General features: G+C 38.3%; 1 protein-coding gene across 1 annotated transcript; it reads right to left on the bottom strand.

The window, feature by feature from the left end:
* Nucleotides 1-2,770: 2,770 nt before the first annotated feature.
* USP24 (ubiquitin specific peptidase 24) lies at nt 2,771-54,967 on the bottom strand (the record flags this gene model as incomplete). The annotated part of the gene is made up of 67 exons (XM_029085764.1): nt 2,771-3,622; nt 3,785-3,895; nt 4,236-4,322; nt 5,433-5,508; nt 6,102-6,180; nt 9,132-9,198; nt 9,473-9,538; nt 9,804-9,917; nt 10,430-10,551; nt 11,456-11,558; nt 11,785-11,877; nt 12,543-12,659; nt 14,126-14,222; nt 14,991-15,104; nt 15,528-15,631; nt 16,292-16,387; nt 16,949-17,099; nt 17,725-17,866; nt 18,419-18,543; nt 18,955-19,175; nt 19,575-19,694; nt 20,146-20,287; nt 20,518-20,600; nt 20,808-20,906; nt 21,122-21,247; nt 21,490-21,609; nt 22,063-22,207; nt 23,556-23,673; nt 23,970-24,161; nt 24,503-24,564; nt 25,467-25,627; nt 26,348-26,418; nt 26,993-27,148; nt 27,447-27,606; nt 28,545-28,773; nt 28,929-29,024; nt 29,800-29,897; nt 32,237-32,392; nt 32,646-32,739; nt 32,886-32,971; nt 33,608-33,778; nt 33,860-33,958; nt 34,358-34,468; nt 34,621-34,687; nt 35,262-35,377; nt 35,572-35,625; nt 35,780-35,920; nt 36,801-36,877; nt 37,114-37,225; nt 37,760-37,891; nt 38,665-38,814; nt 39,470-39,577; nt 40,173-40,217; nt 41,445-41,606; nt 41,716-41,811; nt 42,305-42,412; nt 43,587-43,690; nt 44,213-44,327; nt 45,674-45,832; nt 46,622-46,696; nt 47,645-47,710; nt 49,240-49,305; nt 49,889-49,924; nt 50,805-50,927; nt 52,121-52,264; nt 53,737-53,804; nt 54,802-54,967. Coding segments are annotated over 67 exons (7,533 nt in total), but the record flags the coding sequence as incomplete, so codon positions are not given.
* Nucleotides 54,968-63,028: the final 8,061 nt, after the last annotated feature.

Raw genomic sequence — 63,028 nt, 5'->3', positions numbered from 1 at the left:
GCATGAAAGGTTTAAACTACTTGTAACTTGTCACCTACAGATTTCAAAAGCCCAACCCTCATCTAAACATGTAATTAGATAACATGTGTATAATTACATCTCTTAGTTTTATCAGCTATAATCTGAATTTTGCATGAGGAGAGGAAAAAGAAAATAGGCTATTAGTCTGAGAGCTCCTGCACAGCTTTGACACAGCTGGTAATTTTTCAGCAAACTTACTAGGCTGTAACCTCTCAAAACGTGCATCAGGTATTTCACCTCTGCTGACTTCCCTGCGAGAGGGGAAGATCCTGCTGCTCACTCACCCGCCGGCTCCCAGCAGAAAGTGTGAGCACGTTCCACACACAAGAAGCCAGGTAACAGCTTACATAGCTTAGATCAAGCGTGCATAAGCCTGGTGGAAGGAAACAGTATTAAAAGATTAGCCCTTGCTTAGTACCTTGTATGTGGGCAGGCAGAAAAGCCTCTCTCACTCCGGAGAAAGCAGCGTTGATCCCAGGTAGGCTGCAGACAGCCCTGTCAGCACACTGCAATACCCAGGACTGGCGCTGCCCATGCAGAGCACAGGCTGGGTCGTGCTCAAAATGTGAGACTTTGTCCTTAGAACAGAGGACAAAGGCACCTGTCAGGAAGGCAGAGTTGGGACGCCAGCCCTGGCTGTAGCTCCTAGTTCTGCTTACGAAGGTGGCAGAGAGGCGAGCAGGGGAACACCAGCACTGTGCTTCCTGACCTTGCAGCAGCAGCAAAGGCAGCATTAATTCAAGCCCAGATCGTCTGCACATCTGGCTATCTGACACAAAAAAGCCAGTCTAATCCATGACTGCAAGCGTAGCCTGGGTTAATTGTTCTGCTAAGAGGGTCAGGAGAAGAAAATGCACAAGGATACAAACCTGCCAGTGCAGCAGAACATGCCATGGCATAAGGACATACAGCGATGCAGCTCCGAGGGCCAGTCAGCTGCTTCGATTTACTCTGGACAGGAGCCAAAGTGGCAACCGGGGCAACCTCTCAGAGCTTATCATCCGCAGGACTGGCCTGAGAAGTCTCAAGATAAGAGGATCAACAAGAAGAGCGTAGCAGTGTATGTGCAGTCTAAAGATTACACTAGTTTTCTGTGAAAGGAATAACTTTATTCCATTGACCAGGAATCCCAAGACTGTTCATCAAGACTGCCTATTTTTCCAGTGCCAAATGTCTACGTATTTATTAATCAGACAGTATCTCCCCAAATGCTCACAGGCAGGCTGTGGCTGCTCCTCACTGAACATTTTGTAAGCTGTATAAAAACATTTTCATCCAAAAAGATTGGCAGTAAAAATTACAACATAGAAATGCATCACAATTTACACAAAAACTAGTTTTGTTGAACTCTGTTTTCCAAAAAATAATCTTCAGCAGGTTCAAATGACAGCAGCTGGAAACAAAAATAATTGACCAAGTTTCATCTTATTGCAAATTATAACCATTGACTTTGTACAAGCGTGAGCAGAACCATGAAAAAGTTTGTATTGGTTTCAAGTATACAGTGGTGATGAGCCATCCTGATGCAATTCTCTTATCAACACTTCTCTGGGCCTGCAGTAATCGAGGACGTTGTTTCCATAGGAAATAACAGGAACCTGAAGTGACAAGTGGTGCCAACCCATAGGAACATAGATCACCAGCTTCTTCCATCACCATCACCGCTGTGTACTGGCTTCTTGTGATGATTTATGACCCATTAACAAAGTATTAGGGATGGGGGAAGGAAGAAGGGGTGTCCGTAAGAAATGATTTATTCAAAATTAATTTAAAACATCACATTTAAAATGTCCCAGCACATTATCAGAAACATTTATAAAATGCTAACTCTGCCATGTGTCTATGAAGACATTGTTTGGAAAAGAAAGAGTGAGAGATTCACTACGGTGTCGCCCTTACTTCTTTGCACGCGCAGTTTATGCCAACGGCTCTCTTAACCCGCAATAAGTTATAAAGCTGTACAGCTGAAATCAGATCGGATGTTTACTTCCAACAGTGAAATGACTGGTTAATCTCAATATTAGTGCACAACAATGTGAAAAGCTGTCTGCTGCTTCTTGTTTCAGCAACAGTATGTAAAAAGGAAAAAAAAAAGAAAAAAAAAAGGCACTTTTTGGCTGGTTGTGCCTTTAAACTTGGCAAATTTATCTATTCTCTGGAGGTACCCAGGCACTCCTTAAGATGTCCCCCATTTCTGTGCATGTTTGTTTATAGAATTTCTTTTTAAAGTAAGGCAGAATCCATAAATAAAGGCAAAAAGCAGTGCAGAAAATGTGACAAACGCAAAAATGTACAAAAGATGAAGTTAGTTGGCACAACAGAAGCTTGTAACCAGAGCTAGAAATCACTGAACTGCACTTGACATGGAAAACAAAACTGTGCTCAAATCATCCCAACTGGTTTCCAGTTGTTTATGAGCAAATCAAAAGAGCTGTGATATTTTAAACGTTGCCTAGTCAAGTGAAAATACAAAGTCAAATAATTCTTTCCCCGTGTTAAAATTGCTATAAAATCTGCACAACAGTGTCCTCAACTCACTCAAGGAATTATTCAACATATACAACCAATACCAACTTTCTCAGTAATTTCAAAGCATAAGCAAGTGATTGCAGATCACATGATTGAGACTACATTTTATTCAATATGTCTCCAAAGGTTAAAAATATTTAATGAGTAAAACTGCAACAGAATTCTGTCTTAAAGTGCTTTTTTTCTTTTAAGCTACTCATTAACTTCTTTTTTTTTTTTAAATTCACCAACGTCCTTTAATAATAAACACTTGCATGCCTAGAGAACAACAGCTTTTCTTTCATTGCCCTTCCCAACTGCCTGTGGTTTTCAGAAGGGTACCAGAAAAGACGACCCATTCCAGAGCTCCTTGACCAAACCATTCTGTAAGGGATCACTCTCCTTACAGAGCAATCTTGCTGATCCTTCTCCTAAAGAGCTTTACAAATTAGCAGGGAGACATATTAAATACAGAAGTCCTTATGTAAACCCATTCTTTAACTAATATTTTACAATGAAATGTAAGTCATCACACATCTTTACAGAAATTTGAATATTCCTATTCAATATTATCAGAAAGATTAAAAATTTGCCCTCCATACATAAGGGCAGTCTGGTTTTGTTTTTTTTTTTTTTTCCTCCTGTATAAAAACCAAAAGAATTTTTTTGCAGCATCACAGAAAAGCAACAGTTTTACATTCACTCATTTAATGTTCACATAAAAATTCAACCACTAGCGTTTGTGTATTTGATAAAATCTTCTTGACAAAGTGTTTTCGGTGTCTGGACTGTCATAAGCTACTGCAGGTGAAGATGCAGTTTTCTAGAGCATTTATTGATCTGAAGCCTTTGTGGCTAAAAAAATGCTTTTAGCTTTCAGGGAAACAACCTCCTCCGGCAACGGCTCCGATCCTATAAAGCCACTTCTCTTCCAGACTCTTCTAACAGTATAAGCAACGGGACTCCAGTTTCAGTAGGTACCAGGTATTAAATGTTTGAGTGGATCTGTTCTTGTGTTCATAGGTATCCTTTACGGGTCAACATCATCAAGGTCACTTTTAGGCTCACCAATCATCATAGGAGACTCTGAGCCCTTTCAATACACACAAGGGATGGGGAGAGAAAGACACGGCACGTTATTTTTGTAAGCGCACAATTATTGTGTCTACATTCAGTGACGGTTCTGACCTGAGCCACGGGAACAAGCTGCCTAACAGAGCAACACAACAGAAGAGAAACACATCCTTATTGTTACCTGCTGCAGATGTCTCTCTCCATTCTCGTTGGCTGGACTACTTTCTGACCCGTTACTGCTTCCTGACTGATCTTTCTCATTCAGCAAGGCTGTGGCATAGGCCAGTGTGTCCTGAATTGGAAACAGTCCAAGAGAGCATCAGGGGCCATGGTGAGACCTTAATTTAATAATATTTCCCCCTCCTTCCACCCTCCTTTTTTCCAAGTTGATTTTGAAACAATATAGCTGCTGTAATGAGATAGCTGAGTCACCACAGGTAATTGTGAGGCATTGACTAATATCATTCAAGGGTTAGTTTTTTCAGGAACAGCCACAAGGTCTGGGCTTCTAAAGGAAGAAGGGTCTTAAGTGCACTGGAATATGCTAATGTTCCCAAAACCCAAGGTGCTAACTGAAAAGTAAAAAAGGAAATAGAACAAGTTTAACATCGTCTCCCAAGACTGACACATACCTGTGCTGAAATAGTACGCTGGAAGGTTTTTGCAGTTGATGTTTCATTGGATACGTTACTCTGTGGAGCCCAATAATGTTCAGACATCTGCACAAAAAGCCAAGAAAGCCATAAAATTGCTGTAAAGAGTTTTACATGTGTGAAGGCTCATCCACTTGTGATGGCAGGTGAACTAACAGGTTTGGAAAAAGCTTCCTGAAGCCTTTGGCAATGAGCTGGAGATCTAGGGCATAGACAGGTGTGCATTTTTAATGCAGGCAGAACAGTTAGAGAGGCTATTGCCCCTCAACTGAAAACTAGCAACCAACTGTCTTTATTTGGTAACAGTACATGTGTGCATGTTACTGGGTGCCAGCTGAAGAGTCATGGATTCAGGGTTTACATGAGCCAGTACAAAAGTAAAAATGGGTGCAGCAGGATGGTCCAGACCTGTCAGTTCGCTGTGTTTCAAGAGAAGAGTGGCAACAAGTTGTGCCAGCTGCAGTGCAAGCATCTCACCAATTCTGATGCCAGGGTTCAGTACACTACTAGTTTATGTCTCCAACATCTGCCTGGCAGCAGCTGTCAGGACAGAAATTCAGCCTGCAGCTGGGATACTGTCGTGTTGTACATGTAGAGCTGGGAGACTGAGCATGGTCCTGCTTGACTGTAAGCAAACCTGGTCCGATTTTGCTGAGCTTTAGGTTTCCAAAGTGTCATGGAGTGTTTAAAGATACATTGGCCAACCTATGTTAAGTTTAGAAGGAAGAACAAAACTACACGTGGGAGGAAGAAGTTGTATCTGCCAACAGCTATGTTTTGTGCAAAACTGCAAAGATTCTTTAAGGAATCCACTCATTTAGGCATTCCCTTGCATCAACACACAGCCAAAGGAAAACTGCTTTTTTTAAAAACGTGAAATCTTCCAACACAAATACAAGGTCACTGAAAGCTTCCCACATAGCAAGGAATAATCACTACAACCATTCACACTTGGTTTTATTGACTGTACACACATCTATGCCTGAAACATGTGGGGGCCTACTGAAGTTCTTGCATGCATCAGATTTAGCTGCATCCAAACTGTCCTTGTAAAAAATGAAGTCACTCGTATTTTGTCTTTAGGGTCATGTCAGAGAGCCATATAGAGGATGGAGATTTTATAATTCTCATTGTCAACAAAGAGACAGTTTCTCTGTAAAGTTACAGCCAAATTACCTTTTTCTGTAGCCACTGCACAGCCCAACTCCAGTGGTGGGAATTCTCCTTGAAATAATCTTTTGCAGTAGGGCACCTTGGAAATTGAAATTATATTAATTAGTCACGAACAAAGCATTCTGGCAAACTTAAAAAAAAAAAAATCCAGACTTCTCTCTCTTTGTGCTGCTGCCCTCTGTGTGCACTGTTACCACTGCAACCTCTGACTTAAACTGTACAGCCCTGTTAGTAACTGAATTGGCAAGAACAATAAGGCCTTAGCAAAGTTTACACAAAGTAGTCTACTACAGAGATCAGAATTATGCTTTATTGGGACATATGCCAAGTTCTAGACAAAGAGAATTTAGGAATCATAATATTTCAAAGATCTGGGACAGTTTCCTTACATTCATCTTGGTCTTAATGCTAGGCTCCTGCTCTACAGAATGTAGCTGACCTTTGCCTTTATAAACAGCAATCATCGGTTGTTATATGAGAAATCCATCTCAGCTGCTAATCAGTAAAGATTTCACTTCATATTGACATAGGTACTACCGAGACCTTTGAGCACCACTTATATCACAGTAACAAAAGATAAAGCTGATCAAAAGTAGAAAGAGTAGCTGCCTAAATAGTCCCTGAGCGGCCTAAGGTAGGGATGAGTTAAACTCTGAAACCACTTTTACTCACTTCTGAGCCAAAGTAACAAGGAACTTGACACACTGGTAACAACGGCTGCTGTCCACGTGGTTGCTGTGGTGCATCAAGGCTGTGGAGAGAAACACAGGGATTAAAAAACACAATTCAGATTTCTGGGTACCAGCCAGACTGAAAACATAACAAAGATGAAGCTAAAATTCTAACTTAGGTGGTAGAAGTTACTTCTACAGATGCTAGCATGAGTATTCGTTGTTAAACACACTGCTGTACTACTGGCAGTTTTGAGTACTTCTACAACTCCATTGGATTCAAAATAGATCAAAGTGAAAATGCAGTAATTCTTTCAAATGTGGTACCTGAATTTTAAACAGTCCTCTTCTAGTGCAGTTATTTTTCCCCTATAATCCATTCTATATTAGATAATTGCTGTGAATCACAGAATCACAGAATATTAGGGATTGGAAGGGACCTCAAAAGATCAACTAGTCCAATCCCCCTGCTGGAGCAGGAACCTAAATGAGATCACACAGGAAGGCATCCAGGTGGGTTTTGAATGTCTCCAGAGAAGGAGACTCCACACCCTCCCTGGGCAGCCTGTCCCAGTGCTCTGTCTTCCTCACTGTAAAGAAGTTTCTTCTCAAGTTTAAGCGGAACCTCCTGTGTTCAAGCTCACACCCATTGCCCCTTGTCCTACCATTGGGCATCACTGAGAAGAGCCTGGCTCCATCCTCCTGACATTCTCCCTTTACGTATTTATAAACATTAATTAGGTCTCCCCTCAGTCTCCTCTTCTCCAAGCTAAAGAGACCCAGCTCCCTCAGCCCTTCCTCAGCAGGGAGATGCTCCACTCCCTTCATCATCTTGGTGGCTCTGTGCTGGACTCTCTCCAGCAGTTCCCTGTCCTTCCTGAACTGTGGGGCCCAGAACTGGACACAATATTCCAGATGTGGCCTCACCAGGGCAGAGTAGAGGGGGAGGAGAACCTCTCTTGACCTACTAACCACACCCCTTCTAATGCACCCCAGGATGCCATTGGCCTTCCTGGCCACAAGGGCACAGTGCTGGCTCATGGTCATCCTGCTGTCCACCAGGACTCCCAGATCCCTTTCCCCTGCACTGCTCTCTAACAGATCATTTCCCAACCTATACTGGAGCCTGGGGTTGTTATGGCTACACCTATCTGAAGGAAAAAAAAAAATGTTTGAAACCCCTATAAATGTACCAGATCACCAACTTCCACCTGGATCAAAATTTGTAAAGCTAGAAGAATGTTTAAAGCTTCTTCACACAAAAAAGCACGGCAGAATTCAACAGCCATGAAACTCTTCTATGGGAGACTTGGGCAAAACCCCAGGGCCAGGAAGTTTTCTATACTGTGAATTCCCACATCTTTTAACAAAATTCTCTGACTGAGAAGCACAAAGATTTCCACAGAGCTGCCACAATCAGATTTGCTACTCAGTTGCTCTGTCCATAGCAGTCAGGGAAGAACACTGTACTGACAGCTCTGAAGTTGGCAAATAATTGCAGGGGAACTGCAAATTGTCAGTTTTCCTACCGTTGAAGTACAGCAGATGACTGAAGTTACAGCACTGGTGTACTACAAATTACACATAAACACCCAACTGAGGGCCACAGAAAACTATTATTTGCTAATTTCCTTCTTGGAGTAAAACTTGCCAATGTGATGGATAGGTCACAGTCCACGTGCAGTGAGACTGGATGCTCTTCAGTGCTGTTGCAAGGAAACTCCAAGATAAAACTACAAGTGAATAATTGCACCTCTGTAGAGGAAAAAGACTCATGTATTGCTCAAGTTACAGAATAGAATTGGTTCAAGTGAGACCAATTTACCCAGAAATAAAATAACCACTTGGCTATTCTCTTACACTGCAGCATATCATCTTCTACCAGCCATACATGGAAACTACTAAACAGAAGAGCACTGAATTATAAGAGAGAAATAAAGAACAAAGCTAAATATTCCTTCTCACTGAAACAGAATCCAAAATAATTTAAGGTGAAAGCCACAATCTGAAGCAGCTCCTCTCATTAACAGCTATGAAAGAGATCACAGAATCACAGAATGTCAGGGATTGGAAGGGACCTCAAAAGATCAACTAGTCCAATCCCCCTGCCAGAGCAGGAACCTAAATGAGATCACACAGGAAGGCGTCCAGACGGGTCTTGAATGTCTCCAGAGAAGGAGACTCCACAACCTCCCTGGGCAGCCTGTTCCAGTGCTCTGTCACCCTCACCAATGCTCAAGCTCAAGATGCTCAAGCTGCACTAACTCATCAGAGGTGCTCTTTGAGCATTATGTGGCTATCCTCGCATTTCTTTCGCACACAAAGCCTCTTCTGATTCACATGGAGTAAGCTCTCATCACTTCTGGGACTTTTCTGTTGCTTTTGAATGCTTTCTGTATCAAATGGAGAGACAACACTTTGTAGGAGCAGCAACAAACGGGAGCCACCTGTCAGATTTCGAGGCTATCCTGCAGTTATTATTAGCATCCTTCCACGCTGAACCAGTTTCTTTTTATGGTAATTAGGACGCTGACAAAACAAAAACATTGGCAATTTCTTGAGATATGTAGGAAATAAAAATTAACTTTTAAGGTTACAGGATTCATAGAGCTATTCTGTTATGTCAATGCAAGGTAATTCCCCCTGCCCCACATTACACATACACCCTGATCTGCTTCTTTTTTAAAAGAAATTAGATCTCTTGCCAACCTCTTCATTAAGGTTCCTTAATGTCACTTTTTAAGTACGTAAGTACCACTCTTCACTGACTGCTGTTATTGGAGATAATTAACTTTTCCCAGTTAAATTCCCTTCCAGTTTGCTGTTACTATAATATTCTAATGCTTATTTTGGATTTTCTTAGAGCATTTTATGGAGGGCAGTGGGGTGGAGTGGTGGTTAAATCAAATGTGTTGAATCATATTCCCTGAGAAGGAAAATAGTTCAGAAGGATTAGAAACTAGATGATATGAACCATCACCAACATAAGGGTCAGTAGGAGACAGGAGTGTTCACCCACTGGCTTACTTGCCTATTAATCCATTTTCAGTTTCAAAGGCAAATTTGATGCGCTCTACTTGTAATGGGTCTTCAATAACCTGTTGGTAAAGAAAAAGATCAAGGTAAGTAAGTTGTGTGTGGTATCTGCATCTGTTCTATGGAATGGTTTTAACCACCTCAACGTGGAAAACAAACAAGACTTGTGAAGTGTCATATATCACCGGATTATCAAGACAGTAATTTAAAAAGTAACAAAAACTCCAAACTGAAGGATTAAAAGATGGATATTGATACTGGCAATTCAGTCCTGACTTTTTTCATTATGCATTGATACAGATATCTATCCTGTAAAAGTCTTCAGCCTTCACCTACCAGTATCTCATGAAGCAGCTGGAATATGTTTTTCAGTTCATGAGGTGGAGCAGTTTCCAGTTGAGTCTGCGTGTAAAAAGTATAGTTACTTAGATAGTAAAATATGTTGATGATGCAAAGAATTACAAGACAGCTTTATAGATTTTTGAAAATTTGTTTAAAACAGTAAAAGCCCCCCCAGAACCCCAAATCCACCAGCACCCCCCTTACATCCAACAAACTGTACTGATTGTTCTGCAGATCCCAGTGCCATTCTAACCCACAAGACACAGTATGACCCAAACCTAGAAGAAACACCTATGCAAAAAGCTTATCTTGATTATCTCCCTACCTTAATGAAGAGTAGCACAGTAAAGGAAAAGTGCTCATTACAAAAGCAGCAGTACACCACCATCTCAATGAGAACCGACAGAGATCCAGTCAGCTCTCGTAGCGCGTACATCACCTAAAGGAAAGTGCAAACAATTTCAGATGTAGCCATACAATTATTTTTAAGTAAGTTTGTAATAGAGTGTTAGACTTTTCCAGGAAGGATGCAGATTTTCTCCCAGCACCTGCATGGCCCAGTGAGCTGAGCCCCTGCCCTCACAGCACTCCATTCAGCTCCTGCTGCCCACCTCCAGGGGGCTGGTCAAGTATGATCCACTTAGTCAAAGCAGTTCAAGTTAGCACCTCCGGCTGACATGGTAACTGACTGCATGGGTGCTTGCAAGATGTGTTCAGCTGCCTTTGCTAACTTTGTAAACTCTCAAACCAGACCCCTAAGTTTAGGGATATCCTAGAATAAGAAGGGGTCAAGAAGAAACCAAAGGTGCCTTCTTGTGTAGGCTCAAAATAACAACATCCTCCTCAGCTGGAGGTTTTTTAATATTCAGTGTTTTTCATGTAAAGATACTTCAAAGAAATCACATCAGACCAGCTCTTTGGTTCAAGCAGGGCAGGATTTAGAACAGATACCTCCATTAAGTAGGGTTTTCCTTCAGACAGGAATAACAAGGCTTCTACTTCTTCATGGAGCGTCAAAAGTGGACCTGAAGTAGTGATGCTTAGAGGTGGACGCTGCTTAAAGAGACCAGGAGCTATAACAGCAAATACAAAAACAATCCACTAATAAATTTTTGTTTGTTCTACACACCTTGAAGGCACTGCTGTTCATTTGGCATTGTGTAATCTCTAATGACATTCATCTAATCACACTGAAATGTCATTTACTTTAGTGACAACGCAGGCAAACGAACTGCAAGAAGGTCAAAGCGGTAAATTCATATTTACTATCAGTACTTTGAACTTTAGTTTCACTCCCAATCACTGTGGCACACTCATCATATTCAGAAAACTTATCATCCTTCTTTTACTTTATGATTTTTGACTGCCACCAACTCCAGAAACTTTTAACCCTCGACAGAAATCAAATTATTCTTTTTAAAAGACAATTAATTCTTTTAAAAATAATAATTCTTTTTAAAAATTATTCTTTTAAAAAGACATTTCCTCCTTCAGGAAATGGAAGATCTCAACTTATGCCTTTATTATCTTTATTTGGATATTTCTGCCTCTTTTAAGAAATATCTAGGGGAGTATTTCATTGCTTGTTATTCAGCAGCTCAGTCTAAACACTCCCCTTCAGAGTAGCAAAAGGCATAACAAATCTAAGCAAAATACAGCCCGTTAGGCTGTCATTGTTGTTCAGCCAACAATGACACAGCTCGATTCACTTACACGAGGAAAGACCTTTTAGGGATATGGAGGAGGGGAGAAGGCACAATAATGTTAATATCAAAACTTCTCCCCTCTTGAGTTCCCATAATACTATCTGTTTGCCACAGTCTCTTGGGATATTTACAGCAAAATAAAAAGTAATTGAACATATGCTAATTATGGCCTTAAATTCAAAGTTATTGTACCTTCCTCACTGATATTAAGTTATTCCCATCAAAATAATTGAAATGCAAAGTCACCAAAAGGCAAAACCGCAATTCTTACCAACGTTTCTTTGCGAGGAGACGTCAGAGTGCAAAACAAGTAGTGCTACAGTATTGTGAAGATATCCAAACTCACGTGCTTGTGCTGAACTCCACCTGCGATTCTGCTTAAGCCAAATGAGATTTGTTGACAATATTATTACCAAAAACATGATGCTCACTTCCACCAAAACAACTATTTCCACACTAACAACACATAGGTAGACTAAGACTTGTATGAAATTTACAGAATAATCCAAGGATTAGGCTATCCTACCATGTGAAAAGTATTTATCCATAATTTAACCACAGACGGACAAACTACAGCACAACACGTTAGGTAAATTTTACCTGGTTACTCTGCCGGTTGGGACCAAGGAGAAAGTTGATCATGTGCCTCAAAGCAGAGTGTCTGAGAAGAAGACTGCTAGCCCTTATACCCTGCTGTTTAGACAACAATAAAAAGTTACACTCCTGTGCAGGTAAAGAATTAGTGCTCTACAGAACAAAAGTAAAATGCACAGGCTAAACATTGCATTTTCTACTAAAAAATAAAAATAAAAATCACACAGATCAGGAAGGTACACCTTTAAAAAGCTGTCTCATTATATAGAGCACATTATATAAACTGGAATAGAATCAGCATATGCAAAGTAAGTGTCATATAAAAAAAACCAACTACAACAACAACAAAAAACTTAGGAATAGAGAGAAACTATACTGGGGTGAACAGTACAGTCCAGCCAATTATTCTGCTTCCCATAGGACAAAAATCCTGAACACTGGATTTTTTATTTTTATTTTATTTTATTTTTTTTTTTTTTAAGAACAGCCAAGAACACTACCCCAAAACACAAACCCCAAAATTCAGACTCTGGAAATGACATCTTTAATTGCTATACTTTATGGATACATTTTTGTGTGATTTTATCCTAATCCAGTGTTGAAAGTAATTTACTTTTCAAAAAAAGAAAAAAAAAGAATACTCTAATAAAAGTTCTGGAGAAGTTCCACTCTGCTGCTTAAAACCTTCTATGAATATGGATGACTAGCTGCTTTACTGTTGTCCTTTGAAACTAAAGTAGCATGAAAAAGCAATGGCTTCTTACCTTCTGTACAAAGTTATTGAATAGCAAAAAGTACTGAGCACAGTTTTTACAGTTTTCAGGTACATCTTTATCCAGTAGAGCAAGTAGCACCTCCAATAATTGATGTAGACTTTTTAACTGTGAAAAAAATTATTAATTTGAATGTAAAGAGTCGTCTACTGATTAAAAAACAGTGTTTCACATATCAGAATTAAGGTATAGTTAACAAAATCATGTTTATGGTCAGACATGCTTGCTGTGATGAATAGTTATAGCTAACAGAGGATTGCAGCCTCCCCATTTTTAACTCTTCTGAATGAACTCTGCAGCATTAACTAGGACAGTCATGAAAGCATTGGCCTGGATGTAACTTGCTCAAAGAGGTGGAACTCAGCAGTTACATAAATTTGCAATATTTTTAAAGCAATTCAAATTACTCCTCAGAGTGAACTGATATTCAAATATTCCAGTCATTACAGCAATGCAGAACAAACCAGATTAGAAGTAAACTGTCACTTGAGGTCTCAAGTACTATCACACTCAACCATGCAAAAAGTGATGTTAGTGGTTAGTTTGCATCAAGGCAAACTACGTGTGGGAGATAATGTATTACAGCTCAGCTAACAAATAGCGACTAACAGCCAACAGGAAGTAAAAAAAATCATCAAACTACATTGTAAACATTCAATTCCCTACTACTGTATTCAGTTTGTAGGATCTCATAGCAATCCTTCCTCTAAATATGACAAACTTTATTAACAGAAGCCAATACAACAGTAGTGCCTGCCATCCATGACACGGGATGGAAAAGAATAGATAGATCCCAGAAACTGGATAGCAGAAACATTCCATCACATCAAATATTAAAATCTGTCATTTAAAAAAATTCTATCAGACTAAACAAGATATTTAAAAGTCCCCACTGACAGCCTACAAGAACAGGCCAGAACAAAGATAACACATCTGTCTGAGTTCTCTTAATACAAATGATTTGGTTCAGGTATTCCAAGGGAAATAGGTAAATCTCAAACATTCTACAAATGACTCCTTTTTCACAAATTTCCTGCTGGGTTTTCTTTAATATCAAGGTCAACAAAACGTAAGAAAGCTGGACTTCCCAAACTCACTTGCCAAGATTTTCTAATAGAAAATTAAACCTTTAACAATAACCATAATTATGGTCTCTGGAACAAGGTAACTCAGTTACTACTGCTATAGGCTTCTGACTGAGTGAGGAAGGAGAACCAGTTAAAATTAAGTTGATATCTGGAATCAGAAAAAGATAATAAATCTTAAGAAAACACTGTTTCCAAACTATTAAAAAAATATGTGGTACCAGTTTATAAGACAAGCTGAAATCAGGTAGAATTGTTTATAAGTAATACTTTGAACTTAAATTCTGAGAACTATAGCAGCAGGTTGTCATCTCCTAGGGTAGGGACAGACAAGCACTAACCTATTCATGAAATGAAGAGCTACAAGCACAATCAAGACAAGAGCTTTTCACCTTGTCACTTACAAATCACACAGCATTGTCTGCAAACACAGAAAGAGCCACTAGGTAGAGACAACCAACAGGATTATTGGTGAGAGGTGACACTAACCTTCTCCTGATAAAGCAAGGCACTGTCGAGGGTCTTTTCAAGAATGGTGGCTACAGCAACTCGCACCTCCCTCACACTGCATTCCAGGAGGAAAGTCCTGGAAGATAAAAGGTGAAGCTGCAAAGATAACTGGAATCAACATGTACACATGGTTACTATGATTAAATGTGTGGTGTTTATTATTTTAAAAAGGGTCACAGTCCAGATCTTTCTTGTACTGTACTTCTGTGAATAAGCTTTAACTCGCTTTCCTGCTATCCTGCTTGTCACTAGTAAGGCCTATAATATTACTTCATATTTATTCATTCAAGTAACAAAAAATCTAAAACTAAAAGCTATCATAGGATCCTCTCTGTCAATGCAACTTCAAAGAACAATTTTTATTTACATTGACATAGCTCTCCAGGTGTGTCAGTTCTCCAAGAATTTGTCGTAGGTGTTTTCAAAACAACTATTAGCTGATCTTGAGCTCAGCAAGAAAAATTCTTTCCAGTTTAACTGTGATCTTTGTCAGCTAAGTGTGTAACTTACACCTTACCCCAAACACTTTCACCATGTTCTCCTTTCCCACCACTTGAAGTGACCAGAGAAACTTAAACACATTCCAAGGCACTCCACTGAATTAAACATCTGTATCCTCCTCCATGTATGCTGCATTATTTTATTAGCTTTTCAGAATTACTCAGAAAGCTGCACAAAAAGAGGAAATACTAGAAATAAAAACCTAAGTGATTGTCTAGAGTGCCCATTTAAAGAATGTGCAGTCAGCTCTTTGGGAGTACATCAGTAAAGGCCAGATCATGTTATTAGGAAGCTTTATCCATATATGAGACACAAAACACCCAAGACAGTTACCAGTACTTACTTTACAAGCTCCCGGCCCTCTGGCCCAACGAAATATTCAACCAACCACTGACAAGCATCAATGCTTTTGGAGAGCAGTGCATCTATGGTGGCAATCCATTCTTCTGTATCAGCCCTTCAACAAAGTGGGGACAACTGTCAGTAATGGGAGAAAAAAACACCTCCAAAACCCAAGCTGTGTTTCTTGTTTGGCAAATAGAAATAATTTTTACTTTAATTGAACATACATTAGATGGTTTAAGACAAAAACACTTAGAGAAGTATTTTGGAACAACTTTAAATCCATTAAAGCATTTCCATAACAAATCCACTACTACCAAAACAGTGGAGAGCTGGGAGAGGCAGCAAACTGCTAGGTTATTCACAATCCTCCTTCCTCTCTCAGATTTATTTGCTATGGGATTCCAATGCAAAGCAGAAATGTATTGCTACTCCTGTGAGCATCTATACCACCTGCAGTATTTCAAGGTGCTGTAGGTATGACAAGCATGAAAACCTCAGAGTATGTTGTTATAGAGTACCCAGAACAATGCCTTACCTGAGTTTCTTCTTGGTTCGGAGATAGGTTTGGAAGAGGAATTGGACTGCCAGCTGTAAGCTCACCTTTGCCATGCAGGGATAATAAGGATGCTTTACTTTAGTCTGAAAGAAATGTCAAATTTACCTCTCATCAGAAGCATGCCTGCGGCACATATGCTGTCTCTTAAACATACCAACATGTTCTATTCAAGTGTTCAACCTACTTCCTTTGTAAAAAATAAAACAAAGCATTTTTTCTGTGCTAAAGCCAGTCTCCAGTAGTGACTATGCTAGTCAACAAACATGCTAAAACAAGAACAAACGTGCTGTAAGGCCCACTGGATCTGTGAATTTAATAAATGGTTTGCTTACTATTCCATTTAGAAAAACTTAATTAGTAAACTGTATTTCCAGTGAAAGTCTCTCAACTTTGTGGTGACTAACATCAACTTTTGGATCTTCCATACAGAGAGGAGTTTTTGTCCCTCTAGAGCTCAGTTTGCAGTATTAAAAAAAAAATCTGTGTGCTATTTCATAAATTTTACTATGGCACAGTGACATTTCTCCCACTACTAAAACAGGAGGCTGGAGTCTGCTTTGAGACAGATGTTATCAGCATGAAAAATTATTGGAGACAATTAATTGCTCAGCTGGAAAAGCAAAATCATGTCAACCCTTCTCTTCCAGTTTTCCTGGTTGTGATCCAAATAGCTTCCATGGCCCTTTCTACCCAACATAGAATATTTCTACCAAATACTTCAAGATTAAAATCTAGGTACTTACAGCATTCAGTGAAGCTAATGACAGAACAAAACTGAAGTAGTCACTACTGTATACATCCCTGTTCTTCATAAATTTCAAGTTTTCATCTCTCACCATCTGTAAAAGTAAAATAAGGCAAAAAACGATTAAAATGTTCTCAAAGTACATTTCTCTAACTAAAACTGCATCTTTTATGTAAATATGTGTGGTGTTTAAAAAACAATGTCAGACCTATTCTGTTCACGCTTGAATCCCACTTCAGTGGAGGGGAAAATACATATAGGAGACTCAGAAGATTTGTATACAACCAGTAATTTTCTACTTTAAATTTCTACAAAACACAATAGAACAGATGAGGAGAAAAGAAAGTTGCTGATAAGTTCTATTTTTTGCTTGCTTTTAATAAAAAAAGCCAAGAGAACATCCTTTTGCCTGCAGTTTCTTCAAAGCAAAGAATGACGGGTCAATTTTGTGAGAAGGGACAGCAAAACTTAAAATAATGTATCACTAAAGAGCTTATTAATAGCTTTATGTCAGAACCCAGAATTATTTTCTAGCTTTGTTTTCAAGACGGGAATCACTTCAAGGCCACCTTCAAAGTTACTGTGTTCCTCTCACTATGTCCTTAAATTTCACATGAGTAGGATTCAGTTGGCTCTTTCAGAGTGCTCTATCTACCTGATATATCCGCACAGGCATTTTCTCCACAAAAAGTCCCTTTTTTTCTCCTTTTCGAACCAGCTTAGTCAAAATGGAGAGGCGGTCACTGTTGGGCCTGTGGGGTCGAGGTGATGACTGGGGTGAAATTTCTGGTGAAGATGGAGCAGATCTGAAATATATAGAAGCTCAAGGTGAATAATGAAATCATAGAATCATAGAATGGTTAGGATTGGAAGGGACCTTAAAGATCATCCAGTTCCAACCCCCCTGCCAGCAGCAGGGACACCTTCCACTAGACCAGGTTGCTCAAAGCCTCATCCAGCCTGGCCTTAAACAATTCCAGGGAGGGGGCATCCACAACTTCCTTGGGCAACCTGGGCCAGTGTCTGACCACCCTCACAGTGAAGAACTTCTTCCTAATATCTAATCTAAACCTGCCCTCTTTCAGCTTAAACCCATTTCCCCTTGTTTTGTGATCCTATGACAAATCTACAGTTCAAGTTTAAAATATCATTAGAGCCAGTATAATCTTAGGGAAAATTTAGATGACAGTCTAAATACTTCTTGAGGCTGTCAGTCAGCTTGAGTTTCTTACTGCGATAGTGACAGCAGTATGGAAGAGGAAATTATAAAAGCAATAAAAGACTATTCATTAAGCAGCTTAAAAATCGAAACAACACAACAGAAGGGTCAGCATACTTGTTTTCAAACAGGAATTACTCAGCTCTTAGTTCCGGAGATAGGGACTAGATATCAACATAAGAGAAACCTTTACAGACACAATAGGAACTTACAATGAGAGGTCCTCAGCTTCTTGACGCACGACACTCACTCGACTTTTCTTTGGTAAGACTGGAGAGTTCTGATCAGACACTCTCTGGTAAAACAGCATGTAGGCATTCCAGTAGCGGCGACGCACATCAGGGTAAGGGTTAGCTGATGGGAGAAAAGGCATTCGATGAAGGCCTTTGAAGGCTTAGTACCTTTTTCATTCCTACAGGGAAGTGAAATTGGGTGTGCAAGTAGTATACACCGTGGCAGTATGAAGTTATTTGTCAGATCAAAACATCAGTCTCGGTTAGTGAATAAGGAAAATCTGAATTCTAAAATATTTTTGCAAAAAGAACATGTATTTAAAAAAAAAATAATTATCAGAATTATGAAAAAAGTTGAAACATGTCTGGAATTAATTCCTTAAAGCACTGAAAACTTTAACTATATGATGCCTCACCATGTTCTATGCACAGTCATTTTCACTAGGCTACTAAGTCTACAAAGTGCTGGATAACAGTGAATATGGTTCAATTAATACTAAGCTGTATGTAAGCTGTTATGTCCTTCAGTAAACACAAGCCCTCAGGAAAAAACTGCTTTTGAAGGATTATTAGACCAAGTCACTCAAAGTAGACATAATAGACTGAGCTCTACCTGTACTGAGACCACTATGAAATATAAAGCCACTGTAAATCAATCTGTACATCTGCTTACATTGATCATAGACTTTAGGTCTATATTCTCCACCAAAACATTCATATTCCAAGGTTTCATCAGTTAAATCAAATTCTTCGATGACGGTGTCATTAAATTTATACCACTTCCCTTTTCCACATCCTCTGTAACCAAAACAGAACAGAAACAAAGTTATTTGATTGTCTAGTAAAAAAAACAAACCACCCTGAATACCCCAGAAACGACAACCCTGAACTCACATTTGCTTTGACAGTAAATAGAAAGCTTAGTTCAATCAAAGTTACACTTAAAAAAAATAAGCTTGATTAAAAATACGAGAAGCACATCATCTGCAACTAAGTGTCATAGGAAGCCCTCAAGTTGCAATACAAGGCACGTAAGAATTGCTCAGACTTTTATGGTGTCTCATATTATTGTGTTATTAACACTCACAATGTTGGGTGTCCAGAAAGGGAATAGCACTTCCAATAGAGCTCTGAATGGTTCACCACATCTTCCCAAAAAAGTAGTTCTTAGACTGCTCTCAACCCCCCCAGGCAAATCTTGGCCATTACCTCCTGTCCTTTATAAAGGAGTAGTAGTGCCCTGCATGCGCCTGGCCACTGTGAACTATCACACCAACAAGCTCATAGTTTTCTGTAGGGGCAACTTTCTTCCTTGGGGAGCCTCCACCTCCTTGATCTGCATTTCTACCATTGTCCCCCACTTCCGAGGATGAGTCCTGGCGAGCCATCCCTGATACAGTGTAAGGTTCCATGTTCAGCATCCAGGGAAACTGTTTGAAGAGATATTTCAGATTAACTGAGCAATTATACTGTGTACATACTTAGTGTAATTTTATGAGAATTGTATTAATACTTCCCACACTGGGAACACCAAAGGAAAACATGGCACTTCAACTTTTTATCCTTATGATACAGAAGTTAAATAAAGTGTCTTTACAGAGGTTTGTCCTCTTGCTTTCTGAAAGGACCCCAAGAACGTTGCAGAAAGGAAAGCTCTAAGGAAAAATACTTATTTTCTGTAGCATGATCATGTTGTGAGTGTACCACATACTCAAAATCCCTGTATCAAAATGTGAGGGAAAGAAGGAAGAAGGAATAGGAAGAGTGAGAGTCCACTTCACGAAGGGGAGACGGGGAGGGGAGATGTGCCATACAGAAAAGTTTCTTACCCTTATTTGTTCATCATATTTAATAGAACGTCCGCTCTCCCAATCAAAGCCAAATCTCATCAGGTGAATTACCAACAGGCTAGGTAAGACCTTAATGCACGTGCGCTTCACTGTAGTTCTCTTAAAAAGAAAAAAGGATATCACCTCTATCTATATAGCTCCAGCATTCTGCAGTACTCCTCTAGAGATGCCCAATTCCAGCCATCTTGAACTGATGCACAACACAGCCACGGGAGACAGGATGGCCACGGGGTGACTTTAATACGTACAGATAAAGTACAGCTGCAGCTATTTGTGTTTGTGCAGAGTTGGGCTGGTAAGTTACAGAACCATTTTACCATCTTGCCACCCCTCCAAATGTTCAGTCTACAATATGAGTTACAAGGAATGAAGAATGCTATCTGCATGGATTTATGGATTTAACCTTTTGGTTATTCCAAATGACAAAAGTTCTTTGTCTTCAACATAGAAAGAGTAAGCAGTATCTAAGCGTGGCTTCTATGACCATGTAATGCTTAAGAAAATACTAAGCTACAACCAAATCTTTTTCATATACATTAAGAATCAATACCTTTTCTTTGCACTTTTCACAGTAGTATGCATTGCTTCCTTCCAGAACTTCTCCTCTAACAAACTGATCCAATGATATTTCCAGACTTTGACATGAAGTCACACCTAGGTTGAGAGCCATGAAGGCTTCCTCGCGCTCATACCTAAATTTAAGAAGAAAAATAGTCAAGGCATTGACAGAGTAGAACCTATCCAATCTGCATTAATGAGATATATGCTTAGGAAAGAATATTGCATTTGCCCCATAGCTATCAACAGCTGTGATGCTCACAGATGCATGTTTGTTCTACCTTCTTGTGCTATTTTGACTTACTTATTTTAACAGTTATGGGAGCACATAACTTGGTAACTAATGCACTAAATTTAACATTACCTGTGAGGACAGTCCTTGCAGATCTTCTGATCAGAGAAGATACCTTGAAAAGTATTCTTGAATATTTGGTCTCTTCCTATTTTCTGTTGGAGATGTAAAGTTAGACATCAGTTGGATATATTGCAGAGTGAACGATCAAGAAAGCAATATGAATTTTAACATTCTGAATACTACATAGTTTATAAAATAAGCTAAATGACTCTCTGCCTTCTTTCCTGAATAACAAAGGAGAAAGATAGAAATGGTACCAAGAAGATGCATGTAAACAAATAAATCCCTGAGGTTTTTACCTTGAGGTACTCATCCATTTGATCTATAAGACTGGTGAAGAACTCATAAGCATCCTGTTGCTCTCTAACATAAAGTTCCTTATTCCACATCTTGAAAATCTGTAAAAGTATAAATATATAAGAAAAGGTGGTTGTTCCATATACATATCACTAAAGAAAGTGATTTTTTAAAAGAAATATATTTTCTTCACATGTTTTGACTTTTTGAAGTAGAACTTACTTTATCTCTAGAAATTCTGCAATGAGAAAAGGCTGAATAAATGATTACTTGTTAAGTAGGAAAGCTATATATTCTAAACAAAAAGACATAATACCTTCCAAAAGTTCTCAGGTACATAATACTGTAGCTTGCTTTCCATCAAGTGACCAAAAAGAGATTGAACTTGATAGAACACATTGTCATCTGGATTGTCTGTATCATCATCAATGGAAAGCAAGGCCTGGAAGGAAATAAATAACACTATTAAATTGGTTCTTGGCAAAATTATTACTGTAAATTGTCACGACACACAGCACAAGTTCTAACATATATTTACTGTGTGTATATATTTATGCACATGCACGTACATACACAGTTTTATTTTTTTAAAACAATTCATTTACAAACGGTGCTAAGATGAACTTGTAGTTCGAGTGACAGTAATTACAAAAAGAGAACTTTACTGGACATTGAAATAATTACCTCTGGGAGACCAGGCTGCATATACAGCTGCTGGAAGACAGCATTCATGTAACAAGTAGCACCACCATTCTTCAGTCCCACAAATCCTGAAATGGAGCGACTATCCACTGGTGGAAGATACTAGAATGACAAACACATTTTTAGTCTCAGTAAGTTAAAAGAAGCATTAGACTCCAACAGCATATTGAAGCTTTTATAATCACCTTTACATGAGCTGTTACGAGAAATTTAATGGAAAACCAGGAATGTACATTCTGAAAGCGCGCAAAAGCGCTATATTTGGTCATTTACATATTTAACACTTTGCATAAAATGTTAAAAATAGCCTAGAATGTATCTAAATAAAATTGGTGATATTTAGGAAACACTTCTTTCTTATCCAGATAATAACTGACAAAGACTCACAGGAGTATTTGCTTCTGAGAAGGATTAAAAGGGTCTGCATTTACTCTTATCTGCTTTTTGTCATCTTAAATTGAAGACCATGGAAATTTCATGAACGGAGCAGTTAAGTAGATCATACACAGTACTCCAAACCACACTAATACAAATCAAAAAAGGCTTCTTGCTTACATCAAACTCCTTGGTAAGTGCAGGGTCACACTGGTGATGCATAGAAAGCAGCTCTTTTGTAATAAGCTGGAGATTGGAAGGTGAACTATCAGCCAGCATTACTAACACTTCATAAGCAGCTAATCGGCTATCTGCTGTACTGCACCTAAAAAGAAAACCACAGTTGAGATCTATTTTGTAGATGACTCAATTATTTCTAATTCCAGAAAGCCATATTACTCAGAACAAGTGACAATTAATGTTCAGAAGAAACATTTTAAACGATAAAACACTCCTGAGTGATTGCAGAGTGCTGTTTTTTCTTTCTTGGGGAAGGGCAACAGGGAAGAAAAGAATCAGAAGAGCAACACCAGAAACACTCCTTTAAATAAGCCTCCCTTACTGACACGGAGACAACTGCTGTTAACATTCAATAGCAAGGAAAAGTAGTTGCCCTAAAAACACAATACAGAATTGGTTGTATGTCTGAGGACAGACAAACAGATACTCTCTGTCACTGTAACACTGATGGAGATATAATGATTTATTTACAGGGAGACAAACTTTGACAGAGTTAGACCAGATAACTTGCTGCAAAAGGCGACCTTAGACCTAAGCTGTGCTAGACCAGTACAAAACACTTCTACTTAGCTCTTTTTAATGGATCATCCAACACACTAGCCCTTTCTTCTAAAGGCCAAAGAAAAGGCTTTATTTACTTTAAGCAAAAGAAAGAGCATGCTTGAGATGAACTCCAAGGGAGCAAAGCTGGAACAAAACTCTAAGGTGTAACAAGTCTCATTCAGTTCAGGGGCTGCTAAATGCTCCATTGGAACCTTTTTAGGGCTTGTGGAAAGACAGTGCAGATGTACCTGATTCAACTCTAACACCAACTAGTCAGTGTAATGTAAGCAATCCAGCTGCAGCAGCACAAAACTCCACATGAGCTAATTTACCCACCCCTTGAGATATTGTATGGCAATAACTGAAGGCAGGTGTGACTGGAAAGAGAAAGCTCTTTTTTTCCCCATTTGATATATTCTGGGCTATTATCAGCTATCTCAGGTGCAAGGGGACCTGCTCAGCATTAGCTTTTTACAAGAGGCAGTTCTTTTGAATGGAAAAAGAAAACAGTGGAGCCTTTGAGCTTCTCATTTACAAAGGACTCGGAAAATTAATTTCCTGCTCATGCTCCAACTTCCCAAGCAATGATGAGCTAAAGGAGTACTCTTTGGACTCATGAAATCAGCACTCAGTTGCGCTTGCAGTTCGTCATTGATCTAACAAACAAACCACAGAAAAAGAAAAAACCACAGACTTCAGAAAAAGCAAAGATTTTGGTCACACAAACACTTCCAAAAATACTATTTGGAAATATTTGCTTGTGTAGCAAATGTAGAGAATTGGAGAAATGCTCCAACACTGGTATTAAATCCTAGTATCTGTAGCCTCAGTGTGACATTTGCATTCATGAGATCTAGGACAAAACCCAACATAAACAAAAAAATTTTTACTTTGGATGAAAGTCTTGCTGACTGATTGCAGCGCTGCCTGCTGGAGAATGGCTGTTCAGAATAATCCTGGATGCTCGGAAGAGGAAATCATCCAACAATGGCTTAATCAAAGATGAACCTGTAACACAGTAATCCACATCAATAGTTAAATACTTACATTACCATGGCAAATGTCAAAAGGTTGGTCCCTAACAGCAAAATCACTTAATAGTGCCATATCAACAAAAAACCACATCCAAATATGTTATCAAATGGCAAAGGTACAACAAAGGTACTGCCAAAATTACTCCTTATAGCTCTGTATTACTTCTACCAATGTATTATAATGTCTTCACACTGTCTACTGATGAAGCTGTTAGTGCTATGCAGAATTCACACTAGTCTAGTCACTTTAGAGTAAAAAGGAATACTTACCAACCATTTCCTTCTCTGCCCCACAAAGTGAAAGGAGAGTCTTGATGAGCCTCAAGTGTCCTGCTAACAGGATGTTATCAGCTTCACTGGTCTCACACTCAGCTGTGCGGTTGGGTTCAAAATTGTCCAGCCAGGTGATCTCATCTTCTAACATGGCAGCTGGGCTTATCTTTAGCTGTTCCATTTCTGATGCTGCAAAAGAAAAAGAGAACCAAGAAAAATTAACAGCTCTATAAATGTCGAATATAAATAAAAAGAATTTCAAACAGTTTGGCAGTGGTCTAGTTTCCCTTGCAATGTGCACAAAATATACCTTCCACATTTCACTTTCCAAGAGGAGTGAGCTGCCTTGTTACTGAACACCCAGAGCAGTCCATGCCAGGCATTACACAGGACAGCCAGCATGCTGGCAGGTCACATCGAGTTCATAGTGCAGTAACCCCTCTGTGAAGGCAATTCTACATCTTGTCTACACAAGGAAGATGTGTTTGGAAGCTGCAATCAGAATGGCTTGTGTGCCTGTACATACTTACATGTGAGATCATCCAGTAACTGACATCTCAGGTCAAAATATTCTGTACACTGGGACAAAAGTCTGAAACGGGTACAAATAAGAAACGTTTAATTTAAAATCAGAAACGTTTTTTTTAAGCAGTTGCTTTTAAGGCCTGTGTGCTCTGTCCATCTAATCCAAAACAGGACAGCTATCTAGGTATGCTTCTGCATGCACGTGCTGCAGATTTAAAACAAATTTCTTCCCAGCAGCTACTTCTGAATGTTATGAGTAACACTTAATCCTGCTTTCTACCTTCACCTCATAACAATTTTATTTTTCAGATGACGATAAAACAACATGTTTTAACTTCTCAGTTATTCCTCTATTCAGATTCCTCCAGAAATTGCTGTTTAAAATTACTGTTAAATTCAACAACTTTTGGCCAGTTGGGGACGAGTTAACAGGACTGATACCTACAGTCTTTACAGGTGTAATGGGAAACATAAGCAGTAAGAAATCAGGTGAAGTTATGGGTCCAGACATCACTGAAAAGGCTGGAGCCTTTAGGATTGCTTTCTGATCTGGATCTATGCAATACTGTAAAATAAATTCAATTTATTTATTTCACCTGATTTCTTGTGAATGTCACACATCCCATCACCTGTATGCCTCATGCAGGATTCCAGCCAGGTTCTGACTGCCATGACCACATCCAAAAGAGCAGGCCTATTTAGCAATTACCACCTCTTGAACGGGAAGTCAAATAAGCTGAACTATCAGAGTACATAGAGGAAGAGTTGTATCTTGAGAATTCAGCTTTATTTCCCTTCAATTTACATAATTCCAAAACCATCTGGGATGTGACACAGATGTCTACTTTTGACAGACTTGGCAAGTCCCTTGTGTAAGTTCCTAATCCCTGGTGTCTCAGAGCTTCTACAGTGCTACTCATTTAAAAATGGGATAGATGTGCTTCCTCAATAAACATGCACCTGACTCACCTCTGGTTGATTCCTCTCATGATGCTGGTTGGTGACCAAAGAGGCAGTTGAGCACCAAGAACAACGCTCAGGAGAAACTGGTTTGGCTTTTGTACATCTGGGTGAGCTGATGTGTCTGTCTGACTAAGGGTGTACAACTGGTCACAGGCAACACGACGAATCTGAAACAGTGTCATTGTCAAACACTAGCAGCTGCTCAAAGGTTGCAAAAAAATACACTTGTTATGTCAGAAATCTAACAGAAAAAACAGACATTGAAAAGCTTCTGTAACCCACACTAGGAGCTCTGCACCCGCCAGCAAGGGTTTCTCTACCAAGAGGGATTTAGCAATCCACTTTCATCCCCGAGCTAAAAGCTCTGATACTTTATTAAACACAGATTATAAATTCAGATCAGGGGGAAAAGATGCAGTGACTTAATGCAAAATGTATGAGATGCAATGAAATGAAGTAGAGCATGGCTTGAAAATCTCTAGATTTTGGAATTTTCAGAATAATCTTAAATCAGAAAGAATGAATTTTAGAAGGGTTCTGACCTTTGGAAGCCTTTGAGATGAAAGGTACTTGGAACTTTCCCTAAAGTACTAGTTTTACAGAATTTGTCTCACCAAAATGAGAGTATTTTCTTTAGACTAGCCACAGCACAGTCCAGTGCTGCATGGATTAAACAAGTCAAAGAATGTAATACTTCAGCATTTTCTATTAACACATCACTAGATACTGGAATTCCAAACAATTATACAAAGGTTATTCATTCAAATACAGGAAACTGTTGGAATATTTGTAACGATCAATTTTATATTGAAGACTATATTAAATGATGAAAGTGTACACATTTCAGAAATATAACATTTATCAAGTTTTCAGAGAAAGACCCTCACCTCAGCACTTGGTGATCCGAGCAGTATGTCAATGATGAAATCAGCAACACAAGGCAAATTGTAAAAAGATCCTGGAACAGAAGAACACCAGGCCATCTTTTTTAAAATAATCCTTTAAAGTCAGTCAGTTACAGTCTTGCATTAAAATGCCGTAGGGCCTAAAGGACATCCTCCATCAACACTGAAAAGTAGTAACAGCTATTTGCATATTTCCCCATCTCCTTCCCTCAGCAGATTGGTACCATATTATAAAAGCATTTTCCTTCTCCTTCCACCACCACCAAGGTTTACACTTTCTGTACAGGAAGGTTCAAGTACTAAACACTAGCTATGCAAACAGCAGCACTTGCAGAATTACACAGTTCAAAGCCAGTGCAAATATTTATATACTGGCAGTAAGTCAGCTTTCCCAATACATTTCACTAAGAAACAGCACCACATGCTTTGTTTCATGCCACCTGTTCCTCAGCCCTGGAAAAACAAATCCTGTATTTTTTAAAATGAAATTTCGTGCTTTTAACTTGAGCAGTCTCAGCTGACAAAGCTACACGTTTCTAATGAACTTCCTGTACTTGTTTGCCTCCAAACACCTTCCTCCACCTTACTTATATTCCAAATAGTGAGTAATCCAATTCCATTTCATACCTAGTTGCTGGCTGCGTAGCTGAAGGCAGGTTACTAAGAGAGACAAGGCTTCTCCAGCAATCAGAGCATCTTTGGTGGACACAGACTGCTGTCTCACACAGATACCAGCATGCAGTGCCGTCGGCTCTCCTTCACTTCCTGAACTGCAATTACTTCCTGCATTAAAAAAAATGAACAAGTGCTGTAATCCATTACAATTTTCAGATGTTTTCAGCTTCTGGTCAGTTCTCTGCAATTTAAAAAAAAAACTTTTCCAAATGCCAAATGCATGTATAGCATTTTTCTCAGCTTTGTATAATTCAATCATAGAATCACAGAGTATTCTGAGTTGAAAAGGACCCAAGAGGATCATTGGGCCCAGCTCCAGTGAATTCAGTTTCAACCTTTGCAAGAGTTAAACTAAGAATAAACCAAATGCTTTGTTTAGCTTGATTTAGAGACATAGTTAACCTACCTGAGCTGCTAAGTCTGTTTCGAATCCCAGCAGGAAATAAAGTGTTGCTCTCTTTTATTGGCTGACTACTTCCCACGAGGTCCAGTCGTCCTGCAGCAGCAGCCCAAGAGAGTCGCATGAAGCAAGCCACTGTGGAAGTGAAATCATTCACCTCCATAGTCTGCGGGAACAAGAAACAGCAGTTACTTCTGCAATATTCAACACCCTTTGTTAATCATGGGGATAAGAGGAATGTATCTTCTGGATAATGTCAAATTGACATTTGGACTTGTTTTCTTCTCTCTTCTCTAAGTAGGCTCTAAGATACAGAAGTCTTTTTGCTCCCAAGGAGAGATTAGTATTGCCCCCTTAATAGGAAGCAGTTTTTAAACTCTCCATGAGGGTAGATGCCCTTTCCAACTATCTGGAGTTAGGCATGCTGATTTCAACCACACCAATCCATTTGGGAAGCACTGCTCAAGAACCTAACACAGCATACTCATTACATTAACTATGAAGTTTCATTCAACTTTCAAACAGGTTGAGTTCTTGTCAGGTTAGGTTGTTTTAGTACACAGTCAGTCTCAGATTAATTACACTGAAACACCTATAAAGGGGAAAACAGCATTTTCTTAAAGTATTGAAAAGAAAAAGTCTCCCTTTTCCCCAGGATACCATCAAGCAAATTTAATTTTCAATGAGCTATTTGAAACAAAATCTTGTCCAAAATTTCTAATTCAAAGAAACATGGACTATAAACCAGGAGTTCAAGCAGAAATCTTCTTTCTATTGACAGAAAAGTATCAAGAATAAGATCTTAGTGTTAAGTGCAACTGAAAATAAATCACAAGTAAGGTTTCTGTGTAGATCTATTTCTGGTAAGCATTTTTGGGGTACCACTTCCCTTTGTACTGCCAAAATAATTCCCGAGAGTGTTAAAATTCAGATCAAGATTGGGATGAGAGACTGATGGTCTGGATTTTTGGAGGCTTTTAAATGAAGCCTGGGCAAGAACCTCTATAAAAGGTAGCAGACTTCTGATTAAAAATCCAAGAGTTAGACAGCTGTCACTGGAGACCACACTGCTAAATCCCCATAAATTATCAAACACTTCCTTACTTGTATGGCAACTCTTGCTGCTGGTATGATTTCTTCTACCCTAATGGAGGATCTATCAGACACAGAGAGCTGTCGGTAGGATGACTTCTCAGGTGTTCCACAAATGGACATCTGCCTACTTGCTTGTCGGCTGACATTACGGAAGGGGCGTGAGGACAATGCTTCTACCCCATCTTTAATGAAATCCTCATCCAGTAAGGTAGGCATTGTCTGGCCAACAAGCAAGAACCTACATTCACAGAGCAAAAACACCAGGCTTATTTTTGAATGTTCACAGCAAGTGAATGAAACAGAACTCAAAGTACCAATTAATCTTGAATATTACAAGCTGCACTCCAAAAGCCAAGAAAGCAGTACTTTCTCTATTGAAAGGCAATTACCTACCTTGCAAGTTGCAGGCAGATGGAATAGACTCCCTGTCTTGTTTCATAGTCTACTTCTGATGGGATGGAATCTCTCTGCATCACATTCACCACCAAACTTAAAAACAAATCAATAAGATGGACACCGTTTGAAAATGTTTTACATTAGGAGAGAACTGCAACTAATTTATCTCTAACCTTCCCCTCCTCCTATTCAGTCAGCTGAGTGCCAGCTAAAACTGCCAAACTGGCGCCTTTGGAGACTAACTTCTCCATTTCCCTCTCCTACATCTACAGCTTTCAGTTCCTGCTGGAAAATGGTTCAGAATCTATGTGGCTGGGAGGGGAGAATTACTAAAAGCAACAGATACTTGATAAATCTGTCACAAGAACAAGCAGTATTGCCAGGTCTTCCAAACCACTCACACTGGGCCTCAACTCTTATTCAAAGTGTCTGAATTTTGGAGACAGTCAAATTTAATTTGGTTCCCACTGCATGATTTGTGCCTTGACTGCTAAAAATGTCCACTGGTATCTATGTGGGACATAGTAGAATACTTGCAAATTTGAACTGAACTTTTACATTTGTGAAGTGTAAAAGCTACACTTTACAAACTTAGCTGTGCTTACCTTTATTTTGGGTTTAACAACATATACTGTGTTACATTTTATATTATTATATATTGTAATTATATTATACATTATATACATTACTATTTTAGTTAAAGTAGCTTTTCAGACACTGGGTAATGAAAAAAACAGCTTTGGGTGGCTTTTTTTTCCTCTGAATAAGAAGCTGAGGGGTGTACTAGTGTGCTACAGTATGGAAATCAGACACCATATAGAACTAACTAAATGAAGTTATAAATTGAGTCAAGATTTTGAACTCTAACCTCAAACCTCCTGCTCTGAGGAAGTTTTCACAGAAAGACTTGGCACAATTTCTTGCCATTTCATCATCTGCAGTTGGCATCAGCTTGGAGCTCAATACCTAAAATAAATGAAAAAAAAAAAAAAGCATACATACACCCTTCCCACCGTTAGTACTTTCTATGTGCTGAAGGTTTGAAGTAGAACTGAAAAGAAAATCCACTACAAATGAAGCAATTAACAATACACATATGTGAAGCTGTAGTCAGTAAAAAAAATAAATCATGTTAAAAATATTCAGTACAACTATGGCTATTACAGATATTTATTCTGTACCAAAGGGCATTTTCTTCTCATTGCAGTTTACTTGTTAGGGTACATGATAAAGTACATACTCTAGCACATGAAATGTTGTCTTCAGGCTCAGGTGGTGCTCCTTAAGAGCCCAAATCCTTCTCCTTTCTGGATTTTCAGCTGACAATATCCCATAAAACACCCTACAGATGGCTTACTTATTGACTCAGGCCTTCTAAAACATAACCCTATTAGCGTTATTTTATTTTTTTAAAGACAGTCTAGGTAGTTCTATGGGCCTTATGAACAACACCAGTGTATCATCCCTCCTGTTTTAAGTTAGCACTAAACTTCACAGAATGCAATTACACTCAGAAACATGGCCATAGGGAAGTCTGCAGTCTCTGTGGGTCAGGTCTCAAGTACATTTATAATCAATTCCATTTCATTTTACATAAAGAAAAACCAAAACAACACCCAAACAAAAAAACCCCAGTCCCTCCAAAAACCCCAGTAAGTTATTTACTTTATTGAAAAGTCTATTTGGCATGTACAGCCAATAATGCTGCATGTGGGAAAATAAAATACATCCTTTCAGAATCACAAGTCAGAAGAATTGTTTACAGAGCCCCAGGCATGAAATCTTATCATAGCACTGCATGATATAACTCTGAACATCTACAACATTTAATTTTCATCTCTTTCATATGCTCTGCAAATTTCCTGTGCACGTTTTTTCAGAGAGCAGTTCAGACTGGTTCCAATATTTTCAAGAGATCACCAGTTGAGGGGATAAAAGAGCTCATCATCCTTTTCCTGACAGAAATAATCTTCTGATTGGCTTAACTGGACTTGAGGAACAAGTCCACTCAGATAATCTACACATCTATTCCAATTTACTACTTCTCATTCCTTGCCAGAAAAGCAAGCAATTTATTACTTGCTTTTATGATTTTCTCTGGCACAGAAGAAGCAGATAACTGTCTCGTCACAGTGTAATATAACATGCCAGTTCAACAAGATACCCTTGCTGTGATATGATAAACCATTTGGCTTTCCGCTGTAGAGCTTGTCAACATATTTCAGACATAATCAAATATCTTTCATTCCAGCCGTAGAGAAAAGGGGAGAATCCAAACACTGCAGGGTGATGACAGTGTAGGAAGATGAAGAGCTAACATTAGACTGCAGAAACCCAAAGGAAAGCAACTACAAGAAAATTCCTACAGTAATCTTGGCACACACCCGGAATAAAGGAGAATAACTTTGTCCATTGTTTTTGAAGCTGCTGGGCAACAGGTCCTCCAAATTCAAGTTGTTTGAACTGGATCTGCAACAAGCCCTTATAAACAGAGGGACCTGTGAGAACTAGAAACTGTCCAGCTTTCTAGAATGCACAGATTACAGTGTCCTAACAATGACACCAGCTGAACTCTCTCATACTCTAGAATCCATGCAATGAACACTTGGAAAGAACCTTTTTACAGGGTCCAATCCAGTGTTTTGGATAAAGAACTTACTCAGGAGAATACTTTGGGGTAAAAAAATTGTATGTATTCCACTCACTTTGCATGTACAGCTAAAACAGACCAGAAGCTTCTGGGTAAAAGCCCTGCACATTTGGATAGAGAAAATTCTTCACAGTTGAATGCTTCTCAAAAATATTCCTCCTTATCCTCTACAGACAGAATACGGCAGACTTACATGGAAGGGAAGTTAGCATTCTTTTTCTTACAAATTGAATCAAACAAAACCAATCAAACTAAACAGGTCCCACTCATTTTTAAAAGAGCCAACTTTTTTTTTTCCTTTATATACTAAAAAAATCACATATTCAGAGTCTCTGAAGATTCAAGCAGGAATTTTACCAAAACAGTAACAACTTTGATGTTTCTTTGCTCCTCTACACTTACTTCAGAATACTCCTTCCACCTTGCAAATCACAAAAAGAGGGGGCCTGGCTTCACAGAAGAGTCTCTAAAGGGGAACTTCTTACCCCTTTCCTTCTGTGTAGAATTTATCACATACATAAAAGCAGACTATGACATGACATTTGTATTATGCATAATGACCCTGTTATGGTGGACTCTGGCCCAAGAAACTTAGAACTATTTAACCCTTAGTGGTCAGAAACACAAGTAGAAATAAGTAAATTTGTTTTCTTACCTCTAAATTGTAGAGCACTCTGAAGGTGGACATGCCTGGAGCAAAAGATCTGAAAAGACTTTCTAGTATTGAACTAGCACTGGGCTGATGTTGGTGTTTTGAAGACAAGGATGGTGATTTTGAAGACTGAGAACTTGATTCTGACAGCAGTGTTTTCTAGGAGGAATAAGCCACAGAAGAAATATTTTGAGACTACTGCATTTTGTTGTAATTGGCAATACATTTCCTAATGTTCCTGTAATAATCCTCCAGCTGCTTGGAAATAAGTCAATAATCCTTAACATGAGCATTATTTTGCAGCAGAGTTTCAAACCCTGCACTGATTGTATCCTGACAGGGGATTTAAGAAACCTGGTAGTATAATCCTTTTTGTTAAGCTCACCAAGGTTAGTTATTGTTTAATCCATACCTTCCTTCCTAGGGAATCAAGCTGATCAAGAGCCTCCTGAATAGCTGGGTCAGTGGGAATCAAGAGTAGAAGTTTTCTCACTCGCAGTGTTATCCTGAAAAGTTATCAGAAGTTACCTGTGTGAAACAGGACTCAGCCACACTGAGTCCTGTTTATTTTACATATTGCAGAATAAGTAGCTATTCAAACTTTGCAGCGTGAGCATTTCTTCAATATTTTATAACCATTTAGTTTGCTTACCTTGGCTCTTCTAGATTGGCAAGCTGGTAAAGCATATCAAACACGTTACACACAAGAGCCATGACTACTCCAGGGAGGGATTTTTCCTGAGAATTAAGCAGAAATACAAAGGTTTTTTTCTCCCCTCTCTGCTGCAAGTAATTTAAGAGAGCTCTTCTCTGAAACAACTGACCCTGATACCAACCTGGCCTGTAGAAATTCCAGCTACTTTCTAGACTGAGACAACATCTGAATTTTTACATTACCCCATTTCCCTTTTAACAATCAATCACTGAAGTCAGCTGTTAGTTAGGGTTGGCACACAAAGCAGACCAGGTGTGGTCTGAACAAGCTAACTGATGCTTCTTAGTTTATCTTCATACTACAGCTTTATTAATAGTGGAAATCTGGAAATCTCTCTCCCTGACAAATACACAATCTCAAAAATAAATGTTTGTTTAAAAGACCCCATAGAGATTAATAAACACCAAGCAGGCTACAACAGGTGACAGAATACAGATTATAAAGTCCAATCTGCATGCACAAGGCAATTGTGTACTTAAATGCTCTGTTTCAACTGCAGTTTCAAAGCAAAACCAGACTACCAAAGCCTGGATACTCAAGCAGATGTGAACAGCTTCTGTCTCATCTTACTGTACCTCTTCCACCTCAGCTGTGTCTTCCCCAACTATTGCCCCCTCCAGGAAAAATCTGAGGGAAGATTTCAGGCTATTAGGTTGTACCTGTTCCATTGCATAGGATGAACTAAATACACTGCTGCTGTTGCTGGAACTGGTTGAGGAATCTGCAGAGCTCCCTGATGGAGTCCCACTTCCTGATGTTTTTACTGTAAGGACTTGTTCATCAGAGAAACCCAGTTGGTGGAGTAGTTTCTGATCTTTGTTTACAGTTAGCTGCAAGAAAATATTTATCATTTAGTTCTGGCAAAGAGACTCAATTTCATAAAGAATGAGGATTCCTTGTAGTTAACATACCAGGCTGTCATTGGCAAATATCTGTATATTATCCACAGGTGAATTCAGCATCTTTGCTATCTTCCACCTGACGCTGCCTACAGTTTCATTGCTATGAGCCTGTAAAATTAAACAACACTGGTTCAGGAAGTCTGCTCATGCAGTAAATTACAAAAGAGAAAAAGAAAAATCTTCCATTAAAGTCTTCTTGTTCCTCTGCATAGGGTGGTAAAGGTATTATCCACAAAAGAGACTGACAGCTATAGAAATGCTTCATCACTGACAATAAGCAAATAACTTATTCTTCCCACCCTGGAATGATGATCAAAAGACACTTAGTCTACAGACACTTCCATTACAGTAGCCTTATATACACTTTTAACATTTTCAAATAGAGTTTTCAAGTTGACTGGAGTCCTTAAAACCAGCTTACTTTGTTCAGTCCAGGCATCAAAAAAACAAACCCCAAGAGTAGCTACATGATCAACACTGCGTGACAAACAACCTGTGCACACATACCTCTATGGTGAAGGTATCTTTGGTAGACTCGTACGTGACATTAAGTGTTAAAAGATGTCCATGGAAAGAGGCACCATGAGGTAGAATAGTTCGGGGAACAGAGTAAAGGTCCTACAGGAAGAGAAGGATGACAGTAAATACCACCTTGTGATGGTATGTAACAAAGTTACTAGAGTTGCGTAGGTTTAAATAACTTTCATTATTTTTAATAATATTGGAAGTTGGGTTCTTAATCTTGCTGAGTAAGAAACTACATATCTTACCTCTATTGTTATCACATATCGCTCTGCCAACAGCAACAGTCTCTCAATTATTACAAGTTTAGTTGACCTAGAGATAAACATTGAAAACAAGAGTAACTTGTTTCAGAGATTAACTTTCAACGCCCACGGCTAACTACCATGAATTAGCTGTTTTCAAATGTAACTCCTTAAACTTGGAGTTAATTCAGTTGAAATTAAATGGGAAAAGAGGCCAAGAAGCTTGTGTTACACTGCTTGAGATGTAGTCAGCTTCACAAGAAGCTTCCTGTTTCTAAAGATCCCACCCTGCACTCAAATGTTTAAGCTACACACAATTAGGTGTGCATAAGTTAAGGCAGAGGATGCAAAACCAGACATTTTTCTCTCAATTGAAAAAATCCCAAAACCAAACCCTGCTGCCCCAGAAATATTACATGACTAATAGTCTGGTAATAGTCTGTGGGTTTTTTTGTGGGTTTTGTTTGTTTGGGTTTTGGGGGGTCAGTATTGAGGTGTGGTTGGTTTTTTTTTACCACAGGTTTCTCAAAGTCTATTTGCAACTCAAAAGCATTGTAATTGGAATATTAAATTGAGAAACCAACAGAATATACAACTACCAATACTGAGAATTGTCATATTTATTCTTTTAAAGGCAGGCCCACCTGTAAGGAGACTGAACTGATGTTGCTACTGTAGGCATAGCAGTTGCTGTAAGCATTTTTGTAGCTCTTGTAACAGCATGTGTTAATGTTGGACCACCGAGTGCAGAGCTGGCTGCCTAGAATACAAAGCAGTGTGTAAGTGCTGGTTTACATGGACAATTAGTATGTCCTGGAGAGTGAAGAGTAGAAGAAATATTTGTGGAAAGAAATTTTTTCTTTGAATAGAATTACTGTAGTCAATTATTCTAATTCTAAGATACAAAACTGAAAAAAGATGTAGGTACAAGAACCATTAAAATTTGTCCTTTACCTCTAATCGTGTGTAGCAATCAGCAATAAATTTCTTGTGCAGTGATACTGAATCCTAAAGATAAAATGCACAAATGAATTAGAATTTAAACCAAAATCAAGGGAATTACTCATAAGCTGACAGAACCTGACAAATTACACATTTTAACATGCAGAGTATCGAGGCTGTATGAATGTCAAAGCATTTTCATATGCAAATATATGCCTACCTTTTTCAATCTAGGAGTTAAATTAATATAGCTGTAATTTATTATCAATTGAATAGCTTCATTGGCAATTTCTTCATCAGGTGACTCCATTGCGATCTTCCAAATGAAATCCATTCCTATTAATTCCAGTTTTTCTACACTCTACTCAAGAAAGAAAAACAGTAAAACATGAGTGATTTCTTACACAACAGTAAGTTGTACCACAGGAACAAAACAGGCTTCCATCTGCTGGAAAAGCATCTTTTGACTGAATCTTAATTTTCTTTTCCAACACGCTGCCAAGCTTTGGTACAGTGCAAAGTGAAATCAATAGCTGTGGATTTGTATATTTATACTAGAAAAAAAAAAAAATTGCTTACAGGTGCATAAACAAGCTCCAAAGAACACTCTCAGTCAAGTCAAGTGAAAAATTAAAAACTTCAAAAGCACAAGAAATTTCATTGGGAATGGAATTAGTTTCACAAAGGTCAATGTGGTAACTAACCACATAATAAACCATCACAAAACCTACTACAATACTTGGCAAAAAATTCTGCATTTGAAACAAGTTAAGTCTCTGTGATAAAGATCTAAAATGCCTATGGAAAACTACTTAACATATAACCACTAATTTAACAAAAACATTGAAGGATCATAGAATTAAAAATTATTATAAGTTAGATTTTGACTATGATATGCCTAAATCTCTTGTAAAGAAGAAAAAGAAAGGAATATTTCCCTGCTAGGGAGAAGCAAAAAAGCACACACCAGAATTCATGATTAATAAAAAAAGTAGTCCACGCTTTCCTCCTGCATAGTTTTAGAAGCTTCCCAGCTTCCAGTTACCAACTGCTGAATTTTTGCTGTTGCATTTCTAAAGTTTTAGCCTCAGAATTTAACAATGTTAATGCTAGAAGGATGATCTGCACATTAATACAAACATGACCATGTCAAACAGCTGCTAAAGAATCCTTGTGGCACCTCCTCCCATGCCCAAGGTGCCACAGGTAGCATACAAGAATGAACTTGCCAGAACACTCACCAGTTGAGTTCCTTGCCTCTTCAGTCGATGGTCACACAGGTTCACATTTTCAAAGAAAGTCTTAAACAAACTAAAACCTGAAAGTGAAAAAATGTGAGAGCTTTTTATTCAGGTCAGGCTAAGTTTCTACTTTTTTTGGAAGATATGGAGTACAGGAGATGACCTTTTCCTTCTACAACCATTAAAACTCAAAACGACAGAAAAATACCCCTTTATTATATTAATTTACAAAACTGTCTGGATATTTAATCTGAAGGTTTAGGAAATAAATTTCTGGTATATATTTAAAAAATTACCATAGTAATTTTCTTACCATTCATAGTAATTTCATATGACTCCAGTTTAAGAATTTTCTCTTTGAAGAGCTGTTGCTGTACATCACTCTCCAGATCATGCTGTCCCTTTGTAAACCACTCAAAGCACATCTGTGAATGAAAGGCAGATGTATTTTTTTACCCCATTGTCATGGTAAATATTTTAGTTTTATACAGCAGCTGCAAACTATGTCAGATACTACAGTAACTCATCTTACAGAAGTTTTATCTACAAGGAAGAGATTCAAAACGTAATCTCCTAGTAACCTCACATATTATACAGGCTGAATTGCAGCATTAGGGTACTTCATCTTCATAGTCATCTTTCACCCAAATAATGCAGAATGTCTCTTTTATGACTTGTACCCCTTTATGCACATGCCCCCTTTTCAAACCAGCATCCACAAACCTGCAACTCATCTCCTGGCCAATGTTCCTCTTTCAGTCAAATTTAACATTAAAAGAGCATCCCAGTCACAAGTGAACATGTAACAGTGGCTCCACAAGCTTATACAAAGCACATAAAAGCATTATTAGTTCATATTTGCTACATGTTTCACATGTCTCAGTAAATACATGTGTTATTCATGATCCATTAAGATTCACTCTGCAACCACAGACACCAACTTCTCAAGTTTGTCTTACCTCTCGATCTAGCTCACAAACATCCTGGCCAGTCACAAGGCATTCCCAAATCTCCCTGGCACGATTCCAGCCCAAATAAAGGGTGGCTTCTTGCAGAAAAAACGCCAAAAATTTTAGATGTGCCTCCAAATACTGAGGAAGAGGAAACAAAAACTCAAGCTTAAGACTTTTCTTTCTGAAACAAGAACTCTGAACATTCTTTTTATTTTTTTTGCAAACTTAGTTGTCAAATAACAGTACACTTTGCAAAGCCTGGAAAACAGAAATTGTTTCTGCAGTGAGATTTATTTCTATTTTACGCAATTTTTAACATGACTTCTTTTTGATTACCTTTCTAAAAAGGAACACTGAAGTCCCCTTGGATTTGCTATTACATTGCTGATATTGACATTATTTGACATTAGTCACTAAGTCATAACTAGTGTGTAAAACAATTCTCAAAAACCTGAGCAATAAACTGTTAAAAGCCATCTAGGTGTGTGGCTTCCATGTCCTAACTAGCAAATCTGTTCCAGGTTTCAAGAGCTTCACACCAAATTAAAAGGTACAGTCTCTACAAGGGTAGTTGAACTGAAGCTGGTGCAGAAGCTGAAAGCTGCACAAGCTTAGAGACAGGAGGTCCTGGAGTGGGGAGATCTAGCTCTCAACCAGTTAAAGACTTTGCTAATAAACTTGTAGATTGTGATGTTTGTTTACCCTTGCTCTATAATATAATATCAAGGCTACAAGAAGCTCTAATAGATAAGTGTCAGAACTATAAATAAAAACGAGCGTTCACCAGAGAGAACATACATACCAGTGAATTTCAAAACTGAAACATCACCTAACCTTAGGCAATGTGGTCAGTGATACACTACATCATGTTTTCAAAAACACAAGGTAGTGAGAAAATGAGGGTTCAGTACCTCCCGGTAAGTGTATCGGCCATCCACTAATGTTGCTCCAACAAGCCCTCCTGGACCTGCTACAGACGCAGCCAAACGGTGGCATGATATTAAGCTTCCTGTCACCAACTTCACTATTTCAAAGTTTTTCTTTAAATCTTGAATAATGCTCTTGGAAAAAAAATCAAACCAAAACAAAACATTGAGAAAAGAGGTTTTTAAGAAAATACATAAACAGTCACATGCACATAGCAGTCTGCTCTTCCACTGACATGTGTCTCTGATCAGAAGGAGTAATATTTTCCCCTCAGAGTCAGCTGTAATCCCTTCCAAGCATCCAAAGCCCCCTGACGTTAGTGTTTTCAGTATGTGCTGAATTACACGTGCTGCAGATTGCAAACACACTCCCACACCTCCCCTCAGCCACTGTATAACACATGTGACTTGCTGGTATTTTAGTCTGTTTTCCAAGAGTCAATTCAATTACAAAGCAGCTGGTCTAAACATTAGCCAGTGTTCATTTCTTAGCCTGTTAATTATTCTACAAAGAGCTGAGAATAAAATAAATTAGTCCTGACATAGCAAACAGATTTATACATATTTATACACACACACATGGAAGGTACACAACACAGCATCTCTACTTCAACAGTTTGTTTACACTACATCTCCAAACTGTACTTGTCAAAGTGTTTTTTAGTATGTGTGGGTTTTTTTCCTCCCCCCCACCCCATCTCCAAATTCAAACTTCCATGTTCTACAGAAGCAGAGCCACACAGACAAAACAAGGGCTTAAAAAAAAAAAAATCTCAGTATATAATCTTACCTTGTCTTGTTTTTGGTAAGTTTGCTTAATAAATGAACGTGTGATTTCATGGAGCTGACGTAATGCTGGCACCACCCACACAAATTGAGGATTATTGTGCTGGGATGACTAGTAGTAGGAAAGGTAAAAACAGTTACACATGTGGACATGCTCAACAACAGACTAAATTTCCTCTTAGACTCCTAGAAGCCTAACGATTTCTCTTAGTCCCGCTGTTTCAAAACAACAGCTACTAGCTCTGCTGGCTTCAGTTACTTGTTCCTGGTCCCTTTCCAAACACATTAGAGGTGCCCTTCTTCACTTTCTGTAAGAAGTCCTTTGACACACACATATGCCATTTTGCTATCCTTATTATTAAGGATATTAAACCCAAAGAACCATCTCCTTGCTAGAGAACATGCAAATTAAGTAGACAAAAAGAATTCAGTTGCATCAAGGAAAGACGATAACCACCACCGTCCTCAATTATGGGAGATGAAGCAGGCCTGTTAGGGCATAAAAGGGCAAATCCAGTCAAATGACATTGTTTATTGCTAAAGCAAGAATAATAGAAAAAAGAATCTGAAAATACTACTGAGGGTTAAAAGACAAGAAGAAATTTCTGATTGGTGCTGCAAGGAACCCTCTGATAGGAAGCAAAGGTTTGCTTAAAAAGTTTTAAGCTGCATTTTGAAAGAGATCCTACAAAGAATAACCTTCCTACCTCGTTGTTAGAACTGCTCATCACTTTTCTGGGAGGCTTCATTTTCTGTAAAGTTTGACCACACAAACCAGTACTGAGGTTGCTTGTTCAGAGAAGTGATGTCTGGTTTAAATGCTGACAACAACCAATACCACCTACATACTGAGATTAAAGTAACCTGCCCATAACAGAGAGCTCTCTACTGCAGACTCCCTCCTGAATTTGAGAATGCTGCCTTAAGATTACATTCCCTCCCAGTTTATGTCTCATTTCCCCTAATGAAGAGAAACATGAAAATTACATATTTTTAAACGTCTGCTGCATGGTTACCCCAATCCCTTCCAGCCTACAATGACAGCCTTCCTTTAGTGTTCGCCACTGCAGCACCTGTGTTAAGGCACTTGCCAGAATGTAGTTAGAAAGAATGAAGAACAGGAAAGGACAAGAGGAGATCCAAAAGAAAAGAGTCTGCAAGTTTTCCAGAGATTGAGAATTCAAAGTTTGAAATTGGTATTCATAAACACACACACACACACACACACAAAAAGTGTGATCAGTATCAAGAAGCAAGATACTCTATCTCCTCAACAACTAAAATCCTTTATAGATGCTGCAACACAGACAAAACTTAATTTATCATGAAATAAATAAATGAAAAAGATACAAGCCTTTTTCTTTATTTATGGGCATACTTCAGACAGAAGCATTCCCACAGACCTCAAGAAAAACTGCCTGCTATGTGAACAGTGCAAGACAGATTATATGCAGTCTTTTAAGCCATGAACATCTCTGCTGCTGCTGCCAGGAAACATTTTAGCCCAGGTAGCTGCAGCAATGGCTTCTTTATGTTAGATGAAAAGAGTTTAAAGTATTTTATTAAAATACAAAACTACTATGATTTAAATATCAATTTGCATTTTAAGACTGAATGGCCATGCCAGAACACATGCTTAACTCAAAGAAAACTAATCTAGGCTTTCACATGAAAGGGACAGTTAAAATACTGACATACCTTTATAGTGGTTCCATTTGCAAATTCTAACCTTGGGCCCATCCTGGTAGTTTCCCATAAACTGATCTCTCCTTGTGCTGAAAATTTGCTTAAAACAAAGGCAAGAGACTTACTATGAGTCTCATGGTCAACAAACTGGCTCACACAAAGCCTACCCCTCTCGTGGACTCCCCAAGGTAAGAACTTACAGATGGGACACGCAATTTGTGCATCTTGAAAGAAAGGGCAACATCAAGGCTAGATCACGTTTCATTTTGGAAAAGATAAAATAATAAACCAACCCTCTTTATATCCTCTATGCATTTGATGATGTAGCTTCTTTTGATTGCTTCTTTCACTGCATAGGCATCACTGAGGATTGTCAGATGTTCCTCCAAGGCCTGCTGAATAAGACTACACGGTAATGTTGGAAGATGAGCCAGCTCCCAAAGTACCTCTAGAACCTAGGGGAAGAAATGCAAGATTAGTCAGGATCTAGGAAGTACAGAGACTAACAACCCTAAGTTTAATAAAGAAAAAAAAAGAAAGAGATTTTGTTTCACATTCACATGCCTTTCCAGTGGTTGTCTCCACCCGTGCTTCCCGACCAATGCGCCCTATCAGGCTCAACAGCTTCTGTCGCACTCTGTCACTCTCTGTCTCCCAGCTCTGTGTGGCAAAGAAATAACATTCAGTATTACAGCAGCAAGCACTGTCACTCTCTGTTAAGCCTCAAGTGTACACAAAAAAACAATTTACAATTGTTTTACTGCAGGAAAACCAAAATACAAACATGTATGTTTCCACCACGCTTACTTCCTCATTTTTGTTGCTGGGAGTTACAGTACTAATTTGCCGAACTCCTTCAAATATAAACTAGAAGAGATTAAATATAATAATAAAATCTCACTTTTTAAGTACCTTAGCACTGTCTACATAATGTACTTAAAATCTAAGTCAATTAGCAGTACCAGCAGATTAGGCTTTTGGATTAACAAACAAACAAAAAAATCAGTATTAAAAGTGTTATTTTTATAGCCAGTTTTATATTTTTCTATAGAAAACAAATGTATTGAAGCCATTTGCTTTTTGGTAGGCTGGATGCACAAGTATATCTCATCAATTCTCTTCCTCATGAATGCAAATTCATGTGAAAATTTACCTTTTGGATTAGGACAAATAAATGATTGAGCTGATCAGAGCTAAACTTCACAGCAGCTGCAGCAATAATGGTATGTATGTTTTCAATCACAGTGGAGGATTGTCCTGACTAAAAAGAGGAAGGAAAAGACATGAACTTAGGTCTTAATCCCAAATGAGACAGAGAAAAATTGTCATGTAAGCATTATCCTACTATTCATAATAATGAGAGAGAAAAACAGCTTTTGATATGTTAGAAACACAAGGTAAGAACTGTTCCTTCCTCTCATTTCACTGGCAGAGGGGTCTTTGGAAGTAATTCTAAAGCAGGAAAGAACAAGCTATTCAGCCATTATTACAGCAGCTTCAAGATGCTGCAATGGCACATACTGCTGCAAGGTGTGTTGTCAGCAACACAAACATCACCATTTTTATTGCTTGGTTAAGTTCATGTGTGGGGTGTTCCATCCCTGACACTCTTCAAGGTTTTACTCAAAAGCGAGCAATACAAAGTATTCTCCCACCCTGATGGGAGCACCATGGTAACAACAGCCAGAAGGGGAGAGGAGGTATTGCATTTCATTAAAGAATAAAAGTGAGCAAGCTAGAATCATACTTCAGCTCTACTAAGCATGCAAGACTTGCTACCATGCTCACACAGACTGCAGACCTGACAGTGCCCAATGAGTTCAGTCTAAAACTTCAACATATGGACAGAGAAGAAAACCATTGCCTGCAGCAGCAGAAGACTTTTCCACATGTTATTTGCATTAAGCAGTCAAACCACCTTTCCTACAGAGCAATAAGCTGAATATACATTAAATCAATGTGAAAAGATGACTTGTCAGTCAATTATATGTATGTACCGGAAGTTAAATGGGAATTCAAGAGAGCCCAGTCTCTTTGAAGTCACACTGTGAGCTACATTCAAATTTATGCCTCCAGCCATGAAAATTAACATCCTTAGGCACGGTCTTTGGTCTAGAAAAACACTCTATCACCTATTTCAGGCTGACAACCTCTTATTCCAAGTCAAATATTTTTGCAGCCCCTTAACACTTGTTGCAAAGAACTGAACTTCATCACAAGATTTAACAGCTGTGTTACAAGAAATTGCTACAGCACTTGATTTTAAATGGGAAAGGAAGAAGTAGAAGGAAGCCTTTGCATTAATTATACTGTTAAATCAACACATCCACTTTGCAGCAGATAGATGCCTATATTATAAAGCAAAAAATCCCACCACTAGAATGTCTGCTTTTGTAAGACAGTCTAAAAGCACCTGCCTAGTCTTGGTTGCTTACCTGAATTCTCCAAATTTTAGTGAGCTCATCTAAAGATAATTTACTGCCCAGCAGTTCAATAATTCCCTTTATACGATCACAGTATTGTGCTTGGTCTATATTACCTGTGAAACAAAGAAAGGCAACTAAATTAATACATTTAAAAGAGTATTAGATACATTAAATGCATAAGAATAAATAAGTTACTTTAAAAGTGAGAACAGTTACCTTCATTTGAAAATTCTTTCTTCACTGCTACAGATAAATCAATCAGTTCAAAGAAAAGGTTCCTTGCATTTTTGTTTGTTTTGTTTTACTTCATACATCTGATAGCAGTTCACATCTACAGGGCCTTACTACTTGGAAAAAAATCCAAAGCCTCTTTTCTAGAGGTTAACAATATACAAAGATAAACTAAGAGAAAGGACCCCAGGTACAGCAGAAGACATCTGCACAGATGTCAAATAGAAGACTACATGATGGTAGCAGAATTTGCAAGGTTTTCCTTACGTTATTTTGAAAGCTGACAAAAGCCTTGAGCTCCTTTGCTATTTGTGTTCCATTAAAATGTATTGAAAGGGACAGATGAAATTTTTAAATCTAAGACATTCAAAGCACATGCCAAAACTCCTTGTGAAAGTGCTTACCTTCTAGAGCAATCGACAGGACAGAATTTTCTACCAGCCAATTTAGTAATCTGTCTGTATCTATTGCATTCTTCACTGACTTGGATACAGTGCTGTCTTCTATTAATTTTGTTACCTAGAAATTGCAAAATGTGAGATTCTAACAATGATTCTCAGATGCATTATACATGCACACAATGAAATCTATTCCAAAGGCTTACTGCAAAGCTTCAGTGTGAATTCTGAAATATTTTGAGCACAGGAGGTGTTTGGTGGGTGTTTTTTTTGGGGGGGTTTTTTTTTTTTGGTTGGCATTTTGGTTGTTTTTTGTTGTTTGTTTTGTGGAGTGTTTTGTTTTGTTTTTGTTTGTTTAGTTTACTTTTTTTAATAAACTGTTTAAAGGCAAATTCCTAACCAGAAACACCTTCTTGTCATCAGTCTCTGATGCAGCAGATTCTTATTCCCAGTGTGACACAGAAAAGCTGTCCTGTGCTGGCAGGTATATTTCTATAGATACAGCAGAATTAGGTTATCTCATGATTCTGCTTGTTACCCTCACATCAGTGTCCTATTTTTTATCCAATACAGAACCAATACAGGCTCCTCACTCTAGGGAGAAAAAGTACATTTCTGCTAAAGCCTTCAGAAGCCACGCATTTGTAATGTCACCAAGGATACATGCCATTTATGCTTAGGAACCAAACAGCAGTGAGGTTTAACATCTCAATTTTCCCACAAATAAAGAAGCAAAAAGCACAAAATAGAGACTCTAAAACACCTTACAATGTCTGCCCATTAAAAAAATGCCCTTTTTTGGGACATTTAAATTGTACAATTTCTGGAAGGAAGAGATGAACAAACAACTCTGTACTTAAAGCCACAACTCCCATGAAAAATAAACCATTTTCTTCTACTTAGATCTAAGATTCTAGCACAAAGAGCCCTGGTCCATAAACTCCAGCTCCTAAAATGTTCCTGTACAACCATAATAAAAAAAATAGAATTACATAGTGTAATGATCTGATGTAACTGGACTGAGACACCAATCAAGAATTAAGTCCTGTTTGTTTTGGATTTTTTTTCTCTCCTTTTCTCACAACAAGAGGAGGAGAGAAAAGGAATATCCCATAGGATGCTCTGAATTATCAGGGTTATCTCAGAGTGAATATTCAATGAATAGCATAGACCATTGCCTATAAATCAATCTGAAATTGTAGTTCTTAGAAAAGGTTCAAACTATGTCTAGTTGTCTTCTACATGGGAGGCCACAGTCCTTGCAGTGGCTACTAATATTACAAGCAACTCTTGTCATATTAACTTGTTTTGGTATTTATCATGAACTAAGCTTTTGCTAAGGCAAGATAATTTGACAGGAAATACTGGGCCATCTCTTTTTTAGGGTTGCTGTTTCAATGACTTACTAACAACCCATCTCACCCACACATGTGCACATGTATGTACATACACAAAAAGCAAACCTACTTCTTTGAGGGAGTTCATTTTTGCACTGAAGTGAGGAGATTTTAACATGCGCAACAGAATGTCCAGCCGCAAGTCATCTACCGCAGTTACCAAATCAGGTTGGAAGCGCATACACAGCAGTTTGATACCAGACAAGAGCTCAGGGATACTGACTAGTCTCTGTTTAAAACAAAACAAAACAAAAAAAAGGACAAATAGAAGCATTGCTATTTTTGCTATTCTGTTTCAGACTTCAATGATTCACAAAGAGTCGGTTTAGTGACCCAAAACAGACTGTTTAATCTACAAAACGCAGTACCATGCACATCTGAAAGTATTACTTGTACATTAGATATTCTAAGACAACAAAACCTCTGGTTAAAGTGAACTCTCCTGCTACAGATTTGGTACACTACATTGCTCCTCTGTAGTTACACAACCTATGCACACTTTCCAGTTTACAATTAACAATTTAAGTCTAAGTAAAAAGTTAACACTCAAAAGTTTAATAGAATTGAATGCCAAATTCAGGGTAATACAGGAAGTAGTCACAAGTTACATGGAAATTTTATCAACTTTTAGCAAATTCTCAGAAACAAATGGCTAATGCAACAGTCATACACACACAAGTTTTAAGAAATTAGCAGACTGCAAGATAGCAAGCATCTTCAAGTCAGTCAGTGAAGAGAGCATTCTGTACACTTCAGAAGGGAACCAACAAAACCATATTTGATAGCAACAGCAGTAAAGTATTTCGAAATGGGTCATAACATCAGATATCTACTGAAAAGGGCATTGAATGCAACTGGGTAAATGTATTTTTATTCTATGTCATTCAGTCTGAATTCAGAACAGGCTGTATTTTTGTCAGTGAAAATAAAGCTATTTTTCTACTATACGTTGCTAGAAACAACATTTTCCAAGACACACAATAAGTTCTTCCTAAATATTTAACACATAAAACATTACCTTGTCTTTCAAGTCCTTCTCTTCTACATTCTGTACATATTTAATCATTTTATGAATGATTGGATCCAGCATGGGCTAAAGAACATGAGAAAAGGCATGACAATCATTTTACGTTTCCTGAAATCAATTACATTACTCAAAAAATTTGGCTGCAGCAAAGTGAAATATGTAGCTGAGAACTCAGAATTATCTTAGACATAAAGCAACACCTACAACATACGTACAACAATCCTCCTAGGCACATCCAGAAAAAGAAGTAATTAGAATAAGAAGCCATTTCAGAGAGGTTTAAAAAAAAAGAACAGAACAGATCTTTCAAAATGCATCAGTTGTCAGATGCATTTGCCTCTCTGACTCCCAGTGGCTTCTTAACTACCTCCTCTTCAATTAAAGATTTTCAGTCACTTATTAAACTGACAGTTTTTGTTAGTGAGTGTAAGTGTGAATACTGGGGTATATTTACATGCACAAATACATCATGGTTAATTTTTTTCCTGTATCACAGTTTTTTCCAGTGTAAACTCTCATGTCCATGTGCTTGATCTCAGCCAAAAAGTTAAATTTAAAACAACAGCCATCCATTGGGCCAGCCTCTTTTCCCACATGCTTTACACTGATGAAGCTCACTAATGGAAGTGGCAAAGCTTCTCACTGATGCAGATGTAGGTAAGTGACTACAGATGACTGTGCTTAGAAAATGAATCTGAACATTGTCTGAGCCCTCTATCCACCACCCTCAGGATGCTCAAAGTGATTCTTGCATTCTACGCAAAGTGAGTTTTGAAGGCTTTTTGAATTAGTGAACAGTTTCACACCAACAGTTATAAACTCATTTTCAGGCCTCTGGTTTTTCAAATTTCTATGATAAAAAGAAGAGGTTCTAACGTAGCTGTCTTTCTGATACCATGCTGCCCAAGATCTACTTTAACACAGAGACCTCCATCTACATTTGAGCAAACTACTACAATCACATTTCAAGGTTTTACTATTTGCTGAAAAGAACTCATAACAAAGGCATTTTACCTGTACTACAGAAGAGTTAAGATATTCTGCACAAACTCCAAATGGCTGAACTAATGCAGAGATTGCCTGAAAGAAATACAAGAAGTATTTAGGTGCAGATATAAGAGATCTTTCCAGAACTAGTGATCTATACCTTAGAAGGCAAATGAAGGTAAGCATGATTTATCTCACAGGATGATTTCCAGTCATTTCATACAAACTGATTTTGGTGTGCAACTCCTTTACAACAACACGTGGTTCAGGAAAGAGATTTACTCTATGGCATACAGTGTGTGTTACATATTTTTGCCTGAAATAAAAAAATGCCTTTCCAGTTTTCACTAATCTTGGTCCTTTCATCATCCTGTTCAGTCTTCTCTGTCTAATCCTGTTTCAGTCAGAGAAGTAAACAGATGGGAAGGGACACATCACATTTTGGTTGCTCTCTACAGAAATGAGAGGTGTGAATACAAGATTTAAGTTTAAAGCCATACAGCAATTTTTTTCCCCACAGCATTACGTGGGAGAAAGCTTTTGAAAACATGTCATATACATGCCAAGATCTCTTCAAGGCATGATTTTATTCTTATTTACTTTGTACCCAAACTATACAACCATAGTACCCAAACTATGTATGGGATTAAATACCCAAACTATTCTATGATTCTATGATTTTCAAGTGATATCTACCATCAAAAAGTTAAATGTATATACATTTGTTCACCAATAAATAAAACTTGGTTTCTTCTCACACTGGATCAAGAATTGTGAAACTGAGTGTGCACCACTGCAATCAAAGGCCTAAATTAAGTGATACTGAAAAAGACTTTCTTCCTAAGCAAGCAGTTATTAGTCATTAAACAAAAATCAAAGTTTCTATTGCAGTATCAGGATTTAAATTGAGTTTCCTTATTCTTCTGTCACCCTCATATGTGACCCTGTATCTTTATAAAGTAGCAAATATCGATATCCCAAGAAAAGAAGTTTAATTTTCTCCAAATGACATTTCACTGAAAGCAGGCTGATTTTATACTAAAGGACAAGATTCTAAATGGTTTTCCCCTAGCCTCCTTCTTCAAAGCTTGAAAGACTATGAAGTCTCCTGAATACAGGTTAGGAAGCTAAAACTAAACAAGTTAGGCTTTGTCAGCAAAAATAGTTTAGAACTGTTGAACCAGTCAGTTTTTGATACAGCTCTTGAAAAGTTGCTTAGAATTAGACAATGTCTACCTAAGGATTTTTTTTTCCCTTAAGTAATGATTTCTATAATAAATGACAGAAGTCAATTCACTTGCAGCCAAATGCAGCTACAGTGGAAGTAAACAGAAAACCAGGGAAATACTCTTGAATTTACAGTGAAATTAGACTGACTGATATCCAACTGGAAGGCTGAATGTTAGCCAGAATGGTACACTAACCCCTCCTCTTTTCTGTGATGTCTCAAAAGCTCTTCAGTTGGGATTCTTAAGCACAGCCTCATTTCTCCAGGGCTCTGTGGAAACGTTGTTCTGGTATCAAAGCAAAGGCAGGAGGAGCAGTACCAGAAGGGACACTACTGGTTCTATGTGAAGTGTGTAATGGAAAGGGAGAAGTCTCCTGACAGAAGATGAACTTACCCCAAGTTCAATATCTTCTGAATTGAGTTTGGACTGAATTGCTGAAAATCCACCCAACTCTGCAAACTGAAATAAAATAATCAGTATTATGTTAGTGAACTATAGTATTTAAATAAGCTGTTACAAAAAATACTCCATTGAGAGTTCCTGGGATGCCAACAAGTATCCCTTATTGTGGAGTATCACATGCACCATAAGCTTTATGTTTTCATGGGAATTCAGAGGCACACTGCAGAGTAAAATTATACCTGGCACCAGTTTAAACACCAAGCTAGAAACTCTGTCTTAGGTAAAAATGGATATAGGGAAGAAAGCTAGACCACATATAACAAGAGCTGACTGGCCTAGTATGTTTGACTGGGAAACAGCACTGCAGCCTAAGCTGAGCTCTCGGTTGCCTCTAGTCATAGCTACCATGTTAGGGTAAAGGTGCTCAAGGGAGAAGGCAGCAACTCAACAAGATTATTTAGCAAGGCTCCTTCCCTACATGTAGGCAGGATTAACATCTTAACAACTTTTTTTTGTAGTTGTCACAAAAGTGAAGAGTGGAAAAACAAGTCAGGGGCAAGGAGGGGAAGAAGAAATTATCTCTGAAGCCAAATGAATTCAAGTAACAAATAAAAATTCTGCTTGGTTCACGTTTACCTACCCTGTTTACCAGATCCACCAGCCACCCATGAGGTTCCTTGAAAAATGAAAGTGTTAACAAATTAGTGGCTGCAACAATCAATGCTAAATATTTGTCTTCTGAAAAAGATTTGACAGACACATTCAGCCCATTAACCCACACCCCAGTTGCATGTACTATTATTTCAAAGAAAACAGCAATGTGTTTGTAACAGCTCCGTTACTAAGCGTGTAGCTGGAGTTCTGGGAGGTTCTCATTAGCATCATCCTTTTTTGGACTCTGCTTGACATCACTGGCCACGTGCTGTGGCAACAGTACGCACTGGGGCTGCTGACTCACAAGCAATTATATTTATAGCACATTAGCAGTGTGGAACATTACTAAAGAACCTTTCCCAAAGCATCAGATGTAGAATTTTCTCTCTATGGCCACAAAATTGTTTCCTGAAGGAGAGAACACCACCACCAAGGCTTCTTTTTTTAGACCCACCCATCTGGAACAACTGTGACAAGACAGTGCAAACCCCAAAAACTGCCTTCTTGCCAGCATGTCTGACTTGAAGATATCCTATCCTTGTCTGTTAGAAAAGCATGAATTCTCTGCTAGAACTGTACACCTGCAGTTATCCTGGTCATTTCACACTCAACAGCCAAACAGATGTCAGTCCTGAGATACCACAGATCTACCCATCCGATTGTGTGATATGTTAGACATGGAAGTACACCAATTTCTAAGTCCAGCCTCTAACAGAGAACTGGGACAATTTGAGAGGACAAATTCATTTCTACAGACCAACATACACTGAAGATCTATTTGCTGTAACTCTTGGTGACACATTTAAGCTTTCTTGTGTTATAAACACCTACTAATCAAGCAATCTTTTCTAAGAGAAACACATCTACCCTAAAAACAGGTTTTAGGGCATGGCCATGCTCACCTTCTGGAAAGTGGATATGGGTGAGACAGCATGCATGTTCCCCTCCCCGAAGACTTCTGCCCAATTTCGCTGGCATACCTTCATTCGATTCTTGAAATGATATTCGTTGTCAGGGTTAAACGCCTTGAAAGAAAAGCCCATGGCAATGAAAAACAGAGCTTATGTCAATCTTAGATTAAAACTTGTCCTGATAATGTCTGATCGTTTCAGTTTAACATTCTCCTGGATGACAGTTAAAGATCTAGCAAAAAAGAAAGTTTAACAGAAGACCCCTGCTCCTGCCTCTCTGTTCTCACTGCATAAAGCATTCTGAAGCTTCCATTCTGTATGGACAACATAGAATCACAGAATCACAGAATGGTTTGGGTTGGAAGGGACCTTAAAGATCATCCAGTTCCAACCCCCCTGCCATCAGCAGGGACACCTTCCACTAGACCAGGTTGCTCAAAGCCTCATCCAACCTGGCCTTAAACACTTCCAGGGAGGAGCAGCCACAGCTTCTCTGGCCAACCTGGGCCAGTGTCTGACCACCCTCACAGTGAAGAATTTCTTCCTAATATCTAATCTAAACCTGCCCTCTTTCAGCTTAAACCCATTTCCCACATCCAACAGCCATGTGAGCCGGATACCTGTATAAAGGGGGAGATAAAGTATCAGTTTTAAAAACATAGAGAGTGAAGTGATAGCAGATGTGATGTTTTTTTTTTTGAGAGTGCTAGTTTTCAAAAGTTTTTAGCAACACTCACCCCTTTATGAATTGCATACTGGATGTTAAAAATCTGCAGCAAGCAATGGCTGCAGATTGTAAGACAATATACTACAACTTCAATATAGTTAGAGAAAAAAGCAGCATAAATACAAAATGCCAAATACCCAAATATTAGAAACTGCATCAAAGAGTCAAATACCATTGTGAGTACACTGAGCAGGCCCACAGGAATAGGATCTTGTTTTACTCTTTCTGCAACCAGGTCCACTAGCAGCATAAGCATGTTGTATATTCCTTCATGGATTTCAGTTCCCCATTTGTGAACAGCACTCTTTTTGAAGTTTGAGTACAATCACAAAACAGGATAAATCTATCAACCCTGAGAACGTTTCCAAAGCAAGTATTTCCTTAGGGTGTACTGAACACTGTCTGGTGTGTTTTTCAGATGCTCTTCCTGCACTAATGGCATAAGAGTTAATTAAATCAAGCAATGGCTGCAGATTGTAAGACAATATACTACAACTTCAATATAGTTAGAGAAAAAAGCTGCATAAATACAAAATGCCAAATACCCAAATATTAGAAACTGCATCAAAGAGTCAAATACCATTGTGAGTACACTGAGCAGGCCCACAGGAATAGGATCTTGTTTTACTCTTTCTGCAACCAGGTCCACTAGCAGCATAAGCATGTTGTATATTCCTTCATGGATTTCAGTTCCCCATTTGTGAACAGCACTGGATGTCAACAGCTAAAAAACAGGAAAAAAACAAAAAACTTTTTGAAGTTTGAGTACAATCACAAAACAGGATAAATCTATCAACCCTGAGAACGTTTCCAAAGCAAGTATTTCCTTAGGGTGTACTGAACACTGTCTGGTGTGTTTTTCAGATGCTCTTCCTGCACTAATGGCATAAGAGTTAATTAAATTTGTCATTTCGCTAAAGAACACCTTCAATCACAGTTTATGACAGAAAATAAAATGTAGCAAACTGTTTTCCATTTCCACACACTAATAAAGGCCGTAACCTTTGCAAAGAACAACTAATTTGTTTGTAGATTGAAGCTACAACTATTAAATCACCAAGCAGGCGTGCCACAAAACTGCACTGATTCAGCTGTAATAACTGTTTGCCAATTCACACTTTTTGAGCAGTTTCTATTAGAAAACAAAGAACGTGTACCATGAAGAGAGAGGTATTTAATGCTGCTTTCCCACCTACTGAAACATGTTCTTTGAATCTGGTCTAATGTGGTTGTTTATAAAGGACACTAAGCTCCCATCTGCAAATTTCTGCTAGCTGTGTCTGAAAAGAAGCAGTTGAAAAGCTTAGTACTTTAAATACAATTCCTTTTTGTACCATTTGAAGAAGCAAGAGGGCTTCTTGCAAATATTTCAGCGAATTGTAATTCAGCACAGTCTGAACTTAGATTTCTATGGATTACCCTTCTGGAGGAGCAATCTACACTGTTTATTTAATATGCAAAAAATACCAGTGATTTAAAAGTATTATATGTAAAGCTCTTACTCTAATAGCCAAATAGAAACAGAATTTTCTCCTTAAATTTATATCTTCCTTAAATATACTTATATTCTCAGTATTTTAAAATTAGGGGTCAGTAACTTTTAAAAAGGTGTATACATATTTTTATACATATGGTCTAAAAACTGAGCAAGAAATTTAGGCAGTATCCAAAATGGGTGGAATAGTGGGAAGTAAATTGGTTTAGGAAGCTCTGTAGAGAAAATTCACAATAACCCAGAGAAGAACAGCCAGAGAGGCACATTATGCATTAAGCACTGAGGGGAAAGACAAAATCTAAACACATCATGTAAAGAGGTAAGAAACAATTTAGCAGCCCTCCAAAGAAGGAGCAGAAAGAATAAAGTTAAAGGAAATTTGATTCTGAACTTGCCATTAATGGCTGTGTCCAAGGGCTCCACTAATTACTACAGAGCTCTTCATTTAAGAGAGAAAAAAAAAGGAACAACAACAAAACCCCCGCTATGTGCCAGAATTGGCCAGAGTTGCAGAACTGGGAGTTTGTGTGATTTTAATCTAAGTCTATGTATGATTTTAGTCTAGGAAAATAATCTGACTATGATTTTAACCTAAGAACATACTCTTTAGTTACCATAGTTTCTGAAGTCAAGAACTGAAGTTACAAGACACTATTTCCATCATGAACAACACAAAAAATTGTTCCAGTTTACCTACTTACCTTTTTAAATGCTTCAGGCATGCATCTGTCCATAAACCTCTTGCAATTCTCATCAGAATCAGAAAGACCTTTACAGAAAGGAGAGTGCTTTTTTAAAGTTTTTTTTTTTTTAAAAAAAACCCCAAGCTTTTAAAGATTATCTCAGGGAGCTTGTTGCAAGTTTTTGTGAACACCAACAAAAAACAGCAGATATAAATGTAATGTGCTACTGTTCATTCATAACTAGCATGCTTTTTCAGACACAAAAAAAAGTGAGTGAAGAGAACTTGCCTTTTAGAAATAAGAAGTTTCCCAATGTTTCATCTTTTATAACTTCTTCAAGCATTATTAGCACCACAAGTACTCCTCCTTTATACTTTGTAACTTCTACTAACTTCAGACCATTTCTAATGCTTCGCAGCCTCCACCCAAAGCCAAATCTAAGTACACTCTTTTAACACAGGTAAGAAACAGGGAAGCAAACCAGAACCACCTAGCAACTTCCATTCCCCCAACAGATTATAACCCCCTTGTAGTCTGTCATCTGGCACGACCGAAAAACTATCTTGCACTCTTATTATATACCAGTTGTTGGGCACGATGCCTCTGTAACACTCTCAACCCCAGCCAAAGTACTGAATACAGAAAAGTCAAATTCAGGTCTAATGCAGTATAAGCATTTCACTAGGGAAAAACAGCCAGTTACACAAGCGTGGTACAGCATGGATTTAGTTGACAGCTTGTTTTTACTCATGGAAAATAACCAGCACAATGAAAAAAAGAGTCAGTAATTCAGCTCTGAAAAACAGTAATTCCTACAATCATTAGAACATAAAGAAACATGTGCTCCACTTTTTAAAAAAGCTTCAGTAAACGAATTAAAGGGGGAAAAAGAGAGAGACAGACATTCTTTTTACAGCATTGGGTTGAACAGTTAAATGTTAACCACTTCACAGAGACATGATCATTCTGAAGGGTGCTAAGTAAACAACTGCAAGATGAATATGAAAGACTCAACTGCCCACCGTACTGTCTATGAAACCCTTTGAACAGCAAAATCTTTCTGTGTGCAGAAAGAGAACTTACCTAGTCTTGCTAAGTAGGTGGATGCAATTAGGCACTTGCCTAGAGACTCTTCCCGCTTATAGGGGATGGACCAATGATCTGTCAAAACTCTGCTCTCCAGTTCATACAAGTTAGTTGTTGGGAACTCAATACCTTCACCAGAGCAATTACCATTTTCATCGTTTTTCTGTGAATAAAAAGGAAAGTTCAAGTAAAACAATTTTTATCTCTCCCAGACACTTCAAAGGATTTAGAAGCTTCAGAAAAAGTGGCTGTGCTTGTAACAAGCATGGCAAATTCTCAACCCTGAGGCTGCTTGTGCTTTTCAAAGTAGAATTTAATATTGCAATTTGAATGGAAGGGATTACATACCTTTATGTATTTCGTGTAGGTGATAACTACTATGTTTACATAAATAGGCAATTAGTTAGCAATTAGTTAAGTGGCAAATCTTGTTCCTTAGCATATCAGATTCTAGAGGCAAGTGATAAGTACTCAGTCCCTGTGAGACTGTAGAGTACCAACCTTGATCTTCATAGATCTCCATATTAATCCTCTGTTCAACAACTGCTGTAGAATATGGAATAGTTTATTCCAAGGGAGGCCAATTTCACCACTCTCTCACCCCAGCACGTTAAGAAACACAAGACACTAATCCAGTACATCAGGATTTTTATTTTTTTTTTACTAGCTAATTATCTAAAGACAAATTTACATCTCGAATAGAGATGTTCAGCAAGGAAGCTATAATTGTCCTCCTCCTCCTGAAGTCAAAAGCAGTTACTGGAAAATGCTGTGGAAGGCAAACAGGGAAAAAGCAAGCAGATGTCTGCAGCTAAGCTTTACAGGTGTCCTCGCCAGTGCCACTGAACAGAGGCTATTTCTGTGTACAGACAGGACACAGAATTAGCCCCGTGTTCTTTGCTAGGTGCCATATGAGGTAACTGCCTCAGGAGCGCCAAATTAAAGAGCAGACAAGTTACCCATTTATTTTCTTTTGTTTATTTTTTAACCTCACATAGATGCTAGCTACCCCACACGTCAAAGAGTTCACATGGACTGACTTTCCTGCCTTCACAACTCCAGCAGCAGAAGAAAGAACAGAATGTCTCCATCAGGCCTGGCAGCAACCAGGAGCAACTGTCAGAGGCAGAAGAAAACACAAGTGCAGTGATGCTAGCAAGATCCCCCTGAGACAGAAGCTAGGGACATGTAGGGAGTAAGGACAAGCAGGAAACACACTCAAGAGTTTAAAAAAACAGCGTCAGGAAAGCGAATGGAACAAATAGAAAGGAATAAACTGAAAGAAAGAACTGCACTCAGGAGGACGTGGTATATAAAGAATGAATTCAGTGTATGACTACAACTGTGCTTCCAGCTCTCTCTCTCTCTCTGCACTTGCTATTTGCAGGATTAGACCTGTTTATTAAAAAGTAAATGTGCCAAATTCACTTTCACAATGATTCAAAAATATTAAGCCAAGGAAACAGCAATTGTATAGAGCTTATCCTTTAAAGGTCACTGGTGCAGGTGACAATAGCACAGTGGCTGGACTTAGTAACAGGTTCTGGAGAGCAGCAGTAAAGTTTACATGAATGGAACACAAATAGTGCTCAGAAAAAAACCCAACACGTCAGTGTTTGGGAAGTAAGGTGCCACCTTCCCCCAACCCTCTACTAAACATTTAGTCCCAAGTTTGTCATTATGGGAAGTTGTACTTTAACAGACCTGAATATCAACTTCTGAAACTGTAGTTGTCTGATCCAGTACTGTGCATGGAAGTCGAATGTAATTCACATCTAGCAAAACATGCCCTGGTCAAATACTTCAAGTTTTGGAAAGAGAAGTTTGAAGGTCTAAATGAAAAGACACTGAAAGCATTTAAAACCCAAAGTTTCCTAGGAAATATCTTGTTGCACTAATTAAACAAACAACAGTTAAGTTTACAGCTTTTGTAAAGGACATTCATGCAGAACACAAACCCATTTCCTGTAGAAAATAAACATGCAGTTACAAAAAAAGCCCTTACAGTAGCAGCACAGGATACAATGATTAGTCTAATAACAGTACACTGAGTATAACGTAAACACCCAATTGCTAAGTCCCACATTTCAGTTCAGCCCAGACTTGTAGCAAAGGAAAGCACCATTTCAACAAATGATTACAGTAACTGAGCTACAGTTGCTCCATTCCCTGGAGGAAAGTGTTGACATTAAATAAAAATATCCACTGCTAACACTAGTTTAAGAGATGTAGTTGAACAGCAGCACAGACCTTCAACTGCTGCTGAAAAACTCCACCTGTTCTGCTTCCCCATCTGCATCTAAGCAATGCTGCTCTTTATTTACCTCTTTCCACACAAGTGACTCCCAGTGCCTGAAATATTATGGAAATTCATGAGAAAACAGTGAAATAACACGCTCTTCACTGTACACTCGGCTCCCACAGACGAGGACATTATCACAAATTGCACTAAGGATGCGTCTGGCTTATTGCTGAATTGAGTCTACCAACAACTTAGTGAAAACATGGGTTTTTTACACAAGAAATAACAACAGGTTCAGCACTGGGAATATTGCCCTAATAACAACGGGAACTATTTGCACTGAAGGAGCACAGCTTTGGCACATTCCACTAACGAGACAACAAGTCTTCTTGCTTCTCAGCTCTTTGCTACTAAAACCCTACCTGGAAAGAATTAAGTTTAATTATTTATTAATTTTGGAACATATCACATACAAGTAGCTTCACAGTTACTGTGAAACCTGAAACAGTCTCAAGGAAGTGCCCAGGTAGTGTAAAACTCAAATTCGCCTTCAAATCAATGATAAATTTAATACCCTGCATTTCTTGGAGATTACTGCTGTGTTCAGCTTATATTACTGCAGACTGAATCTTGTTTCAAATACCTAGTATGAATAAAGATGTCTAAAGATATATGGCTGCTCTTTCATAATTAGTGGACAAGAAAAACCCCCAACTGTTCACCATCCAACTTCTAAACGAGTGCAATGTTAGCTCAGCTCTTGCACAATGTGAAGCTGCCTCACTCACCCACACAGGCTGAGGATCTTGCTCTGTTGACATTCACAAATGCAACACATCACAGCTCTGAAAAGGTAGACACAAATAAGACTTTGTAACTGAGGAGCCAGGAACTGTCACTACAGACTCTACTGACACGGGTCCAGAGGTGAAATAAAAGTTTTTAAAGAAAGAATACACTACACATGAAAATAAATAGTACATGAGGCCGTATCAGCCTCACAAAAAGTGTTTTTTCTGTGTCTCTTTTTTTGGAAATTACATACTTTTTCTTTTTTTTCCTTTTTTAAATATATAGAGAAACTCCCTCTGTCTCCTCAAACAGATGACTTAAGAATGGTGTCTGCCAGTTGATGATGACCTAAATCAGGACTATGCAATTCTGGGTGAAAAGACTGGACTGGCACCCGAGATGTTAAGGATTTGTAGGGATATTCTCCACCAACAGAACAGTAAAAAGTAAAGAAACTATTCCTGGCAGTCAATGGGTTATCCAAAGATAAACTGTTTAAAAGTCTCTAAGAATCATCTGTTTTTTGAGATAGAAAATTGTGGTGCACATCAAACATCCTGTGACCACTCTCCATTCTGCAGCCAAGATCTTGAGACTAAAAAACACTTGCTGGCAAACCTTTACCATCATTTTCCACGCCTCCTGATAGAGCTCTTATTACAAAAAAGCCCTGAAGATCCCCCCATTCTAACAGCATTACTCGACTCTTCTGGCTTTTTTTTTCATGGTGTGAAAATGCAGTTAAGTCCAAACACACACACGCAGGCTCCCAAGAGAAACATCCTCACGTGAACAGCCTCGAGATTCTCACCCTGGAGACCTGGCACCTCCCAGAGTTGTCTGCAAGGCTAAATCAACAAAAATTTTAAAATATCTGATCAATAAAGCATTGCATAAGTCTGTAGTATAAAACCTTCCATGGAAAACTAACACAGAACAAATAATAGCCCTCACACAAAAAGTGAAATATAAATTAACTTTAATTGCTGAAAGGTCACAGTTCAAAGCTTCCAAATGTATTCCTGCAGTATTCAGCTAATTAACTCAAATATTGTTTAACTAAAGCCTGGTGTTTACCACACTGTTCACTTTACATAAAATAACAAGGGAGTTTAAGAGAGTGTTTTGATGCTAACTGGTAGTCTTAGTAATGAAATTACCGTCAAATGTTAATTTCTTAATTTAATTTTGATAGAAGGCTACCAACAGAATTTATTATCACCACAGCTAAGTCACATTATGTGCTCTTGAACCTAGTATAACTTACAAAACAGAACCCCAAAGTCATGATTCTTTCAACAACCAACAGCATTAGACTTCAAGATACCAGCAGATCAAGTAGTTTCCTTCACCTCATGGCTCTCTAATAAGTGATTTTCACAAAATTACCACCATTTTATAGCAAAAAACCCCAGATTTTTGATGCTTCACTGTATTGTTAAAAAAAAATCATATTTTGTTACTATGTACCCACAAATGGGACCAAATTTAATTTCTCTGAAAAGCAGTAATAAAAAAAAAAAAAAACTTAAAGCCAGAATTAGAAGCCAAAAATTCTAGGTCCACCTTTCAGTTTTTATCACAGACATACTAAGAAACAATGAGGAAATAAATTTCTCGATGCTTCAGCTTCCCCAGCTGCCAAGTGTCAACAGCAGCGACACTTCCCTCTGCCACAGCATGCTGATGCACCATTCCCCAGCATTACAAAGTACTGCAAGGTGCTCAGGTGGAGGCAATGTAAGAGAAATACATCAAATACCCATAAAAACAGAGTGTTTCCCTGCTCTCTGATCTACCATGTCCATCAATTTGTGGGAGAAGCTGTGAATCTTGAAGTCATGACTCGACAGTCCCTCTATCTGCCAGACTAGTGATTAAAGCAGCTTTTACTTTCACACCTGCATGTCAATTCTTTTTTCTTTTAATTAACTCCAAAAAGGAGGATATTCTGTTACCCAGAACTGAATCACAGGAGTAAGAATAAAAAGGCTTTCAAATAAATCAAAGCTACTACCCTGTACTCACACTTGAACATGTTAAGCACAAGGTACTGAATGTTTAAAAAAACTGTTACATTTTCATACCTGTAATCTATGTGCTTTTTATAAACTGGTGCTCCAGGAGCTTAAAGATCTTCTTTAAACTCATGTGAAGTGGCAGATGTGGGAACTAAATTGAAGAGTATTTCCCAGTTGTTCTTGCCATCAGATCAAACTCACTCAACCCACACCACTAAGAGCAAGCTTGATATCCTTTTATGAATATGAGAATATTAGTAAGCCTCAGAAAATGGTATCATATATGGAATTTCCACACTATGTTTCTTATTTGGCAATGAGAAAACCCACTGTGATTTCCTAAATGTTTTACTGATGAACAAACATTTATTTGCAAAGTTTAACAGTGTTTAACTGTTTTAAGTCCTAAATATCTCGCCCTTGCATTTTCATCCACAAGGAAAATATCTGTATGTAAAATTTCTGAGCACAGCATCAGACAGGAATGCTGTCTGTTATTTATGTTCTGCTAAGATAAATAAGCTTATTGGGGAGATATATGGATGTTTTATTGATTTTGCATAGAAATTTAGCTCTCTAGTTGAATTTTTCACTATGCACAACTTTACACAAGCAAATGTAGTCTTGTCATAAGAAAAAACATTAGGATTTCATCATGTTACTATAAAGGCATGATACCAGTCTGTCACTAAAGGAAAATAAATCCTGTGTTACAGGCTCAACCTAACTGAAGCTGATTTGGACTCCCACCTCACCATAAAGACATCCTAAGAAAATTCTGATTTATTTAGTGAACGTTCTCACAGAAAGCTTTGGACACTGACCTTAGCTGAGAGTAGTACAAGTCCATTATCAAGAATGCATGTTTGGAATAAGCCCTTCTTAGTAGTTGTAAGGGATTATAACAAATCAACCACAAAAACCCCATGGCTTGTCCTTTTACCCCCATCTCTCACAACCAAGAACTGTGTAAAACTGGGAATAAGAACACAATATGAATGTGAAAAATACAAATTAAAAAAAAATCAGCAAAGCTAGAAATTAACCAGGATTTCCTACAAACATTGGTTGCACTGGTCTCCCTGACTTCCAGGGTGCTGGTGCAATGTTACTAAGCAATATTCCCCAACGTAATTGCCGAGGTGTTCAGAGATCAACACAGCACCAAGCTTTACAGCAAAACAAAACAATCCAGGCTCTGGAAAAATCACATGTGAACTGAGAGATTAATTTAACTTAAAGAAGAGGAACACTTTTGCCCTTTTATATTACTATTACCATAGCACTTAGTGGAATCTGAGACAGATTTGCTATAACCACTTTTGACCATGTATTTTAGGGTTTGATAACTAGTTGAAGGCCAGGGAGAGGTCACGGAAAGCACGGTTAAGAATGTCATTCATAAGAAACCAAGGAAAACACACTTATCTGCCATGTGTTTTCAGTATTGTCTGTGGATATATTTAAAAAACTTGCTCCATTAGCGTAACTACAAGTAGCCAGAGTCTGAGTTGACGTTATTATTCCTTCCAAGCCTTAAGCTTTCATAAGTACAAAACCCCATGCTTATTTCCAAATAACTTTGTGTGGCATCAAACAAACATTGTGTTTTAATACAATGAAACAATGAATCACAAATGCTTAGCATTTCAGTACTTAATTTTAAGTCAATACTTCTACCTTCCTTTGCCAAAACACCAGGCAGTGTGCAGAAAGTGCTGCAGAAACACTAGATCAAGTATTTATTATAACATTTTACTGACCAAAGGTATTGAATTAAAATTAATTCAATACCTCCTCAATTCTCCCTCCTCTGGAAGGGAGAATTAATTCAACAGCACTGCTAACCACTCATCTACACTTCTGTTCTATGGATGCATACTGACATATAGTGAGGCAGAAACTAGAACTGAGAAAGCAGCTGGCACAGAGTTTGAATTCAAGTTCTACAAAGTATTATTACAAAATTGTGATTAACTAATAGGAAAAAATCTTTAAATGCCTCTTGAGAGGCATCAGAACAAGCGAAGTCAGCACTGCTGCAAAGCAGTGAGCATGAAGATCGAGTGGCAAGAAATATTGAACACACTGGCTTTTTTTAATTGATTTTAATTTGGCCCATGAAGCATAACTGAAACATACACACCAAAGACTACTCCTATGGCAGCACAAACACGTGTTTTTTTCAAAACAAGAGCTTACAAAAGAAACAGGCACTTCCTTTCCATCTTTGCCCTCCTCATACAAAGAGCTACTGTTCCTTAATCCAAAAGCAATCCAAATGATTTGCTGGAATTAACTTCTAACACTGGCTAATTTGTTTTTATTCTCATTCTTCCTCAGTATTTCACTTCCTTATTAAACAGCTGCCACAGAACAGCACTGTAAACTGGGAAGATGACCAGAAAATGCCTCCAGAGGACATTATATCAAAGACACTTCCTGCCCAGCTGAGCAGTGTGCTATGCAGAGTTGTCTCCCACCTCCACTGACCCCACAGGCATCACCTTCGCTGATGAACCAGTAATTACAAAGTGCTAGTCTCAAGCCCAAGATTACTCTGACAATCACAGAACATGATAATGAGTTTATAAATTAGTCAAAACAAAGCTTACAATTAAAATTAACCAAATGCACCTCTCGGTATTACTCCTATTTTCCCTAACATCATGTAGCATCTCTACCAGTCTGTGTTATATCAAGAATGAAAATCAGGGTATTTTTGAAATCCAAGAAAACATTAAGATAACCAGAATCTAAACAGAGGTTCTACACCAGGGCCATTAATTTTTGAAAACAGTGAGGCCAAAAAACAAGAGTGCTAAAATACTAATTCCACTTGACATTCTGATGGCATCCAGCCAGGGACTCAATGCCAGAATCCACCACAGAGCTTTATTTGATTGCTTAATTGTTTTACAAGGCCAATTCCTAGACAAGCCACACTGTAAAACTTCCACGTGAGAATGCCAGAAAATACTCACTTTTGCAAAGCTCAACACGACTTACAAAACAGGAGACTGACTTTAAATTTATAAAATTGTAGCGTGAAATTAATCTCATTCACTTGAAAGCTAAATAGCCTTTTTGTCTTTAAATAAATACAGCTCCTTCCATTCAAGGATCAAAGAACTTCACAAGCCGAAGGTCTGTGGTTCTCCTAATAAAG

Source organism: Antrostomus carolinensis, unplaced genomic scaffold (genome assembly GCF_000700745.2).
Source record: "Antrostomus carolinensis isolate BGI_N321 unplaced genomic scaffold, ASM70074v2 scaffold9397, whole genome shotgun sequence".
Lineage (NCBI taxonomy): Eukaryota > Metazoa > Chordata > Aves > Caprimulgiformes > Caprimulgidae > Antrostomus > Antrostomus carolinensis.
Note: the sequence above shows the minus strand (reverse complement) of the source record. Positions and strands in the feature narration are given on the sequence as shown.